This window comes from Quercus lobata, chromosome 1 (genome assembly GCF_001633185.2).
Source record: "Quercus lobata isolate SW786 chromosome 1, ValleyOak3.0 Primary Assembly, whole genome shotgun sequence".
In the NCBI taxonomy this organism is placed as follows: domain Eukaryota; kingdom Viridiplantae; phylum Streptophyta; class Magnoliopsida; order Fagales; family Fagaceae; genus Quercus; species Quercus lobata.
In genome coordinates this window covers 25,106,159-25,178,247 of record NC_044904.1, presented here as the reverse complement: position 1 = coordinate 25,178,247, position 72,089 = coordinate 25,106,159, and the positions used below count along the sequence as shown (strand labels likewise).

At 35.3% G+C, this 72,089-nt stretch overlaps 4 protein-coding genes across 4 annotated transcripts; 2 read left to right on the top strand and 2 right to left on the bottom strand.

Moving 5' to 3' along the window:
* Nucleotides 1-17,090: 17,090 nt before the first annotated feature.
* LOC115984760 (EPIDERMAL PATTERNING FACTOR-like protein 6) lies at nt 17,091-19,412 on the bottom strand. Its single transcript, XM_031107773.1, has 3 exons — nt 18,663-19,412; nt 18,341-18,384; nt 17,091-17,499 (listed from the first exon to the last, which is right to left on the bottom strand). The coding sequence occupies exons 1-3, from the start codon at nt 18,766-18,768 to the stop codon at nt 17,284-17,286; spliced, it is 366 nt and encodes a 121-aa protein (XP_030963633.1). The 5' UTR covers nt 18,769-19,412; the 3' UTR covers nt 17,091-17,283.
* An 18,660-nt stretch (nt 19,413-38,072) lies between these two features.
* LOC115951438 lies at nt 38,073-39,330 on the top strand. The gene is made up of 2 exons (XM_031068647.1): nt 38,073-38,639; nt 39,124-39,330. The coding sequence occupies exons 1-2, from the start codon at nt 38,073-38,075 to the stop codon at nt 39,328-39,330; spliced, it is 774 nt and encodes a 257-aa protein (XP_030924507.1).
* A 10,657-nt stretch (nt 39,331-49,987) lies between these two features.
* Nucleotides 49,988-52,695, top strand: LOC115984753 (protein GRAVITROPIC IN THE LIGHT 1). The gene has a single exon (XM_031107765.1). The coding sequence runs from the start codon at nt 51,058-51,060 to the stop codon at nt 52,408-52,410; it is 1,353 nt and encodes a 450-aa protein (XP_030963625.1). The 5' UTR covers nt 49,988-51,057; the 3' UTR covers nt 52,411-52,695.
* Nucleotides 52,696-53,205: 510 nt separating this feature from the next.
* On the bottom strand, nt 53,206-53,995 carry LOC115989807 (transcription repressor OFP17). The gene has a single exon (XM_031113713.1). It carries the CDS (start codon nt 53,933-53,935, stop codon nt 53,378-53,380), a length of 558 nt encoding a protein of 185 aa, XP_030969573.1. The 5' UTR covers nt 53,936-53,995; the 3' UTR covers nt 53,206-53,377.
* Nucleotides 53,996-72,089: the final 18,094 nt, after the last annotated feature.

Below are 72,089 nucleotides of genomic sequence, written 5' to 3'. Positions count from 1 at the left end.
TGATAAATTTTAGGAAATAGGTTTTTATTGGTAGTTATGAGTGGATAAAAAAGTTATTTAATATTTAATTTAAATTAAAATTAATAACAACTTATTACTTATTATTTATTATGAAAATATTATATATGGTAACATTTTTCATTTGAAAATGTTGACTAAAATACAGATTTTAGTATTTGTTTGGGTCTGGCATTTGTTGCGTTTTGCGTTTGCTTTTTTTTTTTTTTTCTCTGCTGCAGCACGTGTTTCAGAGGGACAAATTTCACTGTTCATGATACTATTCATGAACAGTAGCCATATATATTTGACTTTTCAACCCCTTTTCATCACACCGGTGGATTTCACGGCACTATTAACACATTTAAAAATTATTTTATTACAGTATTTTCAATTTTCAGTAAAGATAAGTTGTATCCAAACGGACTCTTAGTATAAGAAATTGCCACGTTTTGTTTGTGAATTACTACATAAGGAGAATTAATAAAGTGGCCTTAAAAGAAGTAAAAAAAAAAAATTAGTACCATAAGCTATTACACAACTCTTTTTTGGCAAACTGTATGGTAAAGAAAAAATTGTGGATTTATGTATAAGCAACGAACAACAGCTCACCGTCTACCAAGATAGCATTATAGCAAAGAATTGTGGAATAGTTTTTGGTTCTAGAACCACTAAGAAGCTTTAAGAATAACTATTTCTTTGCTGTATTTCTATATATATATATGCCTAAACAATTGTTCGATGTCAAAAAAACAGGCGGATATAATGGAAATTAGTAAGTGACCTGTACTACAGTTACCATATAGGGTTAATAAGAACAAATTCATTACTTATTAGGTAAGTAAAGAAGGTGTCTAAGTTAAGAACTCAGGAAGAATCAAGAAAATTAGTCTAAGAAATGATAGAGATTTTAGTGGAAGAAATTGCCACGTTTTGTTTGTGAATTACCACACGAGGAGAATTAATGAAGTTGCCTTAAAAGAAGTAAAAAAAAAAAAAAAAAAAATCTAGTAGCATGAGCTATTAACACTATTCTTTTTTGGCGAAGGGTATGGTAAAGAAAAAATTGTAGATTTATGTATAAGTAACAAACAACAACTCACCGTCTACTAAGATAGAATTATAGCAAAAAGTTGTGGAATAGTTTTTGGTTCTAGAACCGCTAAGAAGTTTTAACAATAACTATTTCTTTGCTGTATTTCTATATATATGCCTAAACAATTGTTCGATGTCAAAAAAACAGGCGGATATAATGGAAATTAGTAAGGGAACTGTACTACAGTTACCATACTGTGTTAATAAGAACAAATTCATTACTTAGTAGGTAAGTAAAGAAGGTGTCTAAATTAAGAACTAAGGAAGAATCAAGAAAATTAGTCTAAGAAATGATAGAGATTTTACTATTTTCAGCACCAGCCAGCGCACTCACTTTTTTTAAATTTTGAAGTGTTTCTCAACACCCAATTGAAAAGAGTGTCGAGCTATTATTTTAGTCAAAAGCAAACAATGATATTCCAATATCACACTTTGTTTAAACCAAAAAAAAAAACGCGGTCCATTTCTGTCCTGTCACCTGGGAGTCTTCCACTTGACAATTATGCAAACAGCAAAGTATGATAATATTAATAAGGCAGCTTTTCAAGTGCCAATTTGAAATTTGAAACTATAAAAAACTTTACAATCTTATTGGCCAAATATATAAAACCGTGCAAATATTGGCCGCCGTGTGATAAACGTGTGGTAACTGGTAATAAGAGCGGTTATAGACTAGACTGCCAGTCAACAATTTCAATTTCACAAAGTAAGGACTAAGGACATACTAGTGCATTCGGTACGACTTGCCGTTGCTGATAGCTTGACCTTCATAATTCAATATCTTTAATGTATAAACAGGTAATCCTTCTTAATTTTCCTTCTTTTTTTTTTTTAATTTTTTTTATTTAAAGAATTAAATATTTCATAATTTTCAAAACTATTAATAAACTATAACCCTATAATCTCTAAATTATTTTACATAAAAGATTGATACAAAATGTTCTAAAAAATATTACTTATGATTAAAATGACATAATTATGATTAAAAAATATTAATTAAAATATTGATACAAAATGTTCTATATATACATATATAATAGGACATTTTTGGATTAAATTTTTTTAATGTGTATAAAATTTTATATTTCAAATTTTTGGTAAACTTTTATATATTTGGTATATAAAAAAAAAATCTATGATGTGTATAAAATTTTCATATCCTTGCTTATATGTAACTAGATTCATTTCAAAAAATTTATAATAGGATATAAAGTGAAGTCTAACATGACGAGGGCACTAGTAAAAGGATATACTAGATTTTATTTTTATACATTGACAGTTGGTTGAACTTTGAGATATTTTGTTCCACCACAGAAATTTATTTGATGTTTTTTATTTCAAAAATTTACATGATATTGAGAGAATTATTTCAAGGATTGAATGAATCTTAAGAGTGGAATTAGCGGATTAATCTCCTTTTTAACTACTCCATATTTGTATTTGCGGTTCATTTTATTTATTTATTTAGTAATAGTAATAAAAAAAAAAAATTAATGTTACAGCTACAAACTGTTTTATAATATTTTTACAAATTGACCAACTTTTTATTAGTTTTTATCTAAGCCCATTATTAACATTATTTTTTCATTTATCAATAACTATTCATCAAATCAGTATTTTGTAAATTTTTTTGTAAATTTTTTTTAATACAAAAATTTGTATCGATAACATTATTCATAAAAAAAAAAATTAGAAAAAAAATTAATATTAATGACTTGAATAATGGATGAACGGCCAATATCTGTTACTGGTTTGAACTATAAGATTTTTACAATAATATACTATCTTTGGTCAAGCAAAACTTACACCGATAAAAGACAATTAGGTTTGACATTAGAGTGTGAGGATCAAGTTGGACTGTCTGCTACTGCATTTTACGGTTTACCAGTAGATTTGCATTCACTGCCTGCGCATCATCATTGACTGACTGGCAGTGATATTCTAGTTTTTTAAATTTTGGTTAGATGATGAAGTCGGTATGGAAATAAATATATTAACACTTTCGCAGATGTTGCTTTTGTTATCCCACCTGGTGGCCTACCTCTCGTTTGATTTGTAAAAATTATCTTACCATTTGCCATGTGTGTTCATTTCATGTGCCCTATGTCAGAAATTTCGCAGTCGGTACTTCAACTATTTCTGTCTAGTACTACAATTATTTTCACAATTTGTTCACATTATTACTTATAAGTTGTGAAATTATAGATTCATTTAGATCTATCATTTTTTTTCTACTACTTACATCTCGTCAAATAGTTGAGTTGTAATCAAAGTTGTAAAAATTGTTGTGGTAGTAAACCTATTACTCGTCGGTCAAGCATGATGAATAAGATTTTGGGAATTTTTTCCATTATTGAGGAGGTAATAAAGTGACCAAAATTCAGCCAAGCATTAAGGTGTTAGGCAATCGGCATTGTTCAAGAATCAAGACATATGGAATATCAAATTAAAGCATGGAATATATGTCTTAATAGTAGTTACATTTTTTTTTTTGGATAAGTAATAGAGTTACATTAATAAAAAGGCTTAATTATTGTGATAATAGTATGGCTGAGAGACCCTCTGAATGACTGTACCTTGCTAATTTGCAAGTGTGGTAATTAGAGGGCAGATCAAGGTTATGATAAGTAATTATCTATGGGTTCACTCAACACTGGGTGGCAATGTGTCTAGTTGTGCGAGATTTTGGACCCAAACCGACTCTAATAATAGCAGTTTGAGTTTTTTTGCTTCTTAATTCCATTTGGGATGAGTTTGATTAGGGTTTTGAAAGGATTTTTAATTTTAAGTATGTGAACACGAATTTCTCTCCAAAATATTTTTTCCAAACCCGACCCGGCCAGTTATTAATTTTCTTTACACAAAATATGGCATGGTTTATATTATAAAAGTAATTGTGTCTATATGTCTCTCTTAAAATATTACTCAATCTAGTGTAGAATACTTAATTTTTTTTTAAACAATATATTAGGTGTTTAATTTTAGATTAACTTGACTTGATTTGATTTTGACCAAACTTATGAAAAGATAAACAGGAGGATTTGGTACGAATTTGGGTTTTTTAAAACATATACAAGATGCATTTTGGAAAAATTTGTAAAATTTAAAAGAGTTTAATACGAAAAATAATAGATAATTAATTTGGAGTTTGAAGTGAAAGACATTTTTGGTCTCATACCCCACCATAGTCCACAGTCTTTAGCTACCATGTATTCAAAAGTTAAGGTCCTAATTACTTTTCATTGTTCATGGATGGAAACCAAGTACAAGTCCGGATCAAAATCCCCTTCACATCACCATAGTCCACAGTCTTTAGCTACCATGCATTCAAAAGTTAAGGTCCTAATTACTTTTCATTGTTCCTGGATGGAAACCAAGTACAAGTCCGGATCAAAATCCCCTTCACATCATCATCTAGCTAGTTGGGCCCTTGAGTTTTAAGTGGCCGTTAATGAGAAAGGAGTGTTTGGTATCGATGTTTAAACAACGGTTTTCAATATTTAAACATTGAAACATGTATTTTTACAATATTTTTTAATTTATATATATTTTTACAACACTTAAATAACAATACTAGAAATCTCTAACCATATAATCTGAAATTTCTTTGTTGTTTCTATGATATTTTTGAAGTAAACGAGCATTCAATGTTCAAACGTACATGCATGAAGAACATGTGGTAGTAGGGCAGAAAATCCAAAGGAACAGAAGCCAACAAAAGGACACTCACAAGATAAGTCACGTGAATTCCATTCGATTCCCCTACATGTCTTTTTTCTTGGATTTTGTTTTTATGATGTGACGATGATTTCGTCGATATTCGATATTTCAATCCAATCCAATCCAATGTCTCATGTCGATTCCTCATCAACTTCAAGCAATCCACGCCATGAAACAAATTGTATGATCTCTCGCTCTCTGACTCTCGTGATCAGCGATTGCATAGCATGAAAGGTGTTTTGGTATATCTCTGGTTGGTCACCAACTAGATATATATGTGGCTCCTGCTGTAAGTGGCAGTCTATTTTTTTTGTTTTGGGGGGATAATTAGAGGCCACTGGTTACTAAGGGCCCGTTTGGTCATAGAGTTTAAAAATTGTTGTTTAAAAAGATGTGAAAATTGTGGTTTAAAAAGTGTTGTTGAAAAACGTATTTTATTGTTTATAAAACAAAAAAAAGTGTTTGGTATCATAATTTAAATAACATGTTTCAGTGTTCGAAAAATATAAATATGTGTTTGGTATGTGTGTGTGTGTGTGTGTTTTTTTTTTTTTTGAGAAACTGGTATGTGTGTGTTTAATTTAAAAAAAGACTGACATTTATCCTATACAAAATAAATTTTTTTATTTGATGAGGACAGATGGCCTGATGAGAGGAAGAGACGTGACACGGATATGTCACATCAAGTGGTCCCCACAGTGTTTGAAGGTATTTACGATACTGCCACTTCCTATCAAAAAAATGTTGTTTGTTGTTTAAAAAGAGGCCACGGGTGATTTCAAAAAGTATCATTTAAAAACTATATTTTCAACAACAATTTTCAAGCAACACTGAACATAGATATGTTACCAAACGCATGTTTTTATTTTTGAACACCAGTGTTCAGTGTTTAAACACTGAACACTGTGTTTTAAAAATACAAACCAAACGGCCTCTAAATCTCTTTTTTTTTTTGGGTAAACCGTTACTAAATCTCAAGATATATTGAATCAGATTGTGGACTTGAAGAGCCTGTACTTTCCACTCCACACGCTATTATTGATTTGATGGGCTGTTTACGTCAAAATATAAAATGACACGGATACTGTACGTCCATTTTGAAAGGGATTAGAAATGGATTGGGTTTGTGCTGCTCAGTGCTCAACATTTGAGAGTGTGGTTGCCAATTAACAAGGATCCAAATCGGCAAATCCCATGCAATTCTCAACCATTTGATTAGAGAGAGGAAAACAAAAATGTAACTTTTTTAAATTTCCAAGTTTTTTCCTTCTTTAATCGAAAGGGCAAGATGAAAAAAACAAAAGTCATCCATAGGTTATTACATTTCGTGTATTGAACGGCCGTGGATTAACCATTATGATTTTACACTTTCGACAAGTCATGTTTTTTAATATTTGATAATATATATCTAAGTTTTGAGTAAAAGACTCAAGCCCAAGCTCGTAAGTCGTATCTAAGTTCTGAGTAAAAGATAGGAGAGGGGGAGGGCCCAAGTCCATATCTAAGTTCTGAGTAAGAAGCCCAATTAAGAATAGAAGCGAAAACTATAGGCTCATCTCATTTATAAAAAGTAGCTCAACAAGATAATTTGTAAGCAGAGTAATTAAGGTTACTAAGGCTATGTTTGGTTGCCGTAAAACGTTTTTCAGAAAATACATATTTTCCGGAAATGTTAATTTCTGGAAAAGGAAAATATTTCTGTGTGTTTGGTTGCATTTAAAAAATTTTCCGGAAAATATTTTCTAGTGTTTGGAAAAGAAGAAAGGAAAACACAAATCCAGACACAAGCCACAACCCAAAAAACACAAATCCAGAAAACCCGATCGCGTTCGCGAGATCGCGCGAAGGCGAGATCGCGATCAACGTCGCGATCTCGCGATGGCGCGATCTCGCCTTCGCGAGATCGCGGTCGACGCTTCGCGAGATCGCGCCGTCGATCGCGATCTCGATCCGACGCGATCTCGCGAAGGCGAGATCGCGATCGAGGGCGCGATCTCGCGAAGTGTCGATCGCCGTCGTCGGACTGGTCTTATCCTCTCGCGCGCGTGGACTGGGGCTCGGACTGGAGATCGGCGCGGACTGGAGCTCGGACTGGTCTTCTCCTCTAGCGCGCGCGCGCTCTCTCTCTCTCTCTCTCTCTTTTTTCGGAAATCCTTTGAAGTGAAAATGAAGGCAGAAATTCATTTCCGTGGTCAAACTGAAAATTTCGGTCAACAGGAAATCATTTTCCGGAAAATAATGTTTTCCGTGACAGCCAAACGCATGCATTTTCCAGAAATTGATTTCTGAAATTGGTTTGAAGCCGATTCAAACGCAGCCTAAGGCCCATTCGGTATGGCATTTCAAGCAACTATTTTCAATTTTTAAATAATATTACACATTTTTTTATATATTTTTTTACCCACACATATTTCAAAAAACTACAAACAACATTACTCAAACTTCTCTCCCAAATAGTGATTTTAAAGAATAAGAAACAATGGGGGAATTCTAGCCTTTTACCCCTATTTTTCAAAATATTTGGCAATATGCCCCTATTTCCAAACTATTTAAGTTTGTGCCCCCGTTTTGAAACTCGATTTCCTCAAAATCGAGTTTCAATGAAGAACTCAATTAGTTTAAAATCGAGTTATGTCCGATCAAACTTAAAAATAAAAAAAATAAAAAAAAAACTTGCATGGAACTCGAGTTCATGAAGCTCGAGTTCCCTTTAAAACACCACTATAGCATGATCTGAACATAGCAATAGGTTTTGGGCTGATCAAACTTAATAAAAAAAAAAAAAAAAATTTGCATGGAACTCGAGTTTTGAGTTCAAGGAAATTGAGTTCCATGCAATTTTTTTTTTTTATTTTTATTTTTTATTTATTTTTTTATAATTTTACCTATAGCTGCGTTTCATGGAGACCTATAGTGGCGTTTATATGGAACTCAAGCTCCATGAACTCGAGTTCCATGCGATTTTTTTTTTTTTTTTTTTTTTTTTTTTTTTTTTTTTTTTTTTTTTTTTAAAGTTGCATCGCCCTATACTCGATTTTCTACCAATCAAGTTTTTTGATTGAAACTCGATTTTAATAAAATCAAGTTTCGTAATAGGGGCACAGATCTAAATAGTTTGGAAACAGGGCATATTGCCAAATATTTTGAAAAATAGGGGTAAAAGGCTAGAATTCCCGAAACAATGGGCATAACTTCCAGTAGGATATATAAAACAATGGGAGAAAGAGATTGCAGATTGTCAATCGAGCTCATTAGTTTACCCTATCTATCTGAATGATCGGTCTCAACTTCGGAGGAAGAACTGGTAATAGACATAAAACCATCCATTCAGGTATCATAGGTTTTGAATTCCCTTCAAACAGGACAAATGAGATATTATGATGAGCAACCAATTTTAATGCAGAGCATCCACATCAGTGGAGCTAAAAATTTAGCTTTTTAGCTCCACCAAAAGTTACTTTATCTATTTTACCTATACACATGCTGCAGTAGTGGATCTATTTTAGTTTTCAACACAATAAAATAATATATCTTCTACAATAAAATAATATATCTCACTACCTAAAAAACATCCACAACACCAACACCAACCACAACCACCTCTATCATCAGTCACAGCCACAACCACCACCACCACCATCGGCCACAACCACCACTCTACTTTGGCAACCACAACACAACATAACAAAACCACAACCACAATCATAACCCCATCACCACCAGTCACCACAAACCACCAGCCATGACAACCACAACCACAACCCACTGCCACTGCCACAACCACAACTACAACCACAACCATAAACCACAAAACTCATATCCAAAATCCACAAAACCCACTGCCAAAGCCAAAATCATCCACCACCACCACAACCAAAATCCACAAACCCACTTTCAAAATCATCCACCACCACTACCATAGCCAAAATCAACCACCACCACCATAGCCACCAAACCCATATGAAAAAAAAAAAAAAACTCAATCACAGCAAAGAGAATAGAGAGATGGACGGCAGAGACGGAGAAAGATTAAGAGACAAAGTAGAGGAAAAATGAGATAGCATAGAGATAGGGGCGGAGAACGAAGAGATCAATCGGCATTGTCGGCGCTGGGCAGGGGCTTGGGTCGGCATTGTTGGCGCTGGGCTTGGGTCGGTGTTGTCAGCGTTGGGTAGAGGCTTGGGTCAGCGTTGTCGGTGGTGAGTGGAGGAATTGAAGTTGGGAAGAAATGAAGAGTGTTGAGGACCGACTGAGGGGAGAGAGGAGCAACGGGTAGAAATGGGGAAGGAGGAGAAAGAAAAAATAAATAAAATATACTAATCATAGTGTGAACACAATTTTTTTTTTTTTTTTTAACTTTGAGCTATAGTGCACGTCTATCTTTAGATGTGCACTGTAGCTGAGAAGCAAAAAATTTTGCTTATAGCTCCACTGCTGTACTCTTCTTTTGTGATCAGTGGTGCTAAAAAATAGCAATATAGCTATTTAGCACCGCTGCTGTGAGTGCTCTAAGAGGGTAACATTCACTTCTCTGATGAGAGGATCAGTATGAGGCATCAGTGAGTTGTGTGCAAAAGTGACATCTACAAAATCATTCCTACAAACAGCAGCTACATTGGAGAAGAAATTTCTGTCGGTCACATCAAAATGTATCTTGATCTTGGAGGAGATGGCATTCACTTGGAAGACGTGGGAGACTTGAGGGTTATCCAAGCTGCTAGGTGCTCTTGATATGCCTTATTGATATTTACTGCTACTTTTTTTGAGTCATGGATGAGATCTAGAGAAAATTGATTGGTTTTGAATTCTCCAAATTTTGTCGAAGAAGATGGAGATATGTAAAATGAATTTATGGGAATCCTCTTTTGGTATTGATAGGGATTTTTTGCGGTATATCAAACATTTTACAAGCTCAAAGGTGCTAGTAAAACCCAACTTAGAATGATAAGTGATTCAATTTCAGTGGGGTGGTTGCAAAATGCAAAGCACACAAGATAAGTCATTTTGAGGTCATCTCCTAGCCAAGGCTTCTCCAGTAGGTAGAGCATCCCAAGCTACATTCCATAATCAAAATTCGAGTCTCCATTAAATTTTGAGCTTCCAAAGGGCTTCCATTCTATTGTTGGAAAGACGATTGGATTGTTGCATGGAACCTTTTCTTGTTTAGATAAGTTATGACCACAAGTACACCATGTAATACGTTTTGAATTTTATTTATTTTTTTGAGACAAAATATGGCTTTTAAAACTGGATCAGTTTTCTAAAAAAAAAAAATTGTGCCAAACAAAGAACCGAAAAGGGAAGTGGCTTTTGGTTTACTGATCTGATCAAGATTTGACCGATGACTTAATAAATAATTTATTTGTAATTATTTAATAATATAAATAAATACATCAATTTTAAAATTATAACTTTTTTGTTATACCATATAACTTTGTTGAGGGGGGAAATTGTCTTAATTAGATTTGTGGGAGGATGAAAAGCCGAGGACAAGAATGAATGAGAAGAAATCAATGCCAAAAGAACACACCTTGAAAAATACTATCAACGAATTCTCAAAGCAAATATGGCAACTTAACCACAAGCCCAAGAAAACTAGAATACCTAAGGACCCCGAGGATACTAACATGTCCTCGAAATGGCCAAAGTCCAATGCTGAAGACCATCGGACACAAATCGTGGAAGAGAGGGAAAGTTAGTCTTTAAGCAAGAAAGTGAAGAATATAGATAAAGTATCCACCACCTTCGCATTCAATGCTCTGAACTCACTTAGTTGGCTGCATTAATGAAGAAATAACCACTAAAAATGTCATCACAACTCACAGCCTACTGTAGAAACCTTCTAATAAGACTCTGATGGGGCAAGTATCAAGGGAAATAAACCCTAGCCCCTCAAATAGAAGGCCAAGATACAACTTGGGTTACTATATAAGGTAGAGAGGCCTCTGTGAAGAGAGGCATGAAACATCAAAAGAGAGGAAAAAAAGAAAGTAACACCATTGTAATCCAGGAACAAGTGTAAACCTATACCTCAGACCATTCCCAAGGAACATAACTTAATCAATCCAAGACTAGTGTTTTTCAATTTCCTTGTCTCACATTTATTCCATACACTTATTCTCTTACTTCAAGATTAACTCACTCTGACAAGGGTAATCAAGGTTGATTAATGGCACCTCATCTTTATAAATTAATTGTGTAAGATTAAAAGTTAGCTTGCTTAATTTTTGCCTGCCACAAGATTATTAGATAGTACAACTGTACAAGAACTATGAAAGTGAAACAAATATTTTTCATTTCACTTAAACTAAAGAGGATTTAACCATTTTTTTTTATAACAAAGAATAGAGGGACATTTTTGTTCCACAAATTTAATACCACGAATGGTTTGAAGTCTACATCAATATGACAAGGAAGAAAGATATAATTAGATTATAAAAAGGCGATACAAGTAAGTCAATCAATTCATATATCTTTGGAAAATTGAACTTATTAATGATCAAATAATGCATAAATTTTAAGCACCTACATAAAATTAGGGAAGATCCATGGGTGATGAGGACATTTTTTGAAAGTTTGGAGGTAAGGATGGCAAAAATTTATGCTCCATCCTACTCATCTTGTATTGTATAAGTTTTTTCTCCCGAAAAAGGTAATAAGGTAGGGACAAGTTTTGCTCATGGTCGTCTTGAATATACATATTATATATATATCTCCATCCTACTCATCTTGTATTGTATAAGTTTTTTCTCCCAAAAAAGGTAATAAGGTAGGGACAAGTTTTGCTCATGCTCGCATTGAATATATATATAATATGTAATCATTTCTACATATATTCTATTATTCTATTAATCATTTATTTTTTCGATACACACTTTCTTGCCATTCTTGAAACAAATGTTTCATCATTAACATTTTCTAGAAAATGAATAATTTTTCAAAAATCATTTTCTAGAAAATTATCTTATTTTTCTATGTTTGGTAGCGACCTTAAAATGAGTTAGAAAACTATTTTTTTACTTCCTTTATTTAACTTTGTGTGTGATATTGTTTTCCATATTTAGCTTTGCATAAAATAGAGTTGCTTCCCAGAAAATTTTAGCAGAAAACAATTCTATCTTATTCCAAGCTAAATGAGAGAAGTTAAGAGATAATTTTCGTCTAACCCATATTTTTTTCTAACACTACCAAACACATTAAAATACAATAACAAATATCTTTACTGAAGATTTTCTACTGAAACAAGCGCAGCGTTAGTACTCCCACAAGTAGGGCTGACCCTTCCACTAGGCCAATTAGGCAATTGCCTAAGGCCCCCAAGTGGAAGGGGGCCCCCAAAATTTTAGAAAAGAAGGGATAGTAGGGGAAAAAAAATTGGTTTCAAATGAATCTAAAAAATCTGGCACATCATTTTGACCAAAAAACAAAATTTCTATTATACTCGGTTAAACATTGGTAGCACAAAAAAAAAAAAAAAAAAAGGTCTAAATACCATCAATTATCTGAAAAATAACATCATTCTCCTCTAGACAAACCAAAATTCAACAAGATAAACTACAAATCCAGTCTAAGAAATTAACCACAAAACAATCAATAATCAAAACAAATAAAAAACCTCAAATCTCTAAAATTTTTACTGTTTCTCTTTCTCATTCTTGCTCTGCTTTTTTCTCTCAACTCTTGCTCTTTGCCTATCTCATTCTTTCTCTCCACTGTTGCTGGCTGCTTGGCTCAAGCTTCCTCCAATCTAAATCATCCAATTGCATCTGATCTGAAAACTTTGAGGAGTGAGGACTGCCAAGCCGATTGCCTTTTTATTTTTTCGCTGTTGCTCGTGCGTTTTGATTCTGCAAAATGAGTTTTGACTTTTGAGGTATAACTTATAAGGCTTGACTTTCTCTAGTTTAGATTTGTTAAGACTGGGCTGTATATATTGAGTTATGGCTACACATTTCACGTTTGGGCCTTCAAGTTTTTTGTTGTTGTTGCTATACATGTAATAGGATTTGTTTTATGTTTTTTTGTGGGTGGGTCTTATTAATAAGACTTGTGTGGCCATCTTGGCATCTTCTTGGCTAGGCTGGGCTGGGCTGTGCTTATTTTTTATTTTAATTTTTAATTTTAATCTTGTGTTTATGTGTGTATATATATATATATATATATATATATTAGTTATTGGTAATATAATGAATAAATCTCTATTTATGCAGGTTGAGATTGTTAAAAACTTGTTATTATTCGGTGAAACTACAACAATACTTTTTATATAAATCAGGTTCTATTTCTCATTTGCTCTACACTTGAAAGTTATATTTTATTTTAGTCTTTATAAATATATTGTTTGATTAGAAATGCCTACTAAAAAATATGCATCTGGATATGAAAAACTTTAAAAAAGAAAAAAAAAAAAAGAAGAAAAATGAATTAAGTCTCAAAAAGATCAATGAATAAATTTATCATTAGTAATAAACAAAATATAACACAAAAATTTAAATGAAAATATCACAAATGAGCAAGATATTCACCAAAAAGAGTTAGAAAATAATGAAATAATACAATTGCAATATAACAATGATGTTCAATTTTGAAATACAATAAATCTTGATAATGAACTTCAAAAGAATTTAGAAGAAAATGAAAATAATGATGAAAATGTCACAAATGATTAAGTTCACCATAATGATGTTCAACTAGAAGAAAATGAAAATAATAATGACATGTTGAATTATATTCCTTCAAATATTTATGATCCAGGTAATTGGAAAAATATTGACACAAAATTAAGAGATTTATTAGTAGAAAGAGGTCCAATTAGAGACAATGATATAATTTTTCCTAAAGGTGATGACACTAGTCATTTTTCTACTATTCATTACACTCGAATATTAACAAATGGGGAGAAGCATGATAGAAAATGGCTAGTGTATTCAAAAGATATGGACCAAGTATTTTGTTTTTGTTGCAAGTTGTTTAAGTCTAAAAGTACTGGCCAACGATGTAATGAAGGAACTCGAGATTGGAAAAATATTAGTTCTAAAATTAGAAACCATGAAACAACTAGAAAGCATATTACTAACATGAACACTTGGCTAGATTTGAAAATGAGATTGTCAAAAAATAAAATAATAGATTTTAAATGAAATATATTATAATATAAAAATATTAAATAAATATTAATTTAATTAATATATAAGTATAAAAAAGACTCCATTTTAATTCTTGCCTTAGGCCCAAAATATCTAGGAGCGGCCCTACCCACAACTACCCATCCTCTTTCATGTTCATCTCAACTTCATTAATATTTAAGACATCTCATTATGTATTATAAAATACTTTCAATCCACTCCGTCTTTAATCTATCCTGCACAAGTTTTCACCGTCTCGAGCAGAGGATGAAATTGGAATAAGATACCCTTGATCTAACCTTACCCGGTCCTAGGAATGGCAACGGGTCGGGTTCGGGCCGGATTTTTCTATATCCGGACCCGACCTGCGGGCCAAGACCCATGGCCCGGACCCGGCCCGTTAACTAAGCGGATTTTTTTCTCGGGTCTCAGACCCGCCTCAGCCGGGCCCCGTTAAAGGACTGGGCCCAATTCGTGGCCCAAAAAAAAAAAAAAAAAAAATTTCAGATCCAAACAGAAACACAGATCCAAACACAATCACAAACACAAACAAAGAAATCACAGACACAAATTTCAGATCTACATTTTCACCACAAAATTTTCAGATCTATGATTTTCATTTTTCCCTTTCAGAAATCATAAACACAAACACAAATACAAACACAAATTCACACGATTGAGGCGAACTGAACCCAGAAAAAAAAAATAGAAAAAAGAAAAAAAAATGGAGACACTGCGAGATCGGCGACGGCGATGACGAAACGAAGTTGAGTCTTGAGAGAAACGGGAACGGCGAGGACGAAACAGCCTCCTTCCCTTCTTAAATCTGTCGGAACGACGAGGATCTTTAGCTATTCTGGTATCGGTACTTCCATCGGTCAGAAACGGGAGTCCTGCTAGCTTTTTTCTGATGAGTTCGTGATGTTCATCACGCTATACATACGACTTGTGGCTGTCACAGGCTGTGCGTGTGAGATCACTGAGAGATGAAGAGATGAGAGGCAGTGATTGAGAGAGCTGAGGAGATGAGAGGCGTGAGAGGCTGAACTGAGGAGAGAAAATGAAATTTTAGGGTTTAACTATATATATATATATATATATATACATATATATATATATGAGGGTAATCTAGTAATTTTAATATATAATATAACCGGGTCTTAATCGGGTCGGGTTTCGGGTTTTTTAATAAAACCCAGACCCGACCTGGACCCGCTTCGAGTTTTTTTTTTTTTAAAAACCCATACCCGACCCTATTCATTATCGGACCGGGTAAAATCCGGCCCATTAGGGTCGGACCGGGCCGAGTATCCGCGGGTCGAATCTAAATTGCCATCCCTACCCGGTCCCATTACCATTTACCACCCCGTTTTGGTGGAGTGATCGCATAAAAATTTAGAAGCATCTCATGCCTAGTACAGTGGTATTTAACAGAACGGAAGGTATGTTCAAATAAATGTCCGTACCCTATATCTCATTAAATATGGGCTTCCAAATAATTTTTACAAAAAAACTAAAAACCATAAACATACAAACGAGTACATGACAACAACACAGGAAGCCTATGGTCCCAGGCTCCCAGCTCATTAATTATGTTATTTTTTGTTTTGTTTTGAACAATATACTGAATGGGCCATTGAGGATATTAGTGGGCTTCCACAGGATGTTAACTAAGATCCATGGGCCTCGATGAAAGCATTCTACCTGTAAAATCAGTGTCACTATAATCCAAAGTTTCGTACAACGAAGTGACAAACTCATAATGCTTCCCTAAAAATAAATTAAAAAATCATAAGGAAAATATTGTTTTTATTTTTATTTTTCTACGTGATGAAAATATTCGTTCTCTCTACTCTCTAGCTATTAGCAATTATGTGGATAGGAGAATATTTTTCTGCAGATAACTTTAAAACAAAAATCATCCTATTCCTGTAGCCATTGATAGCATGTACTTCAGTACGAGTACCACTACAAAAGTCATTGATTGGTGGTCTAAGCATATCTTGACAGATTCTCTAAAAAAAGAAAAAAAAGAAAGAGCATATCTTGACATTTTTACATCACCACCTCAGCCATGATATATTAGTAATATATTAATATATTAGTAAAACCCATAATAATTACATAGTCATGATAACAAGTACCTTTAAGGACAATGGAAAAAAACTTTCAAAATATTAATTATTTTTTTTTCATTATTTTTTTAATGAATTATTAATTATTGTCCTAAGAACATCCGTTAGTATTTCTCATAATAAATGATTTTTTTGGGATCTGCTTATTTTGCTGGAATTGAAAACTTTTTACTAAAAATACTATAGATAAAGGTAAAAATTAGTTGAAATAGTATAGTGGGACCCATAAATAGTACTAAAAAATACAGTGAACCCCCATAAATAATAGTAAAAATAAGCTGACTAGTAAAATAAGTTGGTTTTTTTAATTTGGAGCGTGCGTTTGGCATTGATGAAAGTTGCCAGCTTATTTTACTATTTAGCTTATTTTTGCTACTATTTTTGGGTCCCATTGCATTTTTTGGTACTATTTATGGGTCTCACTGTATTATTTTAACTATTTTTTATCTTTATCTATAATATTTTCAGTAAAAAAAAATTTTAAATTTCAATAAAATAAGCGGATCTGATACAGATCATAAATAGCATTGAAGTTATTTAGAAGATGCACATGATTATATGAAATGGAGGATTTAATTCACGTAGTCAGATGGAGTCACTCACTCACTTGAGTTGCTACTTACTAAAGCACAAAATTAGTCACCTGTCTTGTTACATGTTCACAATGTGTCAATGTCAGTCAAAAATGAAACCTTAAAGGTTGAATAGAAATTCACCTCAATGTTTCTGGGATAAAAAATTGTAGGATAGGATGAATTTGATGTATTTAATTTTTATATTACTCACAGACCAGATTCTCTCTTTTTCTTTTTTTAATGAAACCCAGAGACCAGAGTTGATCTTGGCAATGAATGAGCATTATTCACTATTCAACAAATCAATAAAACCAAGAAGCAGCTACCAATCATATAATTGCTGCACTCCAAAATTCTCAGTAGTCCATGTAAAGGGTCAATTCCAGAAATGGCAGTAAGGATATAAAGAAAAAGAAAGAAAGAAGGAAACACACTACTAGCACTTCATGATACAAAGTGATAACATATTAGATATCACCGCGATAGTCTCGATTAGTGTCAATATATAACATTCTTTACATAGATTAAAGTCCTATATTCCTGTTTTCCATCAATAATTTTTTTTACTAAAATAGCTAATTGACAAGATTGCAGGTAAGGAAATTAAGCACCAAGCAGACAAAAGCAAAACATGCATCATGGCATGTACAACTTGTTGCCGCATTTGCACCTCCAAGCTTCAGGATAATACTCAGTAGTAACCGGCGTTCCAGGCGGCACAGGCACGTGAACCGGCTTACATGGTGTGCATTTGCCACACTTTGATGTGCATCGCGGTGGCGATGATCCAGGCCCCCCCAAGAACCTCCTTGCCAAGCTCACTGACCCCTCCTCTTTTCTCTTCTCAATTTCCTGTTAACAAATCATTTATCCAATAATTAGAGCTAATCACACACTCACTCACTATATACACAAACATTTGGACACAATTTTCTAACATGCACCAGAGGCACCCATGAGGCCAAATCAGTATTTTCCGTACAGCCACCATGCTAAGATGCACCCCCAAGAGCATGGTCACGAGAATGCAATTATGCAACTGACATAAAAATTAATAGTGCTTAAAACATGGATTCCGGTCAAGCGCTGAGCGCAGCAGGCGCAAGTTACCGAGGCTTGTGAAAGACGAGAGTGTCCAGTCCACTACATGAGGTAGTAGTTTATCAGTTTCTCCATCACTAGCCGATGCTAACGTGCGCGGAGTTGTGATGTACGCTACTTAGATGAACCCATGACTTTTCTTCTGGGATGGGCCATGGTTAAACTGTTCAAGGACCAAGACGTACCCTGGTTTCTACTCTATATCTTGGCAGATGATTCCAAAGATTGGACGGCTCATATTGCAGCCGTCCCGGGCTTAACTCTGCACCTATTTTGGTGCATTTTTATCCATCTCGATTTGTTTGAAAAGTGCCTGAGCTAGAGAGAAAAAAAATGTACACGGTACACCATCCCATTCTCTCTTGGGTGTGGAAGTAAAGCAAACAAAAGAATTGTACTCTGTGAGTCCAGACTTTGATAACAACAGGCTACTTTCATGAAACAAAAAAAAAGCTAAATATGTACCATGCTCTTGAAGGTTCTTTATATATGATTGACAACCAAAAAAAAAAAAAAAAAAAAAAAAAAAAAAAAAAGAAAAGAAAGCAGAAATGGTTTTAGTACAACATATAAATATATTCAACCAAACTACCTGAAAATTTATGTCAGCATTAACAGACAAGGGACACCTGTTGTCTGCATAAAAATATGAAAGAAGGTGAGAATTCTAATATATGCAGATGGGTAATTTATGAAAACTGTTTTTCTTTCATTTTATTATGTTTCCCTTGTTCCCTAAAGCTAGAATAGTGAAAATTTTATCAAATTTATATGATTATCAAGATGGGTAATTTATGAAAAGTCATGAAAGATGATAAATTTAACAGAATTAAGAGTTGGGAATTTCATAAAAATTTGAGAAAGAATTTAAATTTAAAGGAGACAATGAGGGAGAGAGGGGTGTAATTTCTTACCTTGACATGTAGGTATAGAGCTGATGTTGGTGATCAGTGCAAAACATGAAAGGAAGAAGATGGAGACGCAGTAGAAAAGAGGTGGTTTGTTTCTGTTCCACTCCATGAACAAGAGAAAAACTCAGGTTTCGGGAACCCCTTTAAGAAGATGATGAACAGTTGTATGGTTTTTTGATATGTTTGTGGCAGACAGCTGGCTCTGTCTCGCTTTTTTGACTCAGACTTTGATATTGGATTTACAATAATGGTCTTGGACTTGTATATTCCCACGTTTTCATGCAATTGTCATCCCCAAACAATACCTAACATCACAGCGCGTATGAGTTTTGTCTCAGAACACGATACCCTTTTTCATCTCTCTCTCTCTCTCTCTCTCTCTAAATCTCTGAGGATTTTTGGGATGAGTTTGTGAGTGAGTGGGAGTGCTTGTTGAGGGGGTGGAAAAAGTGGGTGGATGGTACGGAGACTTCAGATGAGTGTGGCAGTGAAAGTTTTGGAGAATGAAGAGAGAGAGAGAGAGGAAAAAGATGTTGAATCTATGCGGCTCGTCGCTTCCTAAGCTTTACCATGTTTGGGTCTTGGATTTTCTTGCAGGCTTTCTCCTCTGTCTATCAACGATTCCCTATCCCAGAAATACGAAAACAACCCTAACTCTGCCCACCTACACCCACCCCTAGCAGGCTTACACCTCACTGCCTCGCTTCACTTTTCCCCCTTCTCTCTCACTTCCAACCCCCCTTTTAACTGTTTCTTCCTTGTTTGTTATATCATTTATTTTTATACTCACCTTATTTGTTATATCTTTTTCTTCAATCCATATTTAAAAATAAAAATAAAAATAAAAAATCTATATATGTGCTTTTCTTTTTTAAATACTGATCATCTTTAATTATACTATTTCTTTTCTGTTTTGTGAAATATACTAATGATAAACCAGGGATTATGTGGCCAACCTAACAAGAGATATATATAACAATGAAGTTTTTGCAATTCAAAGGAAAAACAACAGTGTGGTGTCCGCCTTGAGGTCTGAGAGTTTCATGGGCCATACCCTTATTTGACATGTCATCTGGCGAAGGTAAAATACGCGGAACTCAATCTCTTTAATAGTAGTTTGGACTCAATACCAATGCGAGCCCGACAGTATGCAAAGGTCTTAAAAAAAAAAGACAAATAATTCACCACCTAATTATAGATCCAATAATCAAAAAGTGATTTCATAAAGGTTTACCCACCGGACTAAATTCGAAGTTAGGACCACCGAGGTGGTGTGGCCTAGTGGTGTTAGGTGATGCACAAAGAGCTGCGTCAAGGGTGAGGTTCCATGTTCGAGTCCGAATATGGACTTGCGTGGGGTTGCCTTCCTTGGCAGCCTAGGATCGCTAGTGCCCCTCATGAGGTTGGAGAAGTTATGGCTCACCGGTTCTCCTGCACCCCAGCATAGTGGTTAAGTGGTATGAATCAACTCAATGTAAGCATGTTAACAGCCAAGAATGTGAGTATGAGAGCATTCGAATATGTTACAATCTTTTTTTTTTTGAAACCGAATATGTTACAATCAAAGCATATAGACATATGATCACGAGAACATATGAACGTCCAAGCATTCAAGAATGACCAAGCATGTGGGGACAATCGATCATGTGAGCATGAAACATGTGAGCATCATTCATGTGGACATCTAAACATATAAACATCCAAGTATGTAGATATGTGAGCATACAATGTGTTACAAACTCATGGGTAAAACTTACGTTTAAAAATCGGCTTGCAAGGGAAAGGTGCCTAAGAGTTTATAAATATATGGTTAATCTTATATTTGATCTATGTGGGATACTAGAATCAAAACATACTACCATGCTTCGCATCCGATACTCACGACGGCTTACTCTAGTGACATTAGCCTGATGGTAGCTCTTTCTCTTCTGGTGGCTCCACTCACCTATTAGTTATTTTAATCTAACCTCTAGGTTGCACCCTCCAGGATCCAACCACAAAGCCATGACTCATTTGATCCCATACTCAATGAGCTATGTTCGATTACTCGACATGATGGTTGGCTCTGATATCAAATGTTACAAACTCATGGGTAGAATTCACCCTTGAAAACCAGTTAAGCTTAACCATGTGTTTATAAGCCCTTCACGAGTAAGTTCTACCCATAAGTTTGTAATATTTGGTATCAGAGCCAATTACCACCTCGAGTGATCGGACGTAACTCATTGAATATGGGATCTAATGAGTTGAAGCTTTGTAGCTGGATCTCAAAAGGGGTGATCTAGAAGCTAGATTTAAATAACTGATAGGTGAGTGGAGCTATCATTGGGCCAATATTGCTAGAATGAGCCGTCGTGAACATGGGCTATGAAGTAAAGTGGTATGTTATGATCCTAGTGTCCCACATAGATTAAATATAAGAAATATATTCTTAAAAGCTAACGTGGTATTTTTTTTTTCTTCCATTTAAGCGTTGATGTGGCCATATCAACCACTTAAAGTAAGACACATCAACATATAATTTAATATTTTAATATTAGACATACCAATTGTACAAACCGTTTGCCACGTAAGCATTTTTCATTAGTGAGTTAACGGTAGGAACTAAATTGAGTGCAAGTTGAAAATAGTAAGGACCAAATTGACTGTTACCAAAATGTAGATAACAAATTAATTGTTATCCCAAAATGTAAGGACCATAATATATAGTGTTTTCGTCTATAAAATTCAAAACTAATAAAGCAACTATATTATAGATAATTATTCAAAACTAAAATATATCTTAATATTACAAATAATTAATCATAATATATCAAATAAAATACACCATAACAACTAATTGTTAAATCCCAACCATCAATTTAAGAAAAATAGATAAAGATAAAAGTGAAAGTAAAGGACGACTGTGATGATGCAATAATGGCAGAGAGTTTAAGTCCTTGTTGTGGTTCGTCTCTTCTTTGAAATTTCAACCACCCACAAGTTACTCTAGGAAAAACATATTGGTCCTTTGACACAACCATGATTATCCGCTCTTTGCACAAACACACGATGAAGTTATACTTTATATTAATTTTCCTATCACATAAATTCTTCGTTAAAATAATTCTCTAATTAAAATTCTTAGTTCTTATTATTGAAATTGAGGGTATAAAACATACATTTCAACTTATTTTACTATTCAGCTTATTTTTGCTATTATTTATGGGTTCCACTGTACTTTTTGGTACTATTTATAAGTCCCATTATACTATTTCAGTTAATTTTTAACTTTATTTACAGTACTTTCAGCAAAAAATTTTCAGTTTCAGCAAAATAAGCGAATCCCAAACAGACATATATGTCTTTGAAATTTTGAATGTTAGGGTCTATTTGGATGCCGCTTATTTTGCTAAAACTGAAAACTTAGGGTCTATTTGGATATAGCTGAAAACTGAAAATACTGTAACAAAATAATTTTTAAATGTGTAAATAGTACCGTGAGATCTATTTTTAATGAAAAAGTTGCTGAAAAGTGATGTTTGTGGGTCCCGTGAACAGTGCACGGATACACTTTTCATGCTGAAAAGTCAACAAAATTGGCTAAAAAAAAAAATTTGAAAACGCAAAACGCAGGAAATGCCAACACAGGAAACGCAATCCAAACCGCACCTTATTGCTGAAAGTATTGAAGATAAAGGTAAGAGTTAGCTGAAATAGTATAGTAAGGCTCATGAATAGTATCAAAAAGTGAAGTGAGACCTATGAATTGTAACAAAAATACGTTGAATAATGAAATAATTTTCATTTTTCATTGATATCCAAATGGAGGCTTAATGTAACATTTCCTGATGATATTACTCAATCCACCAATCTTTTCCTAACAACCATCCTTCCACATGCTTATGTATTTCAACATTTCAAGTTATTAGCAACACTTGAAGGTTCTAAATTTATAAATGTTACCAAATACACCATTAATAGTTGTATTTACTACTACTGGGTAGTGGGGAGCAGATTACCCTTTTCCATGGTCTAATGGTAGCTAGCATCATGGGTAAAATACTTTGTTATGGGGTTCCAATATAACTATTTGCAAATTGCAATAACATTTTTTTTTTTTTAAGAAAGACATTGCATTTTATTTAAGGGAGGCTATTAAAATTAGCCTGAAGTACAGCAGTAATATCTTCCATCCAGACGTGTAAATTGCAATAATTTTCATGGCTCATAATCATAAATAATGATATTTCTCGTAGTGAGTGACCATAATAATTTCTAAATGTTTGTGATAAATGTAGACTATGTTTGTGTTAATGTTAACTAAACATTGAATAATGGAGTGGAGTTTTAATTGTTTAAATAAAAGATGAGATTCTTTGGCTAAGAAAAGAGGTCAATTAAAAAAATACATAGGAATGCAAGTTTTATTCTCTTGCCATTTGTGTTCACAATAATACAACATTATAATGTTGTAAAGCGTGGGCATTTGTCGAGGTAGATGTGGACAAAAGGAGAAGTCTCTACCTTATACAGCCTGTTTCTATGCCTTTGTTTTCTTGGAGAGAGAGGCCTCTAATTCTAATCTAATGCCTTTTTTCCTTTTAACAACATAAGAGTGCCCTTGTCTCTCTCATAGTTCCCTAAATTTATTTTATGTTTCGAACATCAAATTGACCGTTGCCCCCACCAAACCTTATTGTTAAAGGTTTGACATTGATATGGGAAATGTGAGGGTGACATTTGCGAACTAACCCCCCTCTCTAAATGACTACTTTCTCAATTAGTATTCAACTTTGCATAAAGCTGACAGTCTATCTTGTTTTGATCTATTTTGTTTTGATGTTGACGTGTCGATCGGATCTGGTGTTGTAATTTTCTTTACAATAGTTAACGCACCCTAGTAACGTAGGAAATATCTGTGTACGACTAGGATCATGACCTCAAAATTTGGAAATAAAAGATTAATTTGAAATCTAGAATAGATGATGTTGCAAAAGTCTGAAAAAAAGTAAACACGATACTCTTTTTGATAGAAAAGAAATTAAACTATTAGTTTCTGATAGTAAATCTTGAATTTACAAGCGATTTCTTGAATCCCCAATGTAATAGGTCTGAAATCCACCAAAAAAAAAATAGACAAAGTCTGTATTTTATTAATCCCAAAACTGAACTTCCGTGGAAGTTACAATATGTTTAAATAATAAAATGAAAACCTAGAGCAGTTAGGAAAACACCCAAAAAACCCTAATTTACGTTAATCACGTAATTAGGTGGCAAAATAGTAATTTATGCGAAAAATAGCAAAATTGTGATAATTGTAGAATTTAAAACTACTATCTCCAAAAGACGTCCCAAAATAGACGATACCTTATTTTGATTTTTAAACTAAAAGTTATTAAGAAAAATAAATTTTACTAAAAAATAGTAAAAACACTGTTTTCAGGGCCTTAACAAAAGAATTTGCCTAAATAAGGACAACCCTTGAGAAAAATTTCTCTAGTCTTGATCAAAATGCAATTTCCCTTCAACCCTCCAAATTTTATGCAATTCAACCGCGTCACCTCGATAGCTTATACTAACACACCTTTTGATCTTACATCGTGATTTCTGAGACCATCTTCGAGTTTCTTGTTTCAAACTAAAACACTTCATTCAATTGAAAAATATTATTTATATATTTTGTAAATTTTAAATTCTTCACATATAATCATAGGTGAGGAGTTTTTTTGGATCTCTCTCATTGGAGAGAGAAAAGGTCTTAGTGCAAATTAGTATCTCTTTGCTAATGGGCCCTGAGCAATCCATGGCTTTGTATGAGTGCAACGCACGTCGTTAGCCCTCCTCAATCTTTCTATAGGGCTTTTCAAGCCCTCTCGAGTACCTCAGTGGTGTATTTTTCCATCTCAACCATGGGTATCACGTCAGCCTAGATTAGTTGCACCGCTGGTGGCAATTGTGCCATCCTCCAAAGCCCCTAGAAGGAGTCTCCAACCCATATTTGACTTAGACCAGTCTAGATCTGAGTTCCTTAGCATGGGTTCTCTAGTGTTGCTGGTTTTCTCTTCTTGGCAACAAGCCCCATTATCTTTACTATGGGGTGAGTTTTCTCTTCACTACAAGAAATCTGTACTATTACGGCCGTTTTTTTGCGGCGGGTGCAAAAACCGCCGCTGTACATAGGGTCTATTGTGGGGTTTTTTGGGACCGCCGTTATAGGTATAGTCTTTTGCGACGTCCTACAGTAGTGAGACATAAAACCGCCACAATATGTGTGTATTAGCGACGTTTACATAGATATAGCAGTGCTCCAAAATCCCACCGCAATAAATATAGCATTTGCGGTGATACTATTGCGGAGGTATAGAAAACCGCCACAATATGTAAGTTATAGCGGCATTGGAATGACCGCCGCAATAGGTACTCCTTTTTGCGGCACTTTTTCTTAGTTATAGTGGCAGGTTGGACTGCTGCAATAGACCTTTAAATTTCCTAGCCCCAAAATTTCCCTCTGTTTTTTTTCGGCTTCCCACTTATTAGGTTTTCACTCTTTACTTTTCCCACTTATCATTCTCACTCTCACTCTCTCTCAATCCGAAACTCTTACTCTCTCCAAACTCTTAATCCCAAATCTTCAAACTCTCCATCCTCACCGAGCTCGACAAAACCACCCTCCGCTTTGCCCCCAACATCTCCACCCTCCGCTCCGTCCTTGAGCTCAACAAAACCACCCTCCACTCCGCCGCCAACATCTCCACCCTCCGCTCCATCCCCTAGCTCGACAAAATTGCCCTCCACCGCCAACATCACCACCAGCTTGTCCACCATTCCGATTCGTAAGGTTTTTTTTTTGTTTATTTAAAATTTTATTTTTGTTGATTGATCTATACTCATTGTGCAAGGAATCTTCCATCTCCATCTCCATATCCCAATCCAAAGGTATTCTCCCTCTCTCTTGGTTGCATGCCACTCAAGGTTTGGGTTTTTTTTTTTTTTGGTTATTTGATTTTATGGATTTAGTTAATTCATTGGGTGTTTGAATTGGTATTAATTTATTTTGTTTTTGGTTAATTTTCTGAGATCTATTTGGTTAATTTAATGTGTTTTTTTTTTTTTTGGGTGTTTGAATTGGTATTGGATTTTGAGGTTCAGTTCAGCAAGCTAGTGTGAGATTTCGACTGTGCACCAAAAATTGGAATTGTTATTTCTGATTCATTGGTAAGTTATAAATACACTTAGTGACAGAAGATTGTACTATAACTACAATGATAGACTGATAGGATAGTTAGGGTAGTTTAGCTCTTGAAACTTGATATCTCATTCAGTTAATTTTCATCCTGAAAATTCATTTACCTTTATGATCAGTGGACACATTTGAAATTGATGGGTGGGATGGAGGTTTTCATCTCATAAAAAATGGACTAAGGACCTCCCATGTGAATTTAAGGTCTCTGTGTGTGTGTTCATCAAAGTGTATGTCTATGGGTAGTATATTCAGAAAGGGCTACTGCATAATGCTTTGATACAACTAGAAGCAAGCATTAACATAGTTGAAGGTATTCATAAAAAAATAGAAAAAGCACAATTGAATGTAACAAATTATAAATGAATGTTTCCAAATCTGAGGATTGGAAGTTAAATTCTAGTCTATATGTTAAGATGACACTTGATCACTAAGATGTTTAATGGACCAAATTAATAAAGTTTTATTGTTCGATGCTTGTGATTATTTTAGAATTGATTGCCCATGTATGTTTTCAACCAGTTGCTTTCAGGTTATTTACCTCCTTCTCGTGACCTATAGGAAAAGGGATTGACTGAGAATCAACAAAAGTATGCAAAGCTAAAAGAGGAGCTTCTACTAAGTCCTGTAAGATGCTTTTTACCAACCACTTGTTAACAAACTTGTTTAGATGCAGATGAATATCTTACACAGATTTACTATTTTGACATGTAAGCCTCTTAGCCTTTTGAGAGGCATGAGGATGTTTATGGAGACATGAAGTCTTCTTCTTTTTCAAAAAAAGAGCTTACGTATATGAAGTCTTTTCTTTCTAACTACGTGTTTAAAGCTAATTGATTGATCTTGAATGTATGATTTGTTAATCATATGACTTGGACATATAATGAAAAGATGTGGTATCCTATGACTTGGATAAAAACTTTAGTGCTGCTTTGTTTGAACTGGTTCAATAGTCAATAGGTTTTCGTAGTCTTGGTAATTGGATTAAGGCTTTATCTGGGATTTGATGCTTGTGTGCTGGTTTTTCTTAATGATATTAGCTTATCTTGTCAATTTTTTTCTTGATAAGTAATTATCTCATGGATGTGTGATGCCTTTAAGGTTGTTGATGTGTTTTTTTTGTTTCAAGGATTTGTTTGGACGGCCTAATAATGAACCAGTTGTAAAAAGAACAACTGGACCTATTTAATGGTATCAAAATTTCAACTCTTACCTTTATTCTAACAAAATGCGTTCTTTAACAAAAGCCATTCGTAGTTTTTCTATTTCTAGTTGAAGTGGGGCTTTGCTTGATTTTTAGTCTCTCTAATTGGTTTTCATGTACGGTTCTCTTTGTTGAAATTGTTTAGTCACTTGATAATCTTTCATGTATGATGCAAGTATTATTTGTTTACAGGCTATAGTAGCTTAATTTTTTCATTCAATTGAAATATTCATTGCCTTGTGATTGATTATAGTGAGGTGATATTAACTTTTGGTCATTCAAGAACAGTGAAAGAATTCCTATGTGCTGCAAAGGAGGAAAAAAGATCATTTGGGGTATTTGTTGCAGAGGGTGCTCCAAAGTTTGTACTAGACACTATCTATCTTTACCACAAGAAAGCAATTGTATTAGTCCCTTTTTAGCTTAGGATTGATTTATTTTACTCTTTTTGATATGATTTGTTGCAAATTGGTCATTGATTAGGTACCAAGGGCATCTTCTTGCTAAGGAATTGGCTGCCAGAGGGTTACAAACCACAGTGATTATTGATTCTTCTTGCAAAAGTGTACCAAGAGCATCTTCTTGCAAAAGTGTTGAACAAGTTGTTTAAATACTTTGGAACTTTGATAATGGTTATAGACAATATCATATGTGTAGGGGCCGGTTAATCAATAAATATTAAAACCGTGTTAACTGGGCCTGTGGCCCATCCAAGGGCGTTAAACCATCTGAGGAGGCCTATATAAGATTATAAGGGGAACCAAATGAAAAGAGGAGCAGATATCACATAAGATGGGTCCAGTATGCGTCCGAGGACAAAATCCTTCTCGGCAATTTGTTTGAGAAAAGGGAGATCGGAACAAAAAAATGAGGAGTGCCTAGAAGAGAATCTGATGAAATAAAGAACTTAGCTTGTTTCAAGGAGAGATTGATCGTAACATTTGTGTTAATCCATCTAGAAACGTTAAGTTTAATTGTTTTTCTTTTGAATTTAATCTAGTTCTTTTAGATCCACGGTCTACAAATTTATTGTTTAAGCCTTTAGCGTTCAAACCCAATACGAGTTTGGGATCGTTACAAATTGAGTCCTTACAATATGTATTTGATAATATATTTTTATATTAATATTACGTTAGTTTGGAGACATTTGTGGTGTTGTTAATTAATTACATTTGTGGTATTGTGTTAGTAGAGCTAAAACCATTACAAGTTCTTTGTAATAGGTCTGTAAACAATTTATCAACAAATAGTGGTTTTAAAACCCGCTAGAAAAAAAAAGAAAAAAAGAAAAGAATCTATAGCGGCAGTCAAAAAGCGCTGCTAAAGGTGCACATATTATGATTTAAATGAAGCCCTATAGTGGCGTTTTTGCTCACTGCTAAAAGGTTTACACATATAGTAGTGTTTCTCTCTGTTGCTAAAAGTGCAATTAGCCCGTTTTAATTGATTCCCTATAGCGGTAGGCATAACCCGCCACTAAAAGTCAATTGACACGAATTTTAACCTCATATGGTGGCGGTTTTCTGCCCGCCGCAAAAAATCAAAAACGCCACTAAAAGGTGCATTTATAGCGGCGTTTTTTGTTACCGTCGCAATAGAGCTATAGTGGTACTGCAACACTGGCGAGTAGAACCGCCGCAATTGCACCCTCCACGAAAGGTCAAATGGACCTTTAGCAACGGTTTTTTGGGCTTTTGCAGCGGTTTTGGCCTGCCGCAATAGTATAGTTTTTTTGTAGTGATTGTAGATATGGTTTTGAAGTGATTTTGGTGTCATTTAGGCAAGTTAGATGGTATTGTTCTTGTTCGATCTTGATCAAATGATAATTGACAACAAAATTTAAAATTTCAATACTAACAAAATCGACATAATAATGCACAATTGTCAACAAAATCAACTGGGTACTTAACCAAGTAGCTGCTTCAGTGTTGGTTCTTCATTCATACCCTCAAGAGGATCTTCATCAAAACTTCTCAAGAGAACATCCATACTTTTCCTTTTGATTTCAATATAAATATCCTAAACTTGTGCCTCTTGCTCAAATTCTCCAAAATTAATCAACTTTTTCACCAACTTATTGTGGCATGATTTCTTTAACCTCAAATTATGGTTTTGCAACTTCTAGATTCAAATTATTATTATTTGGTGTTTGGAAGATAAAGGCTATGATGTTAATCTATATGCAAGAATTTACTTTTCTTGTTAGGAAATTGAAGTAGGCTTAGAAGCATGTATCAATCGTTTTCATTATGATTATATTTGTCCCCACTCAAATGAGTTTGCTAATGGATTGTAGATGAATTGTATATAGGATACAAATAAGCCTAGATTCTATATATAGGAATTCAAAAAATCTTGTGAATATCTCTGCATGGTGTGTCAAATCTGTGAAATTTGTCATAATCCTTTCAAAATCTTTAAACAGCTGAGAGTATGTATGATTGTATATTCAATAAAGAGTTACTGTTAAAATATACAATTGAAATGTCACTTATGTTGGAACAAGCACTCTAAAACTTTGCCAAGACTATTTCTAGTTGTTAGAGACACAAAATGACTCATTTCTTGATTTTTGTGTGCAAAACTATACCCAAAAAAAAGAAAAAGAAAAGGTTTAATAAATTTGTCTCGCACAAGTGAGAATGTACCCCACTTGAGTGAACTACCATTCTCGCTCAAGTGAACTCTTAAAGTATGTTACTTAAAAGCTAGATAAAAAGTTTTTATATCTCTCATTAATTTTTTGCTCAAACAAGGTCTAAACATAAAGTTTGCATATCCCTTGCTCATCTCTCACTTGAGCGAACCTCAATATCCTTTGAGCTAGATACTTAAAAATAGAATTACTTTTTTTAATCTTTTGATTCCTCTATTTTTAAAGTAGGATATTCTCATATATCATGTATATACCTATATATACAACGACTTACCTATTATCATTGCTTCTATATCATGATATTTCATTATAATCACATGAAAATAAAAAGAAACCAACCAACATATGTTTTCATTAATTGCAAATAACAATTTTTTGTGCTTACATTGATATACTCTATCATTTTGTATGTTATTCCATTTTAGCTACATCCCTATTTATCTTATTTGACACAATTCTTACTACTTTTTCCTTTCATAGATCTCCTGATAATCAAAATAATCTTCTGAATTAAAAATCCTCTTGATGAAATCCCATTTACGAATAGACTGATCGCAAGCTAGTTGTCCAATACAATTTTTCTATTGCTTTTAAAATTTCTTTTGGCATAAACACTTTGACCAACATGCAAATCTCACAATGATTAAAAACAAAATAAAATCTTACCATTTATGAAATCATAATATCGTTTATGAACCTTCATCGTAGCTCAAATGGCTTACATGCCCTGGATCTTCGTCCGTGTAAGGTGGTTGCCAATTGCTTTGTCGTTTTACAATCAAACTATACTAATCAAGGTTCGTACAAGGAAAGGTTAGTGCAGAACTGTCGATATCTTCAACAAACCTTGGATCCACAAGGTTAAATCTGGAATTTATTTGAAAAATCAGAAGTAATAAAGTGATTATTGACGAAATATAAACTCTATTTTTTTTTTTTTATATAGCTTAGGAGCCAATATGCCGCTCCAGGGAAAAAAAATTCCTAGGTAAAAATATTTCTAAAAAATCTTAAATAATATGCTATCATAAAAAGATGCTAATTTAAATAGAAAAACCTTTAAAAATGTCTAAAATCTAAGAACTAGAATCCTATTATTAAAAAAAATATGAGTACTGAAAATTTTAAAATAAAATTTTATGACAAGCACCAAGTCCTTCGTCAACGGTAGCACACGTGAAATGCAAAATACTTATTAAAAAAAAAAAAAAACTCTGCGGCTCGTGTGATATTTACACTTTTAGTGAGAAAAAGATCTATCTAATTTAAATACAGTAAAAATAACAAAGTTAATGAATGTGAATTAATGTTTAGTTAAAAAAAAAAAGTGTGGAGAAAAAGTTGCACCCTTTCTTTCTACCTTATCAGACTAATTTTGAATTAAGTCTCCCATTAGAAGATAGTAACAAAAAGCATTTAGGAATAATGAAGCTACGATGACAACAATTTACAATAACCTTTAAGTTAAGCCCATCAATAATTTAAGTTTTTAAAGACCCATATATGAGGTGACAGATCAATTTAAAGGTGTAGTAAAAATGTTTGTGATTTTTTCCCTGTGATTGTAATTTGTAAAAGAACTCTCTTAGGAAATACTAGTACTGTAGTACCCTATTATAAGCTAGCCAAGTGACCAGTGTTGACTAATAAGTGATACTGTTTCTTGGAAGATAGTGTTTAATTATGGTAGAAGCTGATAAGGAACAATTAACTCTTTTAAGTTTCAACCAATTGTTCAGAGGGGGATAGAAGGGAAGGATAAGAAGGATCCCACGCAATCAACTTGTAAGCCCGCTTGATTCCAAAAAACAAGAAACTCCTGGTAAGTACCAAATGTGGGTTTGGTTACAAATGGAATGGTGCTTCCACAAGTTTAGTTGGAGGGGTGGACTAATCCTTCATCACGTGGGCTGCTGGGTTGGTAGATATGCAAGAGAGGTTAGTCTCGCAACAATCGCGGAATTTTGGATTTTAATGCATAGTCTGTTTGGTTGGAATGATAGAAAAGTTAGAAGATAGAAAATGTTGATAGAATATAAAAGTACGGAAGAAAATAAGTAGAAAAGTGAAATGATAAAGTGTAAATTACTATTATACCGCTTATTATTAAAAGTATATATAGATTTGTAGTTTTCTTTTCTTTTCTCTACTAGTTTGAAGAAAAAAAAGATGGTGGATCTTAGGTGAAAAACTCTATCAACCCTATTTTAAGATTTTCTTTCATTTCTATTTTCACTCCAACCAAATAATGGAAAATCATATTTTCCTTCAAACATTTTCCAACCTCACTTTTTCACCCCATATCATGTTATTTCTTTCATGCTTGGTCCAAATGAAACTCATCCTGCACTGAAAGCTCTTGTAATAGTCGTTATTGATTGTTAATGTCATCTGACTCATCTCCAACAACTCGACCACTATGAGGTCGTGCTCAAGGTCAAGGAGGCGAATAAATGTACTGATGCAGTGATGCTTTTTAGAAAACTTGGAGTGTACTGATCAGGAGGATGACATCACCTTGTTCTTTGTTCCCTCCCTCTGTGTTGCAAAGTTTTATTAGATTTCGATGTTTTGGAAGCATGCATGTAGCCCTTGGGATGTAATAGTATACTCGTTTATTTAATGTTTCATTTCTCAATCTTATCATATTTTTACAGGGAGATTGGGGAAAATCAGAAAATGTGTCATATCAAAATATTGGTCACACAAATGAAGAGATGTTGGCAATGCTTATTGGAGTCATGTAATTTCCATAAACTTTGGTTCACAAATAATGCATAAAATTTCATCTTCAACTTTTATGTTACATGCATCATTTTCAAATTTATGGTTCTGACATGATTCTTGAGTAATTTTGTGGAAGAAAATTTATAGTAGTACACATTAGATTAGAGAGCATGGATGATGTTTTAAATTAGGGGTGTGCAGCCAACCCACCAACTTGCCAAAATCGATCTGACCCAACCCAACCCCACACCCCAACCCACCAACCTGACAAAACCGACTCGACCCAACCCAACCCGTCGGGTTGGGTCGGTTTTTAAGACTTGGAAGGTTGAGTTGGGTTACAAAATTTTTTTTGATAGCAGGTTAGGTTGGGTTTGAGTCATAAAATTCCAAACTTGCCAAACCCAACCCGACTCACCCATATTTAATATATATATATTTAAAATATATTATAAAATTAATAATTTTTTTATAAATAACTAGCTCTTCATATCCTATATAAAAGTCAATTAGTTTACACAAACCTTAGTAAATTACTATTATTGTTTAGTTATTAGTGTTGTTTGTCTTTAAAGAGTCACATTGATACTAATCTTTGAGTTTTTTTAATATATTTATATTTATATTTTTCTCTACTCAATTTAATAATAATAATAATAAATTTGTCCAACTGATGGGTTTAACCCGACCCATGTGGGTTGGGTTGGGTTGGGTTAGGTTGGACTTATGTGATGGGTTGGGTTAGGTTGAATTTTTTTGACCTACTATGGTGGGTTGGGTCAAAAAATCCCCTTAACCCGACCTATGCACACCCCTATTTTAAATTCCAAACCAATTAGTGAATCCAAAAAGTGGTCTATTTAGCATTTAATTACGTCTTTGATTATAAATACATACATATATATATATATATATATATATATATATACACACACACAATGCATTAGACACCAAAAAAAAAAAAAAAAAAGAATTGGATCGCAATCAAGTAGATTGAATTGACCTAACCAATCTGATTTTTAAACACCGAGTACGAGCTAAATTAGAATCACAACCTTATCATATTTTTTTCATAAATAATAGGTTTTAACTTTCAAATTTTAGTTTTGTACAATGTAAGAGAGTTTGCAAAACCTTACTAGTGCACGACCAACAAGCAAGCTAGAAATACAGAAGATGAGCCATGGGCACACGGTAACTGTGCAGGTAGAGCGAAGTTTACAATAGATGTTACTTTCATAACATGTGACATAGAATCTTTACCAGCAGACAGGTGGGGGAGCGTACATGTTTGTGTAAAAACCCTTCTTTTCTTTTTTCTTTTTTTCATGTCGTTTTCATCAGCTGGTCTTTTGTGCATGTCTGTATTTGCTCTCTCTCCCTTATTTGTTTTTCCTCATAATTTTATTGTACTACATTCGTGTCCCCTATAAGCATAGAATCTATACCTCTATCTCAAGAATTCAGCTGAATTTTTTACCTTGAATAAGGTGTCGTTTGATATGTCAGCTTACACACTTTGCAAAGAAAAAACAAAGAAATATTAACTTACACATGCGCAAGATGTGCCTATTGTCATCCAATTATTGCTTCTCCATTACTGTGTTTTTCGCATCTACTGGAGTTTCAAAACTCGGCACATCCTGACACAAGAAAAAAAAAAAGAGCCTACCCATTTATATTTGCTAAGTAACTAAGAAGATCATGAGAGGAATAGATGCAAAAGAAAATTGAGACGCAAGAACTAAGCATGAAAGAGAGAGAGATTAAGCAAATGAGTCTTACATGTCTGAATTCTTACAGCTATTGGACTTTATAGTTTATATACTGATATAATCTAAATCTTAGCTCTAGGATTTGTCGTAACAATCATAACAATCTTTTAACTGACTGAACAAAAACTACACTAATTACATTACGTTATAACAGATTATAGGAGCAGTTGTGCGACTTGCAGTATTAGGAATTTATACAAAGGATGGGTACGACACATTGTTTTTGAAGGTGCTTTAGAACACGACACATCGGCTCGGGCTTCCTTTACAAGACGACAAGACAGCTTTACCATCATCCTTGTGAGTTGAAATGTCTAGGTGAGTGATAAATTTTCTTTTATGCTGTTAGGCTATGAATAACAACATTAATTCCATAAACTAGAAATCACATTGATATGAAACACAATTAAATAATTATGAAACTTAGCTGCATCCATTGATAAATTTTTTTTTTTAAGATCTAATATTTGATGAATACTCTTAACTTTAGACACCAAGCTAAATGGTGTCCAATGTTATTGCATTTGTAGCACTCAGGGCCAGACCTAGGATTTTAAGCTAGGAGGAGTCGAAACATAAGGAAAAAAAAAATCCAAATAGTTATCCATATAGTACTAACAAACTATCAACCAAGATAAATACATAAAATCAATGTTTCTTAATACATTAAGATGCAATCATTTACCAAATAAAAAAAAAAAAAACACACACACACAAATATATATATATATATATATATATATATATATATTGTTTCTTAAAAGCATCAGCTAGTGAAAAAAAAAAAAAAATTATTTTCACATACCAAAACTTACTTTTGCTACTTCAATATAGCATTTGAAATGTCTTGTACAGTGTTTTTCATATTTGGTGTTCAAATACTAAATATTTAGTATTTAGAACACCTGATGTACTCTAATACTGGGCTAATTATGATTTTTTATTTTTTATTTCAAAGTTTTGTTTTTGTTAAGTTTTTGAGTTGGGTAGTTATTAGTTGGGTTAGGCTAATTAAAAGAGAGAGAGTCTAGGTTTTTGGAAGAGGGAGGCGCAACTCTAGAAATAAAAAGATATCAAAAATATATATTTCTTCTTTTTCTTTGGGCCAAGGGGCCCAAATTTTTTTTCTTTTTTTCTTTGGGCTAGGAGGGCTTGGGCCCCCCTTGGGTCCATCCCTAGTAGCACTTAATGCAACTGGTTTGGGCAGGTTTACCAACTCCCAAAGGTGGATACCAAAATGATGCAAGAAGATTAAAGCTTGCATTTTCTAGAGAGAGAAAGATTCTAGAGTGAGAGAGAGGGAATTCACACCTCAATCTATGCTCAATCTAAAAATTTAGAACTTTACAATCAATCTAATTATTATTATTACAATACATGGATATTTATAGGCTAAGAGTTATGGTGATAACATCATCCATTAACAACTTACCACATGCTAGAATAGAATTGTAAGTTGTAACATATTAATCATGATAGATTTGATAAAGCACGTGTCTACCTCTAACAACTTCCTAAAATCTAGCATATGCATGTGTTTCTAACTAATTTTTCCTCCAATTTTCAAATGCTACAATAAACTTGGCATATGTGGATTTCGCTACAATAAAAATGACACATGTGAAATGAACTATTGAGCATTTACATTAGTTTGTGCAAAATTTTATGTTTATTTTAACATAATAACTTACTTATTCTATTTTACACAACTTTTCAAAATAACCCACATCAGATATCTATTATACATTACATTTCATTAAAAATATTATTTCTTTACCAATTTTTTTTATCATTCTCTTAATTCATATATCTCTCTCTTCCCTCAACCATTCTTCCTCAATTAACCACCCCCATCAACCAAACCCAATTAAATGCTCAAAACAACATTGTACGACACTGTGGTACCCAGACCCATTTGGGTCTTGGGTTCTGTCTTAACAATGTGGCCCATGGACCCAACCTCTTTCTACCCATGACCCCAGCCTGAACCCACAAAAGCCACGGGCCCAAGCTTTGTACTGCTCAAAAGCCTGAAGAGTAGACAATCTACATTAGCATGCACCTTGTTTTGCCACTTGGTTCTTGCTCAACGAACTATTCCCGAGCAAGAAGAAAGGCATTTGGATACACCATCCCTTGTATACCCGGCAGTGCCTTGGGGAATATCACTGCCAAGCATATCTACTGAAGTGGGAACTAGTTCCAAGGCCACTCTCACCACACCCCACTCCCATCTAAAAACCCACTTACAATTAACGATATTGGACCTCTTATTGCACTAACTTTGAAAGCAATTATAATCCCTCCACTAACGACTTAGCTATAAATATGAGAAGCTAAAGGAGGAATGGGGGGTTGGAAACGCTTGCAAAGAAACAAAGAATAGAGTGAGGTGAGTAATCCAGAGGGAGACAGAGATAATTTTTGTGAGTCTCTATGCTGGAAACAACCCAACATAGGAAATCCAAGCCCACTTTACAAATAGATTATGAGGCCCAGCCTAATAGCCTCATTTTTGGCGCGCACAATTGGCGCCGTCTATGGGAATCTCCTACAAAGCTGTGGTTCGATTAAGACTCACGCTCAAGAAAATGTCTGATAGACGTTTAGGGAGCCATGCCGAAAGTGATTCGATAGGGTCTTCTCAGGGATCTACTTGGCGAGAGAGAAGACATAAAAGATGCGAGGATAGGGAGCGTGAGCGAGAGGAGGAACAGTCTAGCCTTGGAGAGGGCTCATATCAAACACACCGAACAATATCAAGTGCTTCGAGGCACAAGAAATTTGACAAGAGAGATGAGGAGCTGGAGCGGTTACGCAGACTGGTGAGAGATTTGGAGTTGAAGGTGAGAGGTAGGCACCAGAGAAGGGACCAAGATGATCGAGAAAGGAGAGTTGATAATGGGGGAAACCAATATAGGGTGGAGTCCAATCGGTCTAGTTCCTGTCGACGTTGGGACCGTTCCCAATCCAGTCCTGTCAAAATTGAGACCGTTTACGTTCACGCGAGTATACCGATTGGGATTCAGACTCCCTAGAGGGGTGACGGCCCCACAATGCTGCTATGGATGTAATAAGTCGTGCCTTACGCAGAGCCACTCAGTCGCTGTTCTCGGACGACATTGAACAGGCCCAAATGCCGAGCAAATTCACGCAACCACCATTTAACTCCTACGATAGGAAAACAGACCCAGTAAAGCACGTCAGTCATTATATCCATATGATGTCTTTGTACACACGCAATGACGCGTTGATGTGTAAGGTATTTCCCTCAAGCCTCGGTCCCACGGCATTAAGATGGTTTAATGGGTTACGAAAGGGCTCCATTCACAGCTTTGCAGAGCTGATTCAGGAATTCGGCGCCCAGTTTGTAACATGCAACCGAGTGCTGTAGCCGGTGGATGCAATACTATCTATGAAGATGAAGGTCGGTGAAACCCTTCGCAGTTATACCAATCGGTATTGGGAGCTTTACAATGAGATTGGCAAGGGTAACGAGAAGATTGCGACAAGTACTTTTAGAATGGGATTGCTCGAGGATTCTAAACTACGAGAGTCATTGACTAAGAAGCCTCCCGAGGGCATGAGGCAACTGATGAGGCATATTGAAGAGTATAAACGACTAGAGGATGACCGGCTGCAAAGTAAAGGTAAAGCACCAATGATGAATCGTCCTTGGCAAGGTAGTTTTCCGCTCAGGCTTCTGGGGGGTTTAAGGATTCAAGAGCCAGAAGCATAAGTAGAGGAGGTAAACGTAACATTTAAGGAGTCGGTGCACAGGATTGTAGACAGGATTAAGAACGAGCCTTACTTCAGATGGCTGAACAAGATGGGAGGTGACCCATCTAGGAGGAATCAAAACTTGTACTGTATTTACCACCAGGATAAGGGTCATACTACTGAGCAGTGCCGAGAATTGAAGGATCATCTCGGGCAGTTGGTGAAGGCCGGATATTTAAAGAAGTTTGTGGTGGACTTAGGGGACCGAGGTATGGGGCAGGGCACTCCGCAAAAGAGGAACCCTCTTCCACCCCCTCTAGGGGTAATTGAGGTCATCCATGTTGCCCCAGGGAGTCTCACTGCAACAAGAAGGAAAGGAGTGTTGATTGTACTACCAATGGAAGGCTACTCGGGCATACAGTCGTCTGAGAAGAGGATGAAGCTTGCCCGGGAGCCTATCGCTTTTGATGACGACGATTTGGAAGGAACAATTCAACCACATGATGACACGTTAGTACTCACGACCCGGATAAGTGGCTTCTTGGTGAAGAGGGTAATGATAGACCAAGGAAACGAGGCCGACGTGATGTATCCGGACCTATTCAGGAGGCTCGGATTGAAGAATGAGGACCTTTCGAAGTATAGTACACCATTGGTCGGGTTTGATGGTAAAGTGGTAATTCCCGAGGGTTAAATTTCCCTTCTCGTGAATATGGAAGGCAAGGGAGGTGGTAGTAGCATTTATAGTGGTTGCTTCATTTTCTCCATACAAGGCGATTCTAGGAAGGCCGTGGATCCATGCAATGGGGGCTATTCCGTCTACTCTGCATGTAAAAGTCAAGTTTCCTACCAAGCAAGGCATTGCTGTAGTAAGGGGAAGCTAGCAAGTGGCTAGGCAATGCCTAGTTGCCATAGTCAGTTGGAAGAAGAAGCAAGCTAAACAGAAAGAGTGAGCCGAACAGAAGGAGCAGATTGAGCAAAAGGACCTTCCTCAAGGGGTCCCTTTATAGCAATTACAGGATCCCCAATAAGAGAAGGAGGCTGATTGTGCCGAGAAAATGATGAGAGTAAGAATATTGCTGGATGTTGACAAGTACTTTCAAATAGGAGAAAGCATGAAGGACTAGGATAAGGTAGAGATGTTGTTATTCCTTATACAGTATGTGGATGTGTTTGCATGGAGTCCATATGAGGTGCCCGGGGTGGATCCTGAATTCATTGTCCATAGGCTCAACGCAGACCCATCATTCCCTCCTAAGAAGCAGAAGCCGAGGAGATCAGCCAAGGAGCATGTTGAGGAAGTGAAGTCAGAAGTTCAAAGGCTGAAGGAGGCTAGGGCGATAAGGGAAATCTTCTTCCTAGAGTAGTTAGCAAATACCGTGGTAGTGAAGAAGAAGAATGGCAAGTGAAGGGTTTGTGTAGATTTCACGGATTTAAATCGAGCATGCCTAAAAGACCCGTTTCCTATGTCGAAGATCGACCAGTTGGTAGATGCCACGTACGGACACTCGAGGATGAGCTTTTTGGTCGCCTTTCAGGGGTATCATCAGATTGCCCTAGCACCTGAGGACCGAGAAAAGACAGCATTCATCTCCCCGGATGCCAACTATCATTATACTGTGATGTCTTTTGGGTTAAAAAATACCAGGGCCACGTACCAACTGATGATGACGAGGATGTTCCGAGATAAAATAGGGTGTACAGTTGAAGTGTACATGGATGACATGATCGTGAAAAGTAAACAGGAAGTACGGCATATAGAGGATCTTCAGGGGGTGTTTGAGGTGCTTCGACAACATAAGTTATGCCTTAATGTTGAGAAGTGTGCTTTTGGTGTGGGGGCTAGTAAATTCCTGGGGTATCTGATCACTGATTAGGGAATAGAGGTCAACCCCGATCAGATTGAAGCCGTGAAGTGCCTTAAGCCGCCAAGAAATCCAAAAGAAGTACAAGTATCAACTGGGATGTTAGTAGCACTTAACCGATTCATCTCCAAATTCGCTGATCGCTACTGACCATTATATCAACTTCTGAAGAAGTGGAAAGGATTTCAGTGAAATAAGAAATGTGACAGAGCTTTTCAGGATCTGAAAGATGATTTGATGCAAACGCCCATGTTAACAACCCCGGAACCCGGGGAAGATTTATTCATGTATCTCTTAGTGTCCGATCATGCTATGAGTGCCGTGTTGCTAAGGGACCAAGGAATGCGGCAACCTGTGTATTACATCAGTAAGACTTTGGTTGATGCCGAGACAAGATACCTACCCTTGGAGAAGCTAGTGTTAGCTCTTGTGCATGCTACGAGGAAGTTGCCGCATTATTTTCAAGCTCATATTGTATTTGTCCTGATCGAGTATCCTTTGCAGTTGTTGTTGAAAAGATTAGACCTCACGGGCCGAATAGCTAAATGGGGGACCCAGCTAGGTTCCTTTGACATATGGTACATGCTGCGAAACTCGATGAAGGGCCAAGTCCTTGCTGATTTCGTTGCAGAGTTTTCTCGTAAAAACGACAGGAAAATAGTTTGTCATGTAGAGAATCTCCCATGGAAAGTACTTGTGGACGGAGTGTCAAGTGCCCTAGGGGCTGGTGCTAGGATCGTCATTATTAATCCTGAAGGAATACGAGGCCTTACTCGCCAGATTGAGAGTTGCTTTGGGAATGGGAGCTCGGGATGTGGAGATATATTCAGATTCTCGGCTGGTTGTTAACCAAGTCCAGGGCAACTTCAAAGCCCGAGATTCCTGGGTGAAAGTATACTTATAGGTAGTAAAGCAAATCATGAACAAGTTTGGTACGACGAAGGTGGCCCAAGTGGGCTGGGCGTAGAACAGACATGCTGACTCCCTAGTTATGTTAGCATTGTCAATGACCGAAAAGGTGCCTCGGTTAATCAAAGTGGAGCTTATAGCGGAGCCAAGCATTAGTGTGGCAGATAGAATTGATACAGCTAGGGTTGATGTTGCCATGATTTCAGTGACCAGGCTATGTTGGATGGACCCGATCATTGACTTCTTAGCCGAAGATCGAGTTCTGGATGATGAAAATGAGGCTAATAGGATTCGCGAAGTGGCTACTCGGTATTGGTTGTTAGCAGATCGTAAGTTATACTGGAGGTCTTTAGGGGGGCTGTACCTTTTGTGCTTGCACCCCGAGAAAGTAAATGAGCTTTTAGCCGAGTTGCATGATGGGATGTGTGGCAGTCATGTCAGGGGACGCTCATTAGCATACTGAGCAATGACTCAGGGATTTTGGTAGCCACAGATGCAGAAGGATGCTGCCGAGTATGTCCATAAATGTGAACAATGTCAAAAGCATGTCCCCTTGATCCATCAACCAGCGGGTTATCTGAATCCCATTAGCAGCCCATGGCCATTCGCACAATGGGGGCTAAATATTCTCGGCCCATTTCCTCTGGCAACAAGTAATTGCAGGTTCGTGTTAGTGGCTGTTGATTACTTCTCCAAATGGGCAGAGGCCAAGGCTTTAGCTAATATCCGAGATGTGGACGTTAAGAAGTTTGTGTGGAAAAATATAGTTACAAGATTTGGGGTGCCGGATTCGCTGATATCTGATAATGGGTTGCAATTTGATAGTAAGGCTTTTCGTGCATTTTGTAGTGATCTCGGCATCAAAAACAGGTATTCCACTCCAGCGTATTCGCAGAGTAATGGTCAAGCTGAAGCTACCAACAAGGCAATTGTGAACGGGTTGAAGAAAAGATTGGACGGTGCAAAAGGTAGGTGGGCTGAAGAGCTACCTAACGTTTTGTAGGCATATCGAACAACCCTCAGGAGGTCTACAGAGGAGACTTCGTTTTCCTTAACGTACGGGGCAGAAGCCGCGATACCAGCCGAGGTGAACCTATGCAGTGTACGAGTTGTGGGATTTGACCTTGCCCAAAACAATAAGCTGATGGTGGAATGTTTGAATTGGTTGAAAGAGTGCCGAGAAGCGGCAACTATACGACTGGCGAAGTATCAGCAAAAACTTGCCCGACGCTATAACCAAGATGTAAGGACGAGGGGATTTAGTGCTGGAGATTTAGTACTGAGGAAAGCCATGGGAAATATGCGAGATACAAATGTCGGGAAGTTAGCCCAGACCTGGGAAGGGCCTTACAGAGTTACTACCATCGCAGGCGCGAGAGCATACTACTTAGAAGACCTAGACAAGAGACCACTGCCCCGGTCATGGAATGTCCATAACCTTAAGAAGTTTTATCACTGATCATCCGTACATGGAAGTGTAAATTCGAATATGTACATTTTATTAGCCAATTTGATGATGTTACTTAGGATTTAGTGCTGGACAGAAACCTGCTTCTCAGTTCAATCAATATTACAGAGCAGGTGAAAACCTTATGCTAAAAAATATCTTAAGGACAGAAACTTGCTTCTCGGTTTGATCAATATCACCGAGCAGGTGGAAACCTTATACTAAAAACTATCCTAAGAACAGAAACCTGCTTCCCGGTTCGATTAATATCATTGAGCAGGTGGAAACCTTATGCTAAAAAATTTGCTAAGGACAGAAACTTGCTTCTCGGTTCGATCAATATCACCGAGCAGATAGAAACCTTATGCTAAAAAATATCCTAAGGACAGAAACTTACTTCTCGGTTCGATCAATATCACCGAGCAGGTAAAAATCTTATGCTAAAAGTATCCTAAGGACAGAAACCTGCTTCTCGATTCGATCAATATCACCGAGCAGGTGGAAACTTTATACTAAAAAATATCCTAAGGACAGAAACCTGCTTCTCGGTACAATCATTATTACCGAGCAGGTGGAAACCTTATATTAAAAGGTATCCTAAGGATAGTAGCCTGGTTCTCGGGTAGATGGAAACTTTCCACCAAAATGTCACCTAAGGAAGGAAGCTTGCCTTACATTACAATCAAAATCACCAAGCTAAAAATTATCTAGGAGCGGGGATCTACGTCTCGGTTTTTTATACCATACATCTTGCCCGAGAGAGTAAATATATGTTGAGTAGGGTTTCCGATTGCCGAGGGGCTAACTTATTCTACTCTTTAAACCAGCCCTGAACATCAAACATGCCCGGAAGTGATCTTCCCAACCTGATCATTAGAAGGATATATATGTGAGGAAAATAGAAGAATATAGCGAGGAAAATAGAAGAATATAGTGAGGAAAACAACATAGTATTAAGCATTCGTAAATATGATTAAGTCTAGTGTTCGGCAAATAAACCTTAATCAAACAAAGTCAACACATAAAAACAAAACCAATGTCTTGTCACCAAAACCCGGTGACCATATAAAAGTTAAACCCGGCAAGGAAATAATTGTTAGTCACCACAACCTAGTGACATAGGCAAATTAACTGAAAGAACGAAAGTACTTAAGTAAAAGAAAAAGAAAAGTAAACAGTAGGGATCTAGTTCGGCAATTAAATCGTAGGGTTTGTAGGCTGCGTCTAGGCGGTGGTCTCGATCATCTGTTGGTTTGTTGTGGGCTGTAGAATGTCCTTGCCGAGCTGATCACTAGCACGGGGGTTACAGGTGGCTTCCATATCATCTAACTCCACGTGAGAGTCAATTTACTCCACCAGCTCCCTCATACTTGGCGACTGTTCTTTGTCGATGGGCCCCAGGGGGTTCTGCACGGCAAGAGTAGGACTCAGGAAGGGGATCTGGCCGTGATCCCTTAGAGGAGAGTCCTCAGGGACCCCCAAGGCTTGTAGGGCAACCAGCCAACCCTCCTCGAAAGCTAGCCTCCAAGCCTCTTTAATGACCGGTTCTGTGAAATTATCAGCATCAGCAAACCCTTCATTGTACCACTTGTTTTCGCAAGCCTCTAATGCTACTCTCAGGTTGGCCAGTTTTTCGGCTTGAGCAAAATTCAGGCTTATTGTATCAGCCAACTTTAAGTCTGCTTCATTTTGCTTCATCTCTAGTTTCGCAGACCTCTTCTCCGCTAACGCCTTAGCCTTCTCCGCTAGCGCCTTAGCCTTCTCCGCGGCAGCAGCTCTCTTCTCGACAGCCTCGGCAGCTTTTCTCTTGTCCTTTACTGTCTTAGCAGCCGCCTCCCCAACAGCCTTCTCCCAGTCAACATTCTCAGAAAGTTCCTTCAACTGCCCATCGAGGATGTGAGCTAGCTGAGCAGCCTGATGGAACAACAGTAATCAGTACGACAATAAAAAGAACGTATATAAGGGTTAATAGAAAATCAGGAAACGAAAGATTACCGCAATAGTATGCCACTGCAGCCTCCTTCCTATGTATTCTTTCATCCCCTCCTCAAAGGCGCGCATGTCCTTGGGCAAAAGGAGGTCGTGCACCAAGCTTTGGGCAACACGCCCCCCTTCACCTTTCTCCCACACCTGTACGCTAGCAGTTGTAGGAAGAGGCTTGCCGTCCAGCTGGAAGGTAGGTTGCCATGCAGGCTCCTGGATGATGATACCTCTTGATGTCTGGGGGGGGGGGGAGTCCTGGTTAGAGCATCACTCGGATCGGTAGGAGTTTGCTCGACAAAATGTTGACTTTTTCGAGTTTGGCCGGAGGGATGAGGAGGAGGGGGAGGAGAAGGGAGCGTCTAACAACGGCCTTGAAGAGGTTGCTGCTACGCGGTTTGCCTTGCGCTGGGCACAAAATGATCAATTGTCATGGCCTTTCTGGTCACCATGTCTTCACCACGATCGGATTCAATTTCAAAGGAGTTAATAGATTCTACAGCTACTTGCTCGGCTTCCTGACGGGAGCCTCAGATTCAATAGGGGCCTCAGGTTGGGCGAGGGCTTCCTGAATGAAAGCCTTGGATTCAACAGGCGCGTGAGCTAGTTCTCAGAGGCGTTGGGACACACGTTCTGCCAATTTGTCTCGCAAAGGTGCAAGCTCGTACGAATAAGTATACCGCCGACTAAGGTCCCAAGCATCACCTACTATGAATATCGTAGGAAGAAAATTCGCGTGCCGTACGTCGATGTATAAGAGGAGGGGATTGTCTACCAGAAAAGCCTACGCGAAAGGTTGCCAGGTAGAGTACACAGGTTCGACGCTGAGAATTAGATGGGACGCTCGATGCTTCCCGCCCCAATGAACGAATATCTTGGACCTAAGTATAAAATTTAGATCCCTTACATGAACTACCCTAAGATCCTGGGTAAACACTTTGCCTCATGCAATGAAAAATGTAGTGAATCAGTACTCAGATAAACAGAACAATCATAAGTGGAAAGACAAACAAGTTAGAGATCAGTACGAACCCACTTCGCGTCGTGAGAGGGGGTAAGGGATTTCACCGGCAAACCAATTGCCGCGCACTCGAACGAACTTCCCGGCAGAATTCCTATTAGAGTTAGGTAGGCAAAAAATTAGCCGTACCCTCGTATCTTTAACCTTTAAGTAATAATTGGTTCTCTTATTCCCACACAGACTGTACATGTGGTTTATGTCGTGGTGGTCCAGTTGCAAACTGAACGTTTGATTCAACCTACTGACACAACTAACTACCAGGTAAAAATTGGGGGGAAGTTGGTCAGGTCACATCCAAAAGTACCTAAAGGTATTGAGTAAAAGAGGGTCCACGGGAAACCTAACCCCACCCACTAGAATCGCCATTAAAGGGAAAAAAGCAGTATTTGCCCCTCTGTGGAGAGCAATTTCACTCTCGTGGCAGTACGCCACTTCCACATCATTAGGAATGTCAAATTTTTGCCTAAAAGTGGCTAAAGACGCCTCAGTGTTCAGAAGGAAAGTATAACCCATCTTAAACTCTAAAAATTGAAGGAAGAAACTCGAAGAAGGAAACTGAAGTAAAAGAAAGAGGTAGAGAACTTACTTTGGGCTCTAGGAAAGAAAGGGACTCTAGATTGATGGACAAGCGCATAGATGAATGCACAGCAGAGAGAAAACTCAGAGAATGGAGAGCGAAAAAGTAAAAGAATGATTTGGGATGAGCTATTTATAGGAACCAAAGGGGAGTGAGAAACATTTAATCAGCAATAATGAGGCTTAATTAGCAATAATGAAACAAAAAACCTTACGGATACTAATGCCAATTGACACGCACGCCACCTCAGTTCACAAACTGTTAGGTAATGATGACGGCTGAACCAAACAGCCAGATTTAACACGCCTTTTGAGAGTGCATTAATAAGTTTCTGAAACCGCCCAAATATCCACCCATTGGGCTTTTCGGATAGCGAGTGCCTTTTGGGTTCCTTGATTCTTCCCGAGGGCCGGGCATGAATCAAAGGGGGCTAATGTATGGCACTGTGGTACCCAGACCCATTTGGGTCTTGGTTTCTGACTCAGCAGTGTGGCCCATGGCCCCAACCTCTTTCTATCCATGACCCTAGCCCGAACCCACAAAAGCCACGGGCCCAAGTTTCGTACTGCTCAAAAGCCTAAAGAGTAGACAATCTACATTAGCACGCACCTTGTTTTGCCACATGGTCCTTGCTCGGAGAACTATTCCTGAACAAGAAGAAAGGCGTTTGGATACACTATCCCTTGTATGCCCAGCAATGCCTTGGGGAATATCGCTGTCGAGCATATCTACTGGAGTGGGAACCAGTTCCAAGGCCACTCTCACCACACCCCATTCCCACCTAAACACCCACTTACGATTAACGATATTGGACCTCCTATTGAACTAACTTTGAAAGCAATAATAATCCCTCCACTAACGACTTGGCTATAAATATGAAAAGCTAAAGGAGGAAGGGAGGTTGGAAAGGCTTGCAAAGAAACAAAGAATAGAGTGAGGTGAGTAATCCAGAGGGAGAGAGAGATAATTTTGGTGAGTCTCTACGCTGAGAACAACCCAACGTAGGAAATCCAAGTCCATTTTACAAATAGATTGTGGGCCTGAGTAAGGCCTAGCCCAATAGCCTCATTTTTGGCGCGCACAAACACCAAAACAAAACTTATACATTCTATCATCAATTCTCACAAACCTACAAAATTCTAGTAAGCTTGAAGCTAAATAAGAGAAACAAAACCAGTCAAAGGCTCAAAGCAACACCAAAACAAATCCACAAATTTTATCATCAATTCCAACAAACCTGCAAAATTCTCAAATATCAAATACCCAAATTAAATCTAACCCAAAACAAATACCAAAAACAATAATAATAAAAATAATAATAACACTTCTCAATTGCCCAAGTCACTTCCTTGCTTGATATTTACGATGGCTTTGCAATGAAATGGAGTTCATCAGAGCTCCGGTAGTTGCAGTGGCAGTGGTTGTGTTCATTGCAATGGTATGGTTGAGATGTGGGTTTTTCTTTGTGGGTTGGGTCTTGACTATGGTTTTGTGTTGGTGAAGTATTTTATGTTGAGATTGTGTGGGGATTTGTATAGGAAAAGTATTTGATGATGAGTATATGTGGATATTTTGTGTTAAGAGAGCATGTTTGATGATGTAGAGAAAGAAGAGAGTGAGGGGATGAGAGTGAAGAGAAAGTGATGAAGAGAGAGATCAGATTTGGGGAGAGGGGAAAAAAATAATAGAATATAAAATACAAATGAACATTAACTGTGTAAATATACACAATTACTGTAGCAACAATGGATATTTAGATAACTTCGGTTTGATTGAAGTAGGAAATGTTTGGAGTAAAATGTGTAAAGCTTGCTACTTTTTTGAATTTACAAAGGCTGGTGTGATTGCTTTTAGGCTTAGTTTGGTTGGGAGAGTGAAAAAGTAGGGGAATAAAAAATGGGGGAGGGGAAGAAAAAGTGAGGGATAGAAGAAATTTTCATTTTCCCTCGTAGTGTTTGGTTGGGGGTGGAAAGTGGAGGAATAAAAAACTCTTTTATTTGGCTAAGAAGAAAAATGAGAATATAGAAAATGTAAATGGTATAAATTTAAATTACTTAGAAAAAATTTAATAGCATATAAGGATAAAAAATTGCTTGAACTTAATTTTTTTTTTCAAAAAAAAAAGAAAAAGAAAGAAGAAAGCAATGTAAATTAAGGGGAAAAGCACATATGGATAATTTCTCATCAAACCTACTCATTCTGCCTATTTTCTCCCCCAAATTGGGAAGAAATCCATTTCACCCCAAAGGGTGAGCTCCATGAGAAAACTCCCATGCCCCCACAATTTTCACTCTTCCCTTCCCTATTCAGCCAAACACACTCTTTTCTTCATCTCATAAATCATCTCAGTGTTCTCTCCAACCGGTCAGCTCCTTGGGCTTGACTGGCCTTATGTCATGTCACTCTCTTGTACCATGTCATCATGCCATAACATCATCATCCTTTTAATGCATTAAATTCTTATATTAAAAGAATGATGAATTTGTACAATTCTTAAATCTGATAGGGCAATAATATATCAATATTCAATACTATAAAATTGATAAGCACATCTATCAATTAATTTTATTTTAATAAAATAAAAATCATATTAATGGGCATTCTTAAAACAATTATTAATAAATGAAGTTAAAATTTTTTTGAAATCATTTATATTGAAAATATAAAAAATCGTTAGAAAAATTAATTTTTTTATATAAATTTTTTTTAAAAATAGTACTTTTTTTTAAAAAGTGAAATGTTATTGAATACTTTTAGGACATTGGTTAATAATTTATTTTAGAAAAATTTTGACAATATTTTTATGAAATATAAAAAAACAGTTAAATATTAATTTTTTTTCTTTTCTCATAATTTTTTTTTAATCTTCTTTATTAACTAATACACTTAAGATCATTCGTTCGCATAACTCATTTTTTTAAGTCGTCTGCTAACTCTTTCCAAATAATAAAAGTATGGCACTTTTTATTTTTTCCACTGGCCGACCTACTAGTTACTAGTGACGCTCGCACTGGAAACGCACTGTCCGTGTCTGCAGCAACAGCGAGGCAAAGTGGGAAACCCATATTGCAAAAGGTCTTCATAACGCCGTCGTTTTCCTGTTTGGTCCATTCTTTCTCATTAAGCCTGTTCACAACAAATGGGACCAGTAACCCAAAACCATCTCAAACCCCACACGCATAATATTCAACGGCCGAGATTCGATCTGCAACTCTGGGCACAAAAAACAACGAAAAATACTACCATTACTTAAAATAAAAGTTTTACTCGGTAATTGGGCCTGCTGCGTGGGGACCCTGACAAAGACAAAAGAAAGAAGGGTAAAAAGAAAGTCGCGTGCGGTTACTATTTTTCTATTTTTACTGTGGTGGTGCTTTATGCTTAATCGTTTTTGGTTATTGCGTGCGGTTCTTTCTTTATTAACTCCAAGGAAGAATTCAAATTTATCTCTTCCTTCTGAAACAGTTCAGATTCCCAGTTCAGGACCTTCTTTTCCAAAATTAAAAACAAAACCCCATACAAAATAAATTAGTGAAGTAATTAAATAATGGGTTATGTTAATGAGTGTCCTTAAGGCACTGATTAAGAATTTAATTAAAGAAAGTTTTGATGGAATTAAAGAAAGTTTTGATATCACTTTTATGGGAAATGAAAAAAGCTGTCAAAATATTAATTGATTTTTTTTTCTTTTTCTATAAAAACTTTCCTTAATTGGATTCTTAACCGGTGTTCTAAGGCACTCGTTAGCATTTCCCTTAAATAATTATGGACTTGTTTGGTACATGTATTTAAAAGCTGAAAGTTATTATTTGAAAATATGTGTAAAAATACGTATAAATAAAAAAAAATATAAAAATACATGTAATATTATTTAAAAACTAAAAATTAATGTTTGAAATATCAAACACCCCTATAATTCCTATTAATGAATTTGTTAAATGAAAATTTTAGAAAAATTTTGATATTATTTTTAAGAAAAATATTTTAAAATTTTATGAAAACATAAATTTTTTAAAAAAAATTTATAATCGTAACAAACTCTAAGCAAATTATTCTAGTACCCATAAAATGATAAATTATGATTAATTGTTTATTATTTTTATATAAATTGTGGTTTTGTTTTTTTTAACGCGGTGTTGCAATTTTTTATTCTGGGCATCACATTTTCACACTTCCAAGAGTCTTTTCAAGTCTCAATTTCCATCCAACCAAAACAAAACAAACAAACACACTGTCTCAGTTCTCACTCTGTCGCTCTCACACTCTAAATAGGAGTTCGAGCACAAAATGCCAACTTGGTTCCAGCACAGAAAACGACCGTTCATCGAGTCAAATCCCAATCCCAACCTTTGAAAACATCATTTTTGGCTTTGATCGGAGGTACTGTTCTGTACTCTTACGTGGTCGGCCTGAAACTGAAACGTCGTCGTTAATAATAGTCTGGGATTTTTGTTAATCCAAATGTTGTCTGCTTTGCTCTACAACTACTAAATAGTATGTGTGTCTAGCTAGTTTGCAACGTTGCAACGTTGTGGATCGGAAACTCCAAGGTTCAACTCGCTGTCTCTCACTCCTTGCTCTCTGCATTGTGTTTGTTTGTGCTCACTGCTCAAACCCTGACACTATTCTTTGGGTAATACTCTCACACTGTTTCATAATAGAAAAATGTTGGGTTTTTAGGTACCATCTTGATGCTAAAGTCACTTGGTGCTTAGGCTTGGTCTTTGGTTCATTTTTCTTCTTCTTGGCTACATTGTGTTCGTATAAAAGCCTGTGCTTGCTTTGATTAGTTTCATAGTTAAAGAAGAAAAAAAATATCTTGGGTTTTTTTTAAAAAGTGGATTCTAGAAATTTACTAGCTTTTGTGTCTTCTTGCTTCTATTATTTTGAAACTTGATGCTAAACCCTCTTGAAGCTGAAGTTTGATGATGGGATAACCTTTAATTTTGATTTTAGCGCTTTAAGTATTTTGAATTTCTGTTCCTTCTTTTTGAACTCAAGCCGATATTCGCCGTAGTTGTTTACTGAACCTTTTAACTAAAAACCCCAAAGTTCATTTCTTTAATTAATATAGGGGTGTTCCATGCCACTACCACAGGGTTTAAGGCATATTACCGGGAATCCCGTTTCTTCTTGGGGAAATTTCTGGATCGCTGTTTAAGATTTTGTACCCCACTTTCATAATATTGTAATCTTAATCTTATTATATTATATTTTGGAATTTACTCTTGTAGAAGGTAGGAAGCACATTGAATTAGATCTGTGTCAGTTTTTGGGTTCTTTGATCTTTAAGCAATGGAAAATGCCACCTTTAAACCCTCTAAGCCCTCCTCAAACATATCTGAAATTGTCTCCAAATTCACGAAAGTTTGTAAATTGAGATCCATTGGTGTCTTTCCCTCTGAAAGCCCAAATCAGAAGCAGCACCACCATCAACGTCAGTCTTGTCATAACCCTAAGAACAACACTGCCCCATTAGTGGAGGAAAGCAGCGATGACACTGAGGAGAAAGAATGTGTCAGTGAGAAAATTCATCCTCAACCCATTGAAGTTTCAAACAAAAGCAATGTGTGTGGTGAAGGGGAAATTGTGAAGTTATTTGACAGTGTTTCAGCACTGAAATTTGCTTATATTCAGCTTCAGGAAGCTCACATTCCCTATAACCCGGATAAGATTATAGATGCTGATCAACTTGTTGTGGCTCAACTTGAATCACTTTGCAAGATCAAGCGTTCGTATAAGGAGAAGCAATTCACGAACAAAGCAGAGCTTGATTCCTCTACATGCAATCATTTGCAAGTGGAAATTGAATTGAGTGAGAGGGTGTTGGAAGACTTGAAGTCCCAAGTCAAAGCTAAAAACTCTGAGATTCTTCGTTTGCAAGAAGTGCTTCAGGATTTGGAGTTGGGGAACATTGGACTGGTTGAGAAGATGAGGCAGACAAGTCTGGAGAAGAAGATCCCAACAGTTTTGAGCATAGCTACACTTGAAGATGCTTTCATAGCCGCTACCAAGTCCATTCATGATTTCGCAAAGCCATTAATTGGCTTGATGAAAGCTTCAGGTTGGGATCTAGATCAGGCTGCGAATTCAATTGAAGATGCAGTTATTTATTCCAAAAGGTCCCACAAGAAGTATGCGTTTGAAGCCTACATAGCACGGAGAATGTTTTGTGGGATTGGATTTAAGTCCTATAATGTGGATGAAGTTATGGGGTTTGATAACCCAATTGATGCTCTGACAGAATATCCAAATTCTGATTTTGCGAAATTCTGTGGAAAAAAGTATCTATTAGTTGTTCATCAATTGCTGGAAGTGTCATTCTTTGGGAATCTTGATCACAGGGCATTTGTGTTGAGTGGCAAGCATCCCAGGACGCCATTCTACCAAATATTTGCAAAGATGGCAAAGTGGGTCTGGGTTTTACAAGGCATTGCAGCTTCTATCAATCCAAAAGCAAAACTATTTACTGTCAAAAGAGGTAGCAAATTTTCAGATTTTCATATGGAATCTGTTGAAGAGGATATGGAAGGTGCAGTGGAGGCTGATGAACAAGCTATGCATAGAGTTGAGCTGATGGTCATGCCGGGGTTTAAAATTGGGGATACATTGTTGAGGTCCCGGGTGTATCTTTCAAAACTGAAGTAATCCCTTTGGAAATGCTAGATGGAGGTGCTTGGACTAACCGGTAACATACCTAATGACCTTTTGTTCTGTAAATGTTGATAATTAGCTCAAGGTAGTTGGAAGCTGTATTCCGAGTTTTTGCACTCTAGCTGGTAGTGTATGATGTAATTGGACACACAAACTAGAGTTTGTACTTTCCAATTACCAGTTTTTGATAAATCTACATTGTAGGCCGCTAGAATCTTGTTAATTTCTTAGTGTAACTGTAAATATGTCTCTTAACGATGCCATCATATTAGTTCATTATTATTGTTATTATTATTTCTTTGCTCGGTGAAGTCACTAGATATTCATATTTAGATCTAATTCATTGATTCAGCACCTACTAAAAACAACTTTATTCCCCGACCAAAATACAAAAAAGAGGGAAAAGAAGACTAAAGTATGGGCATTAGGGGATAAATGTGTGGCTTGTTTAGTTGATAAAATTTTGTCTGTTCATCTGCACGTAAAGGTTACGTGCAATTGTAGCACAAATAATGGCTGACAATGACTTACTGGTTAACTTTGATTCTTTGAAAAGGTTGTGGAAGTCTAGCTGGATGGTAATCATTCACCCATTCTTCTCGGATGGTAACATGTAAGATTAGGAAAGGTTTTGCTTCATACTATTGATGCATAATGGGTTATGTGGCGGCAAAAATATAGTAACATGTGTTCAAGGGTGGGCAAAACCTTTTCTTATAAGATTATAATACTTTTCAAGCTTGATCTCACTCTTGAAATTAAATGTAGCATAGTGATGATAAAGAGGTTGCATGCCTAAACTAGTATTGAAGAGTCCTGCAAGATAAGGATTTATTTTTTCAATTATATTTGCAAATTACAAAATATATATATAAGTTGTGGGAGAAATAGATAGTGAGGAAGAGAAGAGGTAATAATAATAATAATTAAAAAAAAAAAAAAAAATCTATTTGCAGAATCACTATGGACTGTCAACTTCATCATCCTTGGTGGAAAATAAGTCCCTACACAGTTCTCCATAGAATCTACAGACCAAATCAACGAAAACTGGGCTCTTTAGATTCTTCCAGCAATAAAGAAGCTCCTCCACATCCATCAAATCCCCCACTTTCCCTTCTTCAACAACCATCTCCACCAAATAGTTCTCAAAACTCCTGCATGCATCTTCCACGTCTTCGTCACCTGAAGCTTCCCTATGGCCAGCCCTGCTGCCAGTCTTCACGTAAGCTGGTGTAATAGGTGATGGAAAGAGCCTTCCCTCACGCCCTGCACTAGATACACTCATAAGCTCCCTCAACCTGTCCATCTCTTTTGGCCTCCTAACTGAACGGTTGCCTGATAGTAATGCAGTTACTCGATTCTTTGGAGGATTATTTTTATTGGATCTCACACGGTGAGGACGAAATCGAAGAGCTCTTATAAAGACAGGTCTTTTGAGTCTGAATTTGAAGATTTGAAGGAATTTTCTGCATGGATTTAGAAGCTTGGATCTTAAGGCAGCTAATGCTTTCACTTTCATCTCTAATGATTTGAAGGATGAGTGCAGTTGAAGGAATGAAGTGGGGTGGTGCCTTTGTTGCTTTTGATATCTTTGTATGGTGAGGTGGTATGCCTCAAATTGTTGGGATGACGGTTGGTGTGACACACACGCACACTCACAGAGAGGGAGAGAGAGATTGCACAGTGGTGTTTGTTGGGGAGAAATAGACATTGTTAGGAGGATGTTATTAAGGTTATTTGTCCTGCTCACTTCTGAAGGAGCAGGCCTAACTCTGCTGGTGGGTTTCACGTCTAGGCTGAGTGGGATACCTCATTGCAAGTCAACTCCTATTTTAGCGAGTTTCCAGCTCCGTTTTTGTGTTGCCTTTTGAGTTTTGGATTTTGCTAATGTGTTCATTCCCAATAAAATATTTTCAAAAATAGATGGTTTAATGTGTACTCTTAGGACACACATTAACCGGACCCTTGAGTTTTTTGACTCAAAGAACTTTGGGTACTTGGGACTATGTATCAGGGAAAATGTCAAGGATCCGTGCTACTTTGTTATTAAGGTCTTGAGACAACAGAACCTACACTTTTCTTTTCTTTTTTGGATAGGAAGAACCTACTTTTTTTTTTTTTTTGATAGGAAGAACCTACTCTTTTGATATTACAATAACCATTCTCGATATAGGGTTAGAGTAAAGATTGGGTGCAATGCTGAAGATGACACGTTCTTATTGGGGCAAAGATTGGGTCCAACATTGGACCTGTTGCAATGGCAATATGTATCCACTTTCACATATTATCATTACAACCATACAGTGGATCCAGTACACTAGAGTCACTGGACCCAAGCTAAGTTCTCTTGGAGCAAAAATTAGAGTTTAGTATTCTTAGTGTACTAGATTTATTGCAATGATGACATGTGTCTACTTTTGGTCATATATATAATATTTTCCCATTTAGTTTGTACTATAAAGTTTGGTTACTACTTTTCTCAAAAAAAAAAAAAAAAAAGTTTGGTTACTACTTACTATAGAGATATCTATTGACGCATATTGTTCTTATATGAGTTAAATGCGTTGGCTGCTTTGAAATTGAAGTAATCTGAAAATGAAGGAGGAGCATCTGTGCTCCAATTAGAGCATTCATAATGAACTTTGCACTCATTTGGTCCAAAATGTTTGTTAGAAAGTCATTTTTCTATTTTAGCTACTTATTACCTTTTTTAAATACACAGCTCAATGAATTCTTCGATATATATTTTTTCTTTATTTCATTTAAATATTCCTCTTTATTCCCGTTTGGTACTGTACAAAGAGAGGGAATGAGATAGCTGTTGGTGGAGGAAATAAAAAAAAATGAACATAAATTATTTAGTAAAGCTACAATACCTTGATATAATTTCTGGAGTATTTTAGCTTTACAATAATTTGTTGAGGGGCCGGTGAGCTTGTTGGAGAAAAAAAAAGAGAGGTTTGGCTAACCAAAATTTGAAGAAAGGAAATTTGTTATGCTCATAACTCACTACAAATTATTGAATGGTGCTAGTTTCTAGGAAAACTTGTGAGCTAATAGTTTATTTTCCACCTCATAATAACAAATCATTTATCATACTTTCTGTGTTCTACTTTATACTCTACCAATCATAATTTGTCATATGATATATATATTCATTTTAAATTTTGATTATTTTATAAGAAAACTCAAATAAATATATAACAAATTGTTATTAGTAGAGTATAAAATAAAATATAAAAAATGAGATAGTTCTCCGTAGAAAAACTTAATTGTAAGTTGACTATTCATTTTAAATTTTGAAAGTGACACCCCCATGTTTCATTAACATAAACTAAATATAAATCTTTGATAGTAATATAATATTTCTTTAACCAAAACAAAGCCTCATTTTGCTCCTTTTATAATAGTAGATGCAGTGTGAGATAAACAAAAATTCTACAGGAGATATCGAAAAAGCAGGCATAGAAGAGAATACACAGTAACAAGCTATCATTCAATTAAGGGCACATGAAGTTGATGCCATGTTGGTTTGTACCGATCGATCGAGTTGTTGGTTTTATAATTGGTAGCTCTTGCTGCTGGGGCCGGCACTTTAGTTTAGGGAAGCCGAAGGGCTCGATCTAATAGCAGGTGGGTTTGAAAACCACTGTTATAGGTGCAATGGGCCTCCTCCACTAATAATCTGGAAAGAAAAGTAATCGACATCCACTACCTTTAAATCTCATGATCACTTTCACTAACAACTGGACAACAAACAATAAACTACACAGGTTACCCAATAATATGATACATTTTTAATATAATTTTTTTTTCTAAGTGATGATGCTGGGGATCGATCTACCTTGATGTGCTTGAATCTGCAATTATTATTATTATTATTTTTATTTTGGAGAAACTTAAGTTTAAACCTACGTTGACAGTTTTTCTTTTTTAACCTAAGTTCCTTGTTTCTCAACCAAAAAAAAAAAAAAAATCTAAGTTCCTTGTGGCCATCACTAATTAAGAATGTGACAGTGTTCTCTCAAAAAAGAAAAGAATGTGACAGTGTGACACATTGATGAGACAAGCTTTTGATGCTAATTAAATGAATGTTTTGGACCTTTTGGTTTTTTTTTTTTTTTTTTTTTTTTTTTTTTTTTTTGAGACAAATAAATTAATGGTTTTATGTATACAAAGTAGGCTTTTGAATAATGGGTTAGCTGGATTTTTGGGTAAACGAAACTGGCTATGGCCTAATAGTTGGATTTGTTTTTGCTTTTTATGTATTTGGGTACGTATGTTGTGATTGCATTGAGGTTATACATGATCTATCAAAGTGTGCTGAAATTTTCTTCATTAAAATATTTTTCCTCTCTCTCTCTCTCAAACAATTCATCAGAGTAGTATTTTTATTTTATTTTATTTATTGAGAAATTATTAAAACTTAAAGGATTAAATTGAATAAAAGTAAAATTACAGGACCAGAATAAATTTTAGGTAAAATTTTAAAAGTAAAATTATAAAACTTGATTGAATTTTAGATAAAAACTAGTTTTTAACCTGTACATGCATAAGAAAAGCAACATTATGAATTTTGAAGAAAATATCATTTTTATTTGAATTCAATGCATAAAATGCTTTTAAATAAGAGATGATATGAATAATATATGATATATTACTTGTCAATTTAAGAATCTCCTATGACAAAACTAAAATTAAAATGAAAAAAAAAAAATCTTAAACAACATAGAACAAAGTGAATGAAACATATAAGAGTCGTTAACCTTTATTTTTGAGTGATTTTGAATTAAGTCAATATGTGAAGTAGGTAAAATGATGAGTTGAATTTTTTTTTTTTTGGGTTATAACTGAAGGTTCAATAGAAGAGTCTTTTTTTCTTTTTTCAATTGTAGGAATGCATTATTTTTTAATCTTTAAAATTTGTTAAGTGGCTTTACTTGTGAATTGACGAAAGATTGTACCATTTCATCTTAATATCTATCACAAATTGCACTTCAAAAACCCATGAAATGCATTTTTTTTTTGTTGCATATAACACATACCCACATCTACTTCAGGACAAACTCAAGATGTAATTGATGAAACGTAACACCTAACTATTATTGATTTTTGCCAATACAATCAACTTAACATCAGAATAAATACAGAGCAATTGTAATCATCCTCAACAATCAATCTCTCTAATGTAGATCCCATATCCAAAGCAAAGCAAAAAAAGCTAGACAAAGAAAACTAATTAAAAAAAAAAAAAAAAAAGGCAAAGCAGAGCGAGGAATAGCAAAATAAAAGGCAAAACCCAACACACCTAACACCGTATTGTCTCCCAATGCCTAATGATTCTAGCCAATACCCACTAAGCGAAAACGCCATATCATCTCCCAACAAAGCCGTCTCACGCCCAAAACTTCATCTGTCCCAACTGCCATTTTTATGACCTGCATAAGAGCATTCACATCCCAAAATTCTATCTCATTCTATTTTACCATCCCGAAAAGTTACTTTATTAATTATACCATACCATTTTACAATACTCCCAACATTCCAAAATTATATTTTTTTCCCATTTTATTTAAATATTCTATTTTATTCCTTTTTTTTACTATTTCTCTTTTTCTCTTCCTTTTCCTCTCTTTCTCCCTCAACCTCTAGTACCGGTTCAACACACAAAGCCACACACACACACAGACTAATGATACACCGATCAACCTATCCAAACACATCACCACACACATAGAGCCACACACACACAAACACAAACCATCAAACCATCAACAGAGCCACACACACACAAACCATCAAACCAATTGGAGCCAACAACACCCACCACACCCACCACCTAAACCACGCTGCCAAAATAACCCACACCTCCAAAGAAACCCACCACCAATCCGCCACGATCTCCACCACTAATCCACCACAAACCCACTAGATCGAAGAGAGAGGCTGAGAGTTTGGGGTTAGAAAGACCCATCAGACCATGCCACACCATGAGAGACCCATCAGACCATGCCAGGTGAGACAGTGGCCAACGATGGCCTGGGCTTGGGTGTCGCTGGGTGAGACACGGCCTGGGCTTGGCATTGCTGGGCAATGGTGGCCAACAGTGGCCTGAGGGAGAGGGAGAAATCACTGAGAGAGAGAGACGTGGGAGACAGACCTATGAGAGTGGGAGAGTCAAGGAGACAAAGTGGAGAGAGAAAAAGAATAAAATAATATTTTTGGTTTTACAATAGTGCTACAGTGTGGTTCTACCTTTAGAATTGCACTGCAGCATTATTGCAAAATTTTTTTTGCAATAGTTGGCTTTTACAAGTCCAGATGGAGGGGGTTTTTTGTGCTTAAATGGTCAAATAGACTAACATATGGCATATGGCATGCCTGGTGCGAATGCTCTAACAGAGAGACACGACTAATACCTGGAACTTGTGTCCGCCATGTATAATTGGTGAACTGTTGGGAATGGAAAAAAGGTGGTGGTGGGGAAATTTATGAATGATGATGCAGAGGAAGGAATTGAGTAGGGAAAAGGGGCATATCAGAACGAGAAATAATTGAAGAGAATTTTTTTTTTTTTTTGGATAATTGATTGAAGAGAAGTTAACAATACATAAAGAGGCAGATAAAGTGGTTACCACTAAAACAGTGTGGGTTTTTTTTTAAAGATAAAGTAAATTTTTGGTGAACATATGTGAAGGTGAGGCTAAAAAATAATTGATTTGACCTATTTGCTGGTTGTTTCCTCAAAAAAAGGGCTTATTTGTTGATTTGTCACTATTTTAAAGAAGAGTATTTTTTTTTTTTTTAATTATGTAACTATTGCCCAAGAGAGACACACCTGAACACCAATGGTCAAAAAGGCACAAAGTTTCAGTGTTTTTAAATGTAAACGTGGTATTAATTTATGTAGTCACATGGTGCAATAAGAAGCGATCAACAAAAAGTCAAACGTTTCAGTTCTATATTATATATAGTGATGATACACAAAAATCAGTAGGCTGAAATGTTTCGGGTTATGGTGATGGCTGTGACTGAAAAGAAAGAAAGAACTATCAAAGGTGACCGGTGTGATTCGGCCAAAGACCCTCCGACGATTAAGTCAGTTTTCTCTCTAGGACGCAATGATGGAAAGATAGTGAATAGTTAGAACTTACCTTGGATGAATGAGACTTGTTCTTTTTATAGAGAGTTAGAAGTGGGTCTACTTGTTCGGATCCATCACCATCGTGGGTGATGCGAGTAGTTAATGAAGAAAATGGGTAAATGGAGTACATGGGGCGAATTACGAAGAACTCCTTCCACGTTTTGAGAGTAGTACATCATGGTCAGATCATAAGGAAGTTTATGAGAAGTCTTTTTGTAGATTTCACCAAGTGTTATTTGGTCATCCTTATGTTTTCACTATGGACGACCTACCTGGTCCTGTTACAAAAGGATTTGTATTGTTTCCTAAATACAATGTTCTTGTTATTCTCTTCTTAAGGTTTCTTGGACATGGTCAAGTTGTGGACGCAGTGACTGTGGACAATCATCATGGACGAACATCCTTAACTTAGTCCCCATCATATAGATATATAGATTAGCGGATGCAATTTGTAATTGTAACACCACATAATTTTATTACTAATTTATTTCATATATATATAAAGGAGGAAGCCCATGGCCTAATTACTTGAGTGGAATTTGGGTCTAAAATATTTAAATAAGATAATTATTATGAAACAAAGAAGCCCAAGAGTGAAAGCAAAAGTAAATAAATGGGCCTTGATAAGCTTAAAAACTATGGCCTATATGTATATATATCTAAGCTTCCCCTCGTTAAGCTGGACAACACACACTTTTGATTTCTTCTCTATGTGTTGGACTTGCAGGTTCAAACTCTATAGATTTATTGTGAGTTAAGGGTGGTTGATTTCCTAAAAATAGTTTTGAGTACCAAACTATGCTTGTAATGAAGAAACGTTTTTATGTTCTTTAAATATTTGGTGTGGATGTTGTATGAAAACCTTTACTGGACTTATTTAAATATATGTGTGTGAATAAAGCTTTTGTATTTTTTGAATATTATAATTGCATTTGTGTTATTTATACTTGTAAATGGTATTTTTTAGTTTTATGTGAAGTGAAACTTATTTGCTGTGAGTACTTTGAAAATTGATTTGAACCATATGGCAAGTTGTGATTAAAAGCTCGGTATTATATTTAGTCCTTAGTAAGGGACGGTCATACTGTAACTAGTCCTTAGCAAGTGACAGTCCCAAAGAGGGGATAGTGCACTTTTCGTAACTCCTTAGCAAGGGAGCATTCCATTGAGGATCTGAAAAAGGAGCTCCTTAGCAAAGGAGTGCAACTTTAGGTTCCAAAAAGTGAGTTGTCCCAAAGAAATGGAATGAAAAGGGGATTCCAGTCCCAAAGAGGGGGCCGTACAACTCTGTTAATGGGGTGTAAATGTTGACCATGAGAAAGGCCAAGGGAATTGTTTATGTGATTGTGTTGATATCTCATGAGGTAGTGGCTCACTGTGTAGTGATATTGTGATATGAGATGTTTTATGATGATGTTGAAGTGATACATGTATCTTAAATTGTTATTCTATGATATATTTGATGTTAAAATATAGACGATTTTGCAAGCAATAAATTTGTTAAAATGTACTATTCACTTAAAAGGTTCATTCCCACCTTCCATGTTATTGAATTCCATTTATTGATTTATCTAATCCCCCTTTATTGCCCTTACATATACATTAGAGGCATCCTTGGATTAGAGGTTCTTGAAAACAGTTACGATCTACTTTGTGAAACTGAGAATTTTATCGTCAGTATTCATTTCGAAGATGTTTTATTTTGTTGGGATTAGAGCTTTGAGATTGTGATGAAATTTTAGATTACTATATGCATTTGTTTCAATTTTTTTGTTTTTTCGTTAAGGATTATCAAAATTGAATAAATTTTTTATTATTTTTGGGTTTGTGGTGTTACAAAAATTTAGTTATAAACTATCACCGGTTTCTTTAAAAAAAAAAAAGTCCTAATCATTCATTAATTATTATGATTAAAATACTAATATTACTATTTTCGTATATGTTCTAATAAGTATTAATGTTTACTAAAAAAAAATTATTAGGATACTCAGTTTTTTTTTTATAATAAATATATTATAATAATAATAATAATGGTTATATTATAACAATAGAAATGAATGGCAGTGATCATTGATAGGATCCTACCAAAAAATCATAAAAATCCATAAAATTATCTTACTATATGGATATAAATAAATTTTCTCCCATAATCGAAAATCAAGCTGGTGATTTATCAAAAAAAAAAAAAAAAAAAATCAAGCTGGTGTGAACGACCCCCTAAATATTTAATGGGCTTTTCAATTTTTAGGCCCATCAAAATGAGCACCGGTCCACTAAAACTTTAATTGGCTTTTGAATTATCCGGATGCATGAGCTTCTTTGCTTTAACTTCAATCACAATAACTTGTTATAGAATTCACATTTTGAAAATTTTACCGCTGAATTAAACGTTTTATATGTTCTTAACAACCATGCCAATTTTCATGTCAATTGGATATTATTTACCATTTGATCCATAAACTCATCTTTTATGCATCATTTCAAACTACAAAAACTTGAATTTAAAAAAATGATTGATGACACGGTTATTAATCTTTGATCACTTTGAAATTTTGCAAGCATGGAGAATGTGCAAAAATATTGTCATATGACGGTAGATTTATCTAAATTTGCATCCAATTAAAAAATAGTGTGGTATAACATTACTTAGAGTTACACCAAATGTAACTTGAACTTAAATCTATATATATGTGTGTGTGTGTGTGTGTGAGTTCAAATTACACCCAGTGTAATTCTAAAGAGTTACATTTTTTAAACCATTAGATTTAAGTAGATCTAACGGTAAAAATAAAAAATAAAAATAAAAAACCCTCATTAATGCTAATATTCTAATTGATCTCATTTATTATCCTTTATTTAATACATTCCATACTTATTTCTAAATTCAAAAAAAAAAATTATCTTTCTCTCTTCAGTGCATGTCTCTCTCTCTCTCTCTCTCTCTCTCTCTCTCTCTCTCTCTCTCTCTGCACGTTTCTCTCTCTAAAATGCTACCATTGAAAGATAGCCATTAGAAGGCAAGTAGTACACTTGAATTGGTTCAGAGTTGAAAAAAATTGGCAAAACTACACTATTGGTCCTTGAAGTTTACCCTATGTGCGCAATTAGTCCCTCAAGTTTGAAACGAGCACAATTAGTCTCCTAAGTTTTAAAACTGAGTTATATTGGTCCTTTTACTAACTGCTGTTAACGGTGTTACTTATGTGACTAACGGAATAATGACTTGACATTTTTTTAAATGATGTGGCATGTTTTTAATTAAAAATTAAAAAAATAGTTTCCACGTTAGATGAAATTGAAAAATCATATTGACTGGATTAAAAACAAATCTGATATTTGTTTAACAAAGGCACGACTGAGAGAAAGAGGGGGAAGCAAGAGATTGACAGCCGCCAGAAGTTAAATGGAATTTCCAACACAAGCTCTTTTTTTATAATTAAAAAAATTCAAATCTGGAAAACCACTCCACTAACTAATTGTCCATCTCCCCCACCACAAATTCATTAGGCTTGTTATCATTTTAGCCAAGACTTACTTTAAGTGATTTTACTTGTCTGTTTTCGCAACTTTCATTACAAGAAGGAGAATCCTAACGTTGAATCACAGAGCTAAGCCACCAAAATCCAAAGAGATTTTTAAGAAAAAGAAAACAAAGATTTGTTTTCTCGTTCTATCTCAGTCCTTCTTCTTGTCTCTATTGCTCTCAGATCCTTCTCTTCAATCTCAAATCCTTTTCTTCAATCTGATATTCCAGCTAGCCAAAATGATGCTGCCGGAGCAAATCCTTCGCCTACAATGCTCAAAAACTCAGTGGAACCGCCGAAGCAACATCCTTCGACCCCTGCGCTAGACAACATCCTTCGCCATCGCCCTCATCCCCATGCATCGCCTTCCTCCTCGACCTCGGCAGAACTGCCGTGCTCACCACCCTAACCATCGGCCTCATGGTCTCCTACATCCTCGATTCCCTCAACTTCAAACCCGCCGTCTTTTTTAATGGTTTTGATGATTTTTGGGGTTTTGAGGGTTTTGATGATTTGTTTGATCAGAGGGTTATGGGAGAGTTTGATGATGGTGCTTGATGATCTGGGTTTTGATTAGTGGCTGATGATGGTGCACGGTCTGCAGTGGCTATGCTTGATGATGGTGGATTGATCGTTGATAGGAATTCAATATATCAGATTTGTTTTTAACCCAATCAATATGATTTTTCAATTTCATTTAACGTGGAAATTAATTTTTTTTTAATTTTTAATTAAAAACATGCCACATCATTTAAAAAAAATGTCAAATTATTGTTCCGTTAGCCACGTAAGTAATACCGTTAACAGTAGTTAGTAAAAGGACCAATACAACTCAGTTTTAAAACTTAAGAGACTAGTTGTGCTCGTTTCAAACTTGAGGGACCAATTGCGCGCACAGGGTAAACTTTAGAGACCAATAGTGTAGTTTTGCCAAAAAAAATTTTCCCCTTATAAATTGCTATTTAGAGTTGTTAAAAATAAGGTTGAAATGTAAGTCAATTTGTTTCTACAAGTTAAAAGATAAAAATCAAGTTCAATTGAGTAATTCGTTGTTGAAATTTTCCTAAGGTATCAGGAACTCTTTGAGTCTAACTAAAACTCTTGAAAGTAACAACGTAAAGTAGTAGTTAAAAAATTGAATTGTGATGTACTACTTTGTCATCGCATGCTCTCTAAGCTAAAAGTTTCTAACTAAAGTTTGACTGATAAATAGACACTCAAAAATTAAAAGTACTGATAATAGTAAAACTAAGAAGAAAAACAATATTTAAGGCTATACAATACCAGTTGAGGTTTTATCACCCCAAACTTCAATTGCTTCTTCAAAAATTTATATCACACTCCTAAATAGGTAGTGTACGAGCATCAGGTCGAGGGCTCGGTCCTTTAGCCTTTGTAAGGTTACATGGTCGGGGCCCAGCCCATCAACCTTCACAAGGTTACAAGGTCGGGGGTCCAATACTAAGTCGGGGCCCAAATAGAGGAGAACGATAATGCCTTGGAGGAAATCGACTGCTAAGCACCATTTGGCTGTAAGTGGAAGTTTTAAGAGAGTCATATTAATCACAAGAAGTGGGTCCCATCTAGTCAAGAATATATCCTAGAGGGACCCACCAACTTGAAAAACCACCCCCTCATCGTGACGACCAAACTAAAAAAAGTCTATAAATAGAGGCCAATGGTTAGAGGGAAAGGGTTGGCAATTTTTGGGGAGAGAGATACATGATAAAAAAGATAGGAACGACCAAAAAGGATAAGCTCAACATATTGAGCCTGAGCCTTCTCGGGAAGCAGATACAAAGGGTAACATAATACAATAAATTCCACACCCATCAAAAACAAGTAAATTGGGAGTCTAACTCAATAACTCATCAGGTACTTTGGGCTAGGCACCACAAATAGTTAAGAACTCCTATACTCCAATTCTCTAGTAATTGCCAGATCATCCCTATTTTTTCATGAGCTTTTTATTAAAAAATTGCGTAAAGAAATTCCATTTTATATAAATAAGGTACTTTCTCATCCACTCCCACAAATCAACCCAGGGGTATTCGTGCATAATTGGTTCCAACTATAATTATCATCTACATATCAAATGACCAAGCAATAAAATGCATGCAAAACCATGTGTATTCGTGCATAATTGGGTCTCATCCATAACAGCAAAATGACATAGCAATAGTTTTGTTATTAATCAAAGTTAGACAGGCTTTTTTTTTTTTTTTTTTCTTTTCTCTTGCCTCCGGCGACCTAGCCGTGGAGGTGGAAGAGCAGTGGAGGAGATAGAGACAGTCAGTCATATAAAATTTTTTTGGGTTTAGAAATAAGTATGGAATTTACTATTAAATAAGAGATAATAAATTAAATCAATTAGAATATTAGCATTAAGGAGTTATACTAGGTGTATCTCTCTCTCTCAAATTCAACAATTGGAGAAGGGGGAATGTAAACTACAAAACCTTTGGCACTGATAATATTTTTGGTTGCTAAAATTTAATTTCAATCTTTATCAATTTAGTCCGTTGCAGTGTAAAAATGAATAAATTTGTTTCTTTCATCTAAATTAACAAATGATGTTGTTTAATCTATTTTTACAATTAACATCCAAATCGAGCTGGTGTGAACGACCCCCTAAATATTTAATGGGCTTTTCAATTTTTAGGCCCATCAACATGAGCACCGGTCTAGTACTGAAATTTTAATGGGCTTTTGAATTATCTGGATGCATGAGCTTCTTTGCTATTATTATTATTATTATTATTATTTTTTTTTTTGTGTGTGTGTGTGTGTGTGGTGAAAGACGATTCATTAAAAAAAAAAAAAAAAAAAAAAAGTCCAACTTAAAAATAGAGAGAGTCAGTCATATATATAAAACTTAAAAATATCATGATGAGCTTCTTTGCTTTAACTCATCATGATATTTTAAAGTTTTATATATATATATATATATATATATATATATATATATAATTTAGGAGGTGTTTGGTATACCATTTCAAACAACAATTTTCAATTTTTAAATAATATTACATATATTTCCACACACTTTTTTACGTACACATATTTCCACACATGGAGAAAAGGGAATTTGAACTGCAAAACCTTTGGCATTGATAATTTTTTGGTTGCTAAAATTTAATTTATTCCAATAACTTTTACACCAACTATTAAACTACTCGCTAAATTTTAATCTTTATCAATTTAGTCCGGTGCAGTGTAAAAGTGAATAAATTTGTTGCTTTCATCCAAAAAAAAAAAAATCTATTTTTACAATTAACATCCAAAGGAAAGCATGTAATGCGCTTTAAAAAAAAAAAAAAAAATCCTATTCTATTTATATTTTCAAACTTTTTTATTATATATAAAATCTAATTGAAAACATTTATGAGATGCACCATTAATAGATCTTATTCTTTGATCAATATTAATAAAAAAAAATGTTAAAACAACTTCATTTGTTATAAGATTTGATAAATGAGATCTAAGTGGGCAAAAGTTAAACTTTAAAAACTAATTTGACAATTAAAGCAAAAGGTAAGTGACTTTTTTTTCTTTTCTTTTTTTGAAGTCCAAGGCTATTTATGCATAACTAAGGGTATTTATCCTTAAGTATCACCACCGAGTCGAATATTAAAAGTCCAAAATTATGTCCAAAATTAATTTTATTTTGAGCTCAATCTCAAACTCATCACCAAGTTAGATTATATATTTAAGCTTAATTTATTTTATTTTTTACGAGTTAACTTATCCTTTTTCCTCTAGTCATAGTAAAAACTACAACTAAATTTATTGGTTACGTTTGAGATATAACTCTAGAGAGGAGACTTCTCAAAGATTTCATGGAGACGAGGCTTGAAAATTCTCTTGAGTTAGGGTTATTGACTCTATTTACTAGTAAGAAAATCTGTTAAAAAATTAAAAATTAAAAAGGAAGTAGAAGAAGAAACGTAACTTTAATTGAAGTCTTGGATTATGAACTATGAAGTAGATTAGATCATCCTTTTAAGTTATTTGTAACAATTATAAACTATATCACAATAATTATAAAGCCACGACTTTACCTAAACGCATGATTGAATATTCAATTGACTTATCATGTCCCATGAAAAAACAAAAAGACTTTATCTTGTACCTTGTGTCAATTTTTAATGGGGTTCCAAATCTACATGAGTTAATATTGATATTTGGGGTTGAAAGTTTTTGCTCTAGGCTAGGGATCTACATCTAGCAGCGGTTCAATTTTGAAGTGGTGGGTCTGGCTATTGTTCCTTTTTAGGAGTACAGTGAAGGGATGTGGGAAATTTTCCATGGGAAATAAATGTGTTACCCTGAAATGTTAATTGTTTAAATTTTGGGGATAATAGGCACAATTTCTAGGGTATATTATCTCAAGCCACAATTGAGCCAAATTTGGATTCAATTATATTAGTTTTTTTTTAGAGAGTTTCAACCTATGACGTCCCGTTCCTGATGATAACTCTTTATTATCAGGCTAAGATACCAATCAGTTTTTGGTGTAAGCGAAGATTGAATCTTAGATCTCTTATACAACCATCAGAGACTTTATCAGTTTAGCTAATTGAAACCTACAATTATATTAGTTATAATTTTCTGTTGTACATGGAGATATTTTGGCAGATTGACCTAATTTGGAATTAATGTAGACACCACTTGAAAACCTCATAGAGTGCTTCTAGGAAGTCTTAGATCTATTTTCCCATATGCTGGACAGATTTTGAGCTCAAATTGTCAAATGTAATTTATTATTTAAAACCTATTTATTTGTTCTAGATTTTGTGTGAAGGTTCAATATATATGGGCCTTGAAATCATAAGTTGTATACTTGTATATGATGGCAAAAAAAAAAAAAAAAAAAAAAAATCAATTTATTACTTAATTAGGTGGGTTGTTAATATATATATATATATATATATATATTGGTTATTGGGTCTAAAAACCGTAACTTATTTATTGGTCCCTTTCATTATCTTTGTTATATTACCTCTTTTTGGCAACCCACTTCTACCCTCCCCACAGGGACCTCTGATTCCTATCTCCCAAATAATTTTATCACAATCCGTTTAACTTGCCCTTTCTATTTCTTGCGGCACAACAAAGTATCCTATTTCTCTTGAGTATTGATTAGTTAAAATAAGTGACTTTAAGATATGGTATTGATAGGCTTGTTAGGGTCGCATTACCATTTACCAAAGAGAGAGAGAGAGAGAGAGAGATAACCTGGAGGTGTAACGGCATATGAGACAAATAGGTTTGAAATAATAGTAGTACTAACAAACTAACAATAGTAATAATAATTACAGAACAACAATAACAACAGCCACAGGTATTGATAATTTGATAATTGGGTCTTGTTAACAGGTGGTTTTAGAAGAATTGTTAATAAACTATTTTAGAAAAGTATTGACACAATTTTATGAAAAATATAAGAAGTTGTAAAAAAAATTAATTTCCTTTTCCTTTTTTCCATAAAAGTTCTTAAAAATATTTCCTAACTTGATAGCCGATTAAGAATGGAGAAGAGCATGCATGTAAGGGATTTCCAAATTCCATGGTTTATGAGGGTATTTGAAATCAATGGATTTAGACTTTGAAATTCAAGATGAATTTGGGCCAAATTCAAATTCTTTTCATTTTAAGTTACTCAAAAAAAGAATTTGAATTTGGCCCCTCAAATCCAAGTCCTAACCCAAATCTCATGCCATCCAAATAGACTATTAGAGTATTTGTTAACTTTTCCCTTTATAATTTAGGTGAGAAGTTGGTTATTTTTAATTGTATGAAATATTTGAACTCTTTGGGTAAATGGTATTGTTTTGGAAAATTTTGAGATGCTACTGCGAAACAAGGACTTAGTGGTGTCAAATTAGTGGCTTGCGTTCCTAAAGGAATTGGGAACAAAGGTAAATAGGAGGCACCGGCCTAACAATGGAACTAGGAGTCTAGGACCATAACAAATACAGAATAATCTTGATCTTCATTATAGCAGAAAATTTAGCACTAGCGCGATTTAGTTACTAGCATGGTCAGGGGCGGAGCTATATGTTTTTTTTGGTTGGGGGGCCAAAATTTTTGAAAATATTTTTATACTATATAGAAATATTTAATATTTTAAAAATTAGCCCCCAGAAATAGGACTTGGTCCCCCCTCCCCCCAATTATTTGAGTTAGTTCAATAATTTTCTTAAGAAAAATTGTCCAATTGGTCAGAGTAGTTATAGAAAATGTATTGTTTCTCAAATCCATGTTTTGTTGTAAAATGTGTTCTCGTATCTCGTAAAGTTTTGGGTCATTCATGTCTGAACACTTCATTAGTTCAATTGAAAATTTTTTTACTCGCAATGGGAGACCATTTGGTAACTTATATTGAAAATGAAAAGTTTAAGGATTTCACTATAGAAGATGATGAAAGATGAATTTAACTCTATAAAACATTTAATTTTAAGGATTTCACTATGAAAAATACTAAATTTTGTGTGTGTGTGTGTGTGTGTATAGATGTATGTGTTTGTGTAGGTGTATGGAAGTTTGTATAGACAACAAATTAGTAACACAAATCGGCCCCTCCAAACAAAAATTTCTAGCTCCGCCCCTGAGCATAGTATTACGTTATAGAGTAGTTGAAACTTGAAACTATGACGTTTCGATGAGTATGTTGATATACGTTTGAACTCACCCCTAAAGGTTCTAACTTGTGACTTTTGAAGCACACAATGGTTGGTTTTGTGAAATGATTAAGGTAAGTGGGAATTACTCACTACTCTCTTATACGTTATCCTTTTGTTTTTTAACAAACCAATTTGGATGTTTAATTTTCGAAATTGAGACATTGTACTTATACTCTCTCTTTTTTTTTTTTGGCTACATCAAAGATATCATTTTACTTATTCTTTGCTATGCATATAATGTCACCAACCGTTTCCGTATATATGACTATCATGCTCTCTTTGTTTTTGCCTTGGAATACTTGGAAATCAAGGATCTTGGAGATACAAGAAAATCTTTGGGATAGAAATTCATAATGATAGAGGGGCCGGTAAATTATGGCTTTCCCAAGAAATGATATCTTTTTATCCCATTTGTTGCCCATTTCAAAATATTCTCATAGTATGTCCTAGTTCAGATGAGGAACTAGGATATATGTTCAAAGTGCCATATGCTAATGTAGGTAGGTGTTTTTAACTTACTCGAATGTGTGTACCAACTACCAAACCTAATATTTCTCTTCCAATTAGTGGGAGATCATACGGCATATCTAGGACAAGAGTATTGGAATGCAGAAAATGAATCTTAAGATATCTTGCCTGCAATGTTACTATGGTATTTTATATGATTAGATAACTTGAACCAAAGTTATGGATTAAATGTAGAGGATATTGATTCTAGGATGTGTTTATGTTCATTCGTGGCCCAATTTGCTGGAATTCTACCTTACAAGACTTTTTTTTTTTAGAATACTAAGTATTTTAACACACAAACACAAAAGGAGAGGGGAGAGAGTTGCTCTATCCATAGTAGACATAGAACATATGATATTGAAGAATTTAGACCCCAATAGTGACCAATTACCAATTTTAAGCCAAGCCAAATAGTTAACCAATTATGAGTGATCATTCAATTTGGTTAATCTTGCCACACAAACAATATTGCTAAAAGCAAGGTGCGTAAAATAAAGCACACAGTAATATATTTACAATGTGAAAACTAATGACACATTAAATGAGAAAACACATCAAGGGTTTAGTTACCAACCCAGGGCTAGCCCAAGATTGTTTGAGGCCTAAGGCGAGAATTTTATAGGAACCTTTTTACATCTAAATATCACTTAAATAATATTTATTTATTTTTATTTAATTTCAAATCCATTATTAATTCTTACTTATTTATATGACTAATTCACCCAAAGTAAGCTAATGATAATTACTATATAGGTTTTACAAATTGGCATATCACCAATAAAAGAAAAGTCATTCAAACATTCGTTTTATTATATTATTTAAGTAACATTGATCATATTCCTGTCATATCAGTTTGTAAATTTTTTTTTACTAAAATTTGTATTAGCTTTAGCATTTTTCATACAATTAATGGTGACTGTGTTATATTTTTATTTATTTTTTTATTTTATTTTTTTTTTGTGTGTGTGGAGAACATGCTAAACTTATTACAAATTTTATTACAAAAAGCTTACATACTAATGTGGCAATGCGGTGGCACTTCAATAAAAGAATAAATAAGTATTGAATTACTTCATTGGTAACATATCAATTTGTAGGACGTATATAATAAAACTTGTAATATACTAACATAACTCTAATATTTTAGACCTTCTTAAGATTGGAATAAAATATACACCTAACTCACGTACACTTTTTCTTTAATTAAAATAATAATAATAATAATAATAAAAAATAAAGTAAAAACTTACCACCCTATGTTTGGGGGCCTTTTTATGTCAAGGGACCTTAGCCCATGGCCTAAATGGCCTAGGCCTAGGGCCGGCCCTACACCAACCCCAAGGAACAAAATCCACTAAGTAAAATTGAAGTGCTTACTATTAATATTAAGCCTAATCTCTATTGCTACCTCTAGTAGATACTTACTCATATGAGCACAAACAACTCCAAATCCTTTGACTCTTCTACTATGTATTTTCTTAACATGATCTTCTCGCTTGTGACTCCAAGAATCTCCTGAAAATTTAATCTTCTGGGAATTGCTCTATAGCTTCAACCTTAGTATGCACTAAGGCAGCAACAACACCGTATTGATTCTTCTATACTTACTTCTAAACTCAAGGGTTGAATAGATGGAAGGTAGGGTTTTCTATCCGAATATCTCAAAGATTTTCTCTACAACCTTGTAAAAGCTCTAATTAATTGGCACTTTAATTAGGTCAGCAAAAAAAAGAAAAACCACTTATGCAGTTGACTTAATGAGAAACACATCAAATAAAAAACTGAATTTGCGATTCTTAATCAATCAAG

Bases quoted from the DNA above. Each gene is read 5' to 3' on its own strand.
- LOC115989807 (XM_031113713.1), bottom strand. From the start codon at position 53,935: ATGAAAGTGAAAGCATTAGCTGCCTTAAGATCCAAGCTTCTAAATCCA.
- LOC115951438 (XM_031068647.1), top strand. From the start codon at position 38,073: ATGGGAGGTGACCCATCTAGGAGGAATCAAAACTTGTACTGTATTTAC. The intron at 38,640-39,123 runs GTAATTCCCGAG...TTCCTTATACAG, and splicing joins TCGGGTTTGATGGTAAAGTG to TATGTGGATGTGTTTGCATG.
- LOC115984760 (XM_031107773.1), bottom strand. From the start codon at position 18,768: ATGGAGTGGAACAGAAACAAACCACCTCTTTTCTACTGCGTCTCCATC. The intron at 18,385-18,662 runs GTAAGAAATTAC...ATTTTTATGCAG, and splicing joins CTCTATACCTACATGTCAAG to ACAACAGGTGTCCCTTGTCT. The intron at 17,500-18,340 runs GTAGTTTGGTTG...ATTTGTTAACAG, and splicing joins ATGCTGACATAAATTTTCAG to GAAATTGAGAAGAGAAAAGA.
- LOC115984753 (XM_031107765.1), top strand. From the start codon at position 51,058: ATGGAAAATGCCACCTTTAAACCCTCTAAGCCCTCCTCAAACATATCT.